This window comes from Toxorhynchites rutilus, chromosome 1 (assembly GCF_029784135.1).
Source record: "Toxorhynchites rutilus septentrionalis strain SRP chromosome 1, ASM2978413v1, whole genome shotgun sequence".
NCBI classification, from domain to species: domain Eukaryota; kingdom Metazoa; phylum Arthropoda; class Insecta; order Diptera; family Culicidae; genus Toxorhynchites; species Toxorhynchites rutilus.
In genome coordinates, this window is record NC_073744.1 from 107,302,059 (window position 1) to 107,374,147 (window position 72,089).

The following is a 72,089-nucleotide window of genomic DNA, read 5'->3' on the forward strand; positions in this document are numbered from 1 at the left end:
TTGTTCTGGATTTGCCACCAAAGCAGTTTGTATAAAGAACATACTTTTTTCTTCTGCTACCTGAAGCCGTTTTGCGATTGCGTTTGCCACTCGCCACTCGCTGCAACTGCCTGTTGTCTTGATGTCCACCGAACCGAATGTGTTCTGTTCCGAATGCGGGTTTTCTTATCGTCGCTATCAGCTTTGCCAGCTAACTCGATCACTTCGGCGGCCGAAACTATATAGCGCCGGCTAGGTGGACTGGTGCACTGGTACTAACGCGCTCGGCCTAGCTACCCTTCCTGAGCAATTGGCGGATACACCTACGGGGAACTGCACACCTGCACGTTTGGAGTGGGACTTTGCCTTTCCCTTAACTTGTCCTCCTTTGTTATGTCCACGATGCCGATGCCGTACAACCACACGGGTTTACGGTTTGAAAGAAAATAAGATATTTTTTTTGGGGTCCGCGTGTTTTATACTCTAGCGGTACACACTCATAAGATAGAGACAAATCGGTAGACTCAGCCAGAGGTGCGAGTCCAACGAGACGAACGAATGAGCGTTAAAAGGGAGCGATGGCAAAAAAATACATTCATTACGATTTGTTCGCTCGTTGGATTCACATGCAGGCTAAAAAGGGTCCTTTTCAGGATCACAAAATTATCTTCAATCTAAAGAGTTTATTGTTTTGTTATCACTCGATATCCCCATCCTGTTCGGCTAAACCTTCCTGTTTAGCGATTTGTTGCCACTCGCCACAGCTTTCACAGTTGGAAAATTTCTTCCCATCCAGCTTTGTGACATGTTGTACAGTAAATTACATTCAATGCGACGTGCCGAAGCGCCACTCAGTGTCGCATTGGAGGCGATTTTAACCTGTAATTGAACATTTGCGATGACAGTGGTACAGTGTCGACTTTCAATGTGGGGCCATAATTTGGATCTCTATGTTTACAAAAATGTCCAACTAAATAAGTCGCATTACATGTCCGTCCAATTAGCTAAATGTCGAACTAATTGTAAATTACTGTACTTTCAATCTGGAAACAATTTAAGAATTGGTGAAAATTGAATAATCTGGAAAGTCCCCAACTATCAATAAGCTCAAAACAACTGCCAAATTCACATACTCATCAGATCCTGGCAAACAAATTATGAAAAAATCAATTTGTGTTTTATTAATATTTTGGATAATGTTTTAGAAAGCATTGCACTGTATTTCCTAAACTCTTTTTTGGAAGGTTTAATGGCCCTGAAAAGCGCCTTGTTTTATGGAATGGTTCCAATTTCGAAAACTTTGTACTCGTGGTTTTGAAAAAAACCATTTCGAACGCCCTCGATGCCGCCTTGTTCTGGATTTGCCACCAAACCAGTTTGTATAAAGAACAAACTTTTCTCTTCTGCTACCTGATGCCGTTTTGCGATTGCGTTTGCCACTCGCCACTCGCTGCAACTGCCTGTTGTCTTGATGTCCGCCGAACCGAATGTGTTCTGTTCCGAATGCGGGTTTTCTTATCGCCGCGAGCAGCTTTGCCAGCTTACTCGATCACTTCGGTGGCCGAAACTATATAGCGCCGGCTAGGTGGACTGGTGCACTGGTACTAACGCGCTCGGCCTAGCTACCCTTGCGGGGAACTCCAGATCAACACCGTTCGAGCGGGATTATGCCTTTCCCTTCACTTTTCCTCCTTTACCATGTCCAGAAATGGCTGCTTGGGTTGGTTTGTTGATGTGTTGTGATGCGAACCGATGTGGTGTACGGTTTGAATGAGAATGATCGTTACGGCAGCGGAGCGGGGATTTTTAAGCTGACTGGCTGGCTCGAGAATTACGCATGTGTGAGACTGCGACCAATGTTTCGTTCTTTTTTTTCTTTTTCCTTTCCAATCGTGCTTCATTCTATTTTCTTCTTCTTCTTCTTCTTCTTTTTCTTTGTTTACGGAGGCTTTAAATCTAACGATTCATTCGTCTCCGATATTCTTTTGATTTCTACTTTTTGTTTGTTTCTCAAATTTCTTTATAAAGTTCTGTTTCTTTTAAAAATTTAATTAGATTTTTTTCTTGTGTTTTATCATTACTTAAAATGTCCCTTAAGTTCTGTCCAATATTATTCCTAATTCTAGCTTCTTTTGTGTGCTGACAATCCAGTAAAAGGTGACTTATAGAAATGGGGGCCTCGTTGCAAGAGCATTGAGGTTTTTCTTTGTTTCTTTGAAAAAGATATGTATGAGTGGCCTTTGTATGGCCGATTCTAAGACGGGTGAGAAGCCGTCTTTCCTTACTGTTATTTCTGTCATGCCATGGAAGAGTGGTGTTTTTAATTCTTTGAAGAAAAGTTGTTCTACTGTTTCTCCAGGCTATGTCCCAACTTTGGCGAATCTGCTGTTTTACCCATCGTTTCGCATCAGAGCGAGGAATGGGAATATTAGGGGGTTCTTGTGCTCTGCCTCTACCGGCCAATTTGTCGGCGGCAATATTTCCTGTAATTCCGGTATGACCGGGAACCCAACAGAAGGTAATATTTTTATTAGAAGCAGCCTCTTCTATTTGAGTAATCCACGGGTGAAGGTTTTTGCCTTTTTGAATAGCCCGGAGACAGCTCGCGGAATCAGAAAATATAACAGTAGGAAGTGAATCATGTGTGCATTCTTGACTAGCGATTAGAAGCGAAAAAGCATCTGCGCTAAAAATTGAACATTGGTGAGGAAGAGAAAAACTACCGGTATAACGGTTTTCAAAAATTCCGCAACCGACACCGTCAGTGCTTACAGAACCATCAGTGTATACTTGATGTTCAAACTGGAATTTTGTTTCTACGAGGTGATTGAAACAGGCCTTCACTTTTGATGGGAGATCTCCTGCTCGAACTTCCTCGAGTAAATCAAGGTTAACATTCAGCGGTTTTACATTCCAATTCCTTTCCATGACCGTCAAATGTACACATATATCGGGGAGATCCTGATTCGTGTGTTCTTTGAATCGGTCCTTTGCCCGAGATATTAATGGAACATCATGATCACGGTCAGGAATTGAAAGGTAACGAATAGCTCTATTTGTCACAATCTTCGTAACGAGTCGATCAAATGGTAGTTGCCCACTCTCTGCCATAACAGCGAGGGTAGGACTTGTAACAAAGGCACCGATGGCTATCTTTATTGCCTTGTTATATACCGGTTCGATAGTTTTTAGTGGTTTTTCACCACCTCGGCTGAAGATGCTTACACCATAGAGTATTTTTGGTATTAACCAAGCATTTACTATCCGTAAAAGAGATTCCCTATGTCCGGAAGCTAGGTTACCAGAAATCGCCTTCAATAGATTCAATCTATTGCGAGCATCTTTTTTGACCATCTGAGCATGTGGTATAAAACTCAGTCTCTTATCAAAAGTTACTCCAAGTATTTTGAGAGTTTTGACTGAGGGGATTTGGGTTTCGAAAATTTTAGGGTTGGAAACTTTGAAGTGAGCTTTAGGATTACATATATGCAGAAGTTTTGATTTTTCCGGGGATATTTCGAAACCAATATCTTGAGCCCAGTTTTGAACTGAATCAATTGCTTTTTGAAGTCTTTTCCTTGTTGCTGATGCAGCGACGCTAACTGAAGCTAGCACAATGTCATCTGCATAAACAAGGATTTTTACATTCTCTGGAATTTTTGCAAAAAGGGATTGCATAATAATGATAAAGAGGGTTGGTGATATAACCGAGCCTTGGGGAATGCCATTCTCTTGAACCTTTAATGAAGATTTCGTGTTGTTGACTATGGTTCTGAAAGTTCTGTTTTCAAGAAAACTTTTAATGTAAAAACCTAGTCTTCCACGGAGCCCCCAGTCGAAGAGACTCTTCAATACTGGATACCTCCATGCTCGATCAAATTCCTTACTGAGATCAAGTGATGCCACATCTGCGTGGTGATCTTTCTCAATAACGTCATGTACAGTAGCCTCCAACTCTGCTAGGTGATCTTCTGTGCATTTTCCTGCACGAAAAGCGTATTGCCTTGGATCGAGCAACTTATTAGACTCCAAAAAGGTCTTTAAACGTCGATTTACTATCCTTTCTAGAACTTTTCCAACACAACTCAAAAGAGTTATAGGTCGGAAATTGTCCAAAAGATGTTGGTTTTTGTCTGGTTTCGGAAGTGAAACTATCAAACCTTCTTTCCAGCAATTGGGAATATTCCCGCTGGACCATACCTCATTATAAAGTTTCAATAAGACTTTTTTTCCAAGGTAGGTCAGGTTTCTCAACATAGGATAGCTAATTTCATCTGGTCCTGCAGAGCCTTCTTTAACTCTACTAAGTGCCCATTCAAGATCGATGATGGAAAATTCCCTGTTGTAATCAAACTCAGAATCGGAGTTGAAGTCAACGAGTTCCTTTTCACATTCGGCTTTTCTGGTTTGGAAAAGACTTTTGTAGTTATGGTTGGACGAGGCTTTGGCAAAATTTTCCCCAAAAGCTTCTGCTATTGTTTTATGGTCAATAGTATATTGACCGTCAATAAGGAGATTGTATTGGTTTTTTCTCTTTTTGTCATTTAGCCTTCCGATTTTACTCCATAACTCTTTCGATGACGTTTGAGGGTTGATGTCTTCAACAAACTTGGCCCAGTTTTCTTGTTTGGCTTTAAATATGGCAGACCTAGCTTCACTGCGTGCCTTTTGGAATTCCTTCAACAGAATGGGCTTGAGCAGACTATTTGAGTTGGTGTTCCTCAATTTTCGTAAAGCCTTTCTTCTGCATTTAATAGCAGTTTTTACCTCGGGGGTCCACCAAGGGACGCACCTCTTTCCAGGGTTTCCACTGGTTCTTGGAATTTAAATCTTGGTTTTAAAGCAATTTCGAGGATGGTTTGAGAAAAGGTTTCTGAAGACCAATCCTGTCTGGATAGGAGGCAGTTTTCAGTATCCAATTGGTAACTAGTCCAATCTGCATGTTCAAATTTCCACCTTGGTCTAGTGGGGACTTCCGGAGAAGTCTGACCAAGGGAAATAATAATGGGGAAATGATCACTATTACAGTTGTCTTCATAGCGTTCCATAATAGCTTCGAAACAAGTTGACTAGAAGCGATAGTCAGATCAATGGCGGTTGTGAGACCATTAGAAGAGTGTAATCTGGTATGTTGACCATTATTCAAAATTTGAAGGGAGTGATCAGAGTTGAAATCTTCAATTATCTCTCCTCTTTGATCAAGGTGTGTGCTTCCCCAAGTATGAGAGTGAGCGTTGAGATCACCCGTAATTATAAATGGGGGGCGAAGCTGGCTCACAAGATGATCCAGTTGACCACCTAGTGCAGCCAAGTCAGCATGATGTGGAATGTACAGGCTCACAACTGTAACTGCAATTGGGAATTTAACTAAAATTCCTATTGCTTGCATCGAAGTGTTAAGTTTAAGCAGCTTATAGGGAGTCCCAGATTTTATTGCAATTGCTACCCCATTTGAAGAGGGGGTGGGACCTTCTTTGAAGTAAGTTACATAGTTTTTAATGTAATCAGAGTAAATATTACCAGGAGTCATTGTTTCCTGGATGCATAAAACAATGGGATTTATTTCTGAAATTAGAAGTTGCAAGTCAGAAAGTCTACTTCTGAGACCTCTTACGTTCCATTGGATGGCTAGATTAGTAAAATCATTGAAATTAATTTTTGTAATATTATTGGCCATTTTTAAAATTTAGTTTTGGGAGGGGCAGATGTACTGCTACCAGAAGCGGATGACTGTAGCCTCATTTTATTAAAAGAATTGTCAATTTCCATATTCGTTTCCATTTGTGTGTTGTTGGGTTCGATTATGTGTGGTTCTTTGTTAATTTGTTTTGTTTTTGGCGGAGTTTTTAAGTTTTCTCTTGTCGGAGTTTTTTTAGCTGGTTGTTGTCCGTTGTCAATTGTTAAATGTCGTTTGTGTTTCTTTGTCCGTTTTTTGTTAATGTATATGGTGTGTTCTGTCGGTTGTTCAGTGTTATTTTCAGTGTTAATGTTTTCGCGTTCACTGTCCGTGTCCATTTCTGTCAAAGATTCGTTTACGCAAAGCAAATCGATTTTTTTGTTCAGATTTGCGATTTGGTTTTTAAGTTCTTCGATTTCACGATTTTTAATATCGATTATTTTATTAAATTCTCCCTCAGTTTTGTTTATAGTTAGCCTCTGTTGCGCTACTCCAGCATAGGTTGTGTTACCGATTTTTGCTATTTTGCGCGCTTCTTCGAAAGAGAGGCCCTTTAGGAAGTGAAGCCGTTGGACTTCTTTTTCATCCTGATAATGCTGACACTCACTATTCACTCGCGAGACGCGACACGGAACTAGGACACAACACTTATAATCCTTACAAACATTAAAATGGTTAAAATTACCTTTTTCGTCGACCGGTTTCGGGCTCGATGTTGCCCATCTACTGGACGGTGTCCGACTGGTTACGATGGAGCACTAACACATATTCATACGGTTATCAGTACTTGTCGAAGATATAGTTTGCTGAGTTATCAGCTTCGTCAGATGGAAGAGTTGAGATGATATTGGTGCATCTTCTTCATTCATAAGTGGGGAATCGCTGGTTGAGATGTACATTGATTCCCATGCATTCAACTGTGAGGCTTTTCGTACATTTCCAATAATTTTTGCCTTCTCCCAGTCTACGCAGTGGGCTTGAGTTAAAGCATGTGCTGCCACACTTGATTCGCTGGCTCGTTCATTATCCACCGCATTCTTATGTTCACGTAGGCGGATTTTGAATTTCCGACGAGTTTGACCGATGTATACACTAGTACAGTCTTTGCAGGGAATCTGATAGATCCCTGATTTTTCATCCGGTGGAATTCTATCTTTCAGGTTGCACAAAAGGTCTTTCAGGGTGCTCTCACTTTTGTACACCACATGAAATCCGTGTTTCCGGAGTGTAGACTGGACTGTGTTGGTTATTTTGGGATAGTACGGTAGGCTGATCCTTTTGTGTTGTTCCTTCTCAGGCTCTAATGTGGTGTTGTTTTTTCTCCATTTCTTCTTCTCCTTCTCCTTTTGTGGAGAAAATCCTTCGGAAACACGAGAAGAAGAAATGGAGAAAAAACAACACCACATTAGAGCCTGAGAAGAAACAACACAAAAGGATCAGCCTACCGTACTATCCCAAAATAACCAACACAGTCCAGTCTACACTCCGGAAACACGGATTTCATGTGGTGTACAAAAGTGAGAGCACCCTGAAAGACCTTTTGTGCAACCTGAAAGATAGAATTCCACCGGATGAAAAATCAGGGATCTATCAGATTCCCTGCAAAGACTGTACTAGTGTATACATCGGTCAAACTCGTCGGAAATTCAAAATCCGCCTACGTGAACATAAGAATGCGGTGGATAATGAACGAGCCAGCGAATCAAGTGTGGCAGCACATGCTTTAACTCAAGCCCACTGCGTAGACTGGGAGAAGGCAAAAATTATTAGAAATGTACGAAAAGCCTCACAGTTGAATGCATGGGAATCAATGTACATCTCAACCAGCGATTCCCCACTTATGAATGAAGAAGATGCACCAATATCATCTCAACTCTTCCATCTGACGAAGCTGATAACTCAGCAAACTATATCTTCGACAAGTACTGATAACCGTATGAATATGTGTTAGTGCTCCATCGTAACCAGTCGGACACCGTCCAGTAGATGGGCAACATCGAGCCCGAAACCGGTCGACGAAAAAGGTAATTTTAACCATTTTAATGTTTGTAAGGATTATAAGTGTTGTGTCCTAGTTCCGTGTCGCGTCTCGCGAGTGAATAGTGATAAATATCCTTACGTTAGCACAACCAAAAATAAATGCTGACACTTTCTATTAAAAGAACCGTGAGCAGCTGTTTTGCATCTTAGACAAAACAAAGGTTTGTTACATTTGGTTTCACTGACAATTTTATGCTCTTCGCCACAAGTGCCGCAAAGCGGTTCCTTCCTTGGGCATCGAGCCTTGGTGTGACCAATATTCCAGCACTTGTAACACATCATAGGTTCTGGGACATATGGGCGGGTTGGAACTTTTAGAGGACCAAAATTTATATACCGAGGAGGAACAGTACCCAATATGGTTAAAATCAATGTTGGAAGAGGAGTAACGATACCATCTTTTCCTTTTTTCGTCATGCGATATATTTTTGTTACATTTTGATCGCTTATGCTCTTCATGAGATCGTCTTCAGACATCTCAATGGCTTCCCAGCAGGTAACGACGCATTTTGAGAAATTTTTTGTTGGATGGTAACTGATATTAATGTTGGTTCCATCAATTAATGTTTTCATTAAAGGCAGTATTTCAACTTGTTCAGGTTTTCTGACTTTTAAAACGTACCGTGTACGGTTTTCTTCGGTGTGGGCGTTTTCAATCTCACCCTTCACCGCATCTTCAATAGATTTGCCAACTATGAACGGGTTCTTAGGAAGGGTGCAGTCTTCTTCTGCTTTGAGTAGAAGGAAGTGCGCTGCCCCAAACTCACCATAAGGATCCATCCATAATGACATTGTATCAGTATAATTTCTTTTTTTTCATCTATCTGGTGGTAGAGTTCCACCGCTGTTCTTTGCCGCCACGATGACGGCTGGGCTAATTAACCCACCGTGTTATTAATATATTTGTTTATAATTCTTTTCAATGAAGAAGAATGGAAAAAATCGTCGCTTACCGTTTGCTTGCCGGTTAAATGATCAGTGATAACTGTGATCACCGATTACTCACCACAGAAACACTTTAAATTAAGCGGAAATAAACCACTTGACCTCAGGAGAGGCCCCAACTAGCACACAATTCACCTGGATTAGCCAGTAATTTATTTAAATTTTCTTTTTCACTCCTATATCTTTTCTAACTAATATGTATTCCTTGAATTATTATTTTAAATATAAATTAGCCTTAATACAGGCTTTTACAACACTCTTTTCCACACTCTCACTATACAACACCACGAAGCGCAGTTTTGGCGGGAAAATTGTAACCTGGAAATAGAAAGGTAAGAAGAAAACGTTAGTGGGTAGAACTTGAATCAAGCAATACCCGTGTCATTCTATTTCGCTGCTGCTCTGGTTGCCCGTTTTGGTAGGTACGATTTGAGGAGCACAAAATGGACCAATCAAAAATGGGCACATAGTGCATTTGGACAATGCTTGATATTTCACAATTATTCAATTGTTTATCTCAAGAAAAATGAAATGTTATTCGTTATGATAGATGCGTAGATATATTTCCTATCAATTGATGCAAACACCTTCGCGATCTATTGAGAAATGCTCGAGATATAAGCGTTTCAAATCTTGCATTTTTTCCTACTTGTTCAGTGCCTAGATTTTCATTCCACCTCCTATATCTTCCGGTTAGACGTAGTCCTACGTCAAAACGTAAACATAAACAAAACAGAAATTATACAAAAAGCGGTGATTTGATTAATTGGTGATTGGAAAATATTAAATACGTGATTTAAATTGGAATCAGTTGAATTTTAAAAGTAAAGGTGAACTATAATTTATTATGTAAATCTATTAAAACCTATACGATTTACAGGCTATTAAATAGACACTTAAGTGTCGTGGAAAAAACAGTTTGTGATAGGAAAAAACATTGTGCGGAGACCAAAATGTAAGCGAAGAAATGAGATTGGTGTAGAACCTATCCTAAATCAATATATACATTTATAGCTTTAAGCGGATCAAATCATATACACGGTTTTTTGCTGGAAGAACTCCCAGAACTCCAGCACGCTAACACGATTGGTCGAGTTTTAGTTGTATGAAAGAAAGCCAAGACCGGTCAGGCAACGCTACACACAAATTTCTGCAAAACTCAAGAACAAATCAAGAAAATCTAACCAAATTTGGTATATGGAGTTTTTAAGGGGGCAATAAATGTTTCTATGGTTGTCCGACACTCTTCTCCCCGCTTTTTAGGGAAGGGGGCTGCCATACAAATGTAAGACAAACTTCTGCATAATTCGAGAACTCATACATAACTCATCAAGCAAATGGAGCCAAATTTGGAATGTGAGAGTTTTTGGATATGAGAGATGTTTCTATGATGGTATGACACCCCTCTCTCCTCAAGAATGGAGAGGGTCCCATAAAAATATTACACATATTCCAACCAAACATGATAATTGAAAATTTTCGAAAAACTTTGAAGGAAAGTGGGAAAATTCAATTCCCATATATTCTACAATTATATAGTGACAAACGTTGTTAGTTCATTTGATGTTTGCGCTAACGAATTTGATCTTTGTTCGAAAGTGGAAAGGATTTTAATATGAGAAAACGCACTCCTATATCGTCTTCTATCTATATAAATAAAAATGGATCGCCGAATGTATTGATGAGAGCAAAACTCGAGGAATGAATTGTCCGATTTAGGGTTGTCTTTATTATATCATATTTTCTGTATGAAACATTTATTCCATGTAACGGAGAAACATGTTATTTGTAAGTAGTTGTATAGGGTTTGTTGACCTATTTGGGTTTGTATCTCCAGCAAACTGGAGAACCACGTATACTTTTAGAGTGTAAGTTCGTCTTGACTGAATTATAAATTATATATATATATATATATATATATATATATATATATATATATATATATATATATATATATATATATATATATATATATATATATATATATATATATATATATATATATATATATATATATATATATATATATATATATATATATATATATATATATATATATATATATATATATATATATATATATATATATATATAAGTTAACGCAAGCAACATCATTTTCCCCACAGCAACAGAACCGATCACTGTGGAACAGTTTATCGGTAGCATCAATTCGCAAACGCAAGCGAAACAACAATTTAGGACACCAACGTAAAACACCGATTCGGACTCTGTACCTGACGCGACAACGGACTGGATAGAATGTGCAGCGTAAGGGCTTTAGGTAAATGGCTAGGCTTCATGATGTAAAATTGACAATAATAAAATCAGTCTAACTTGTACTCCCGGCGAAACCGGTCTTTCCTTTTTAAAAACTCTTCGATATCCTCATGTAACTTAATTGGCGCAGTCGGTAGGATCGCTCGTTCAAGTGTTCACGCGTAGATCCAATTCGCGAAAGTGATTTCCCGCGCGAACGAATATCGAGTGGCTGACGATTGGAGAACTACAACGGACGCACGAGTGATACCTTTTTATCAAGTAAGTAATTAGATCTTAGTCAAATTAACAATCATTTAATCGGAGTGGTACAAAGCTTACCTGAAACAAAAAAAGCTGTATCCACATCCATAAAATATAACAAAAAACTACTAATTCAGAGAGACGAGCCCGGGTAACACCGTAAGCGACTCTTTTTATATCACAAAAGTGAACTACTAATCTAAAACAAAAACAAACGTTAAATCAGAAAAAACTAGCTAATCTAACAAGAGTGATTTAAGTTTTACCTTGGAGTGCTTTGTGAATAATCGCGAAAACAATGAACCCAAACAGTTTTAACATATCCCCTGAATTACCGAGGAGCAATACCTCAGCACAGGAGGAAAATTTAAATGAACACGAAGAAGCCGCCAGAATTGCTCAAACAGCGGTAATGTTCGACAAGGCGGAGAAAATCCTAAAGGCGATGCAAACGCCCCAGGCAATCCGCGAATTGCCGCAATTCGACGGTAACCCCGTCAAATTACACTGCTTCATTAGAGCAGTGGAAAATCTGTTGCCCTTTTTAGAAACTCTTAAAGGGACACCCTTCGAGCAAGTATGGCTTCAATCCATACGCTCGAAAGTAACCGGAGATGCGGACCGAGTTTTAGAAACATACGGGACACCGCTAATCTGGGAAGAAATTAAAGCTAACCTGATAGCTTACTATAACGACAAGCGTGATTCTGTCACGCTTACCCGCGAATTGTTCCAACTGCAACAAGCTGGAACAATAGAAGATTTTTATAGTTCGGTTCATCAATTGCTTTCGCTTTTGATAAACCATACAAATATTTCAACATTCGATCTCAACTTGAGAACGGACAGAATCTCGACACACCAGGAGAATGCTCTTCAAGTGTTTTTAGCAGGACTAAAAGAGCCCATCGGCGGGAACGTAAGAGCCCGCCAACCAAAAAAATTAAAAGAAGCTTTCGATGCTTCTATTGAAGAGAGAAACTATCAAAATAAATGCGGTCTTAATAAGATGGAAACTACAAATCGATTCCAAAAACCGATTGTTGTAGCACCACCTCCCCCACCAAGGCAAAAGAACTGGAATAATTTTAATCATTACCAAAGAGCCCAGTATCAGCCTCAAACGAATCATTTTAATCCACAGCAAAATTTTTCGAGATTACAAATGAATCCTTTTAATCAACGGCAAAATTTTCAAAGACCTCAAATGAATCAATTCCACACACCTTACCAACAACATCAGAACCAAAGCTTTCTAAATCAACCGCAAGTTCCTCCGCGAAACGTATTCGCCCCAAGACCAGTTCAGATGCCGAAGCCTACTCCCATGGATGTAGACCCTTCAATAAGATCTAATAAAATAAACTATATGAATAGACCTCGGAGAGCAATCAATTACCACGAAGGCACAAATATGTCTGATCCTTACGGCCCGTACGAAGGACCAAATTGTGAATACGAAACCTATGATGAAGAAAATTATGAGCAGGATAATTATCACAATGAATCGATGGCTAGTACATCTTTTCAACCTGTGGTAAACAATCAGGAAGAGAGTGTCGAAGAAAATACCACTTCCACTGATGAACTGAATTTTCAGATAATTACGGCCCAAGAAACTCCTCCGTAAACAATTTTATACCGTACATACAAATCAATACCACTAAAGGACCACTGAAGTATTTGATCGATACGGGAGCGAACAAAAACTACATTAGTCCGAAACATGTCAATTTGGACAAATGCAAGTTCACCAAACCTGTAAAGGTAACGAACGTTAATGGTTCGCAAAATATAGATCAATTCGTAAATTTCAACCCCTTTTCCACAATACCAGGATCAAAAAAACAAATATTTTACATATTCGACTTCCACAAATTTTTCGATGGTCTCATAGGATACGAGACCTTACGTGAACTAAAAGTCAACATATTAACAGATCAAAATGAGTTGAAATTCCCCACTGGCGTACTGAAAATGTTTCGAAAATATCCAAATTCGGCAATAATCCAGTTAAATTCCAATGAGACAAAAATTGTGAATTTACCAACTATCATCAATAATGGAGAATTTTATTTGGAAGATGACATTTTTCTCTCTAAGGACATTATCATACACTCTGGTATCTACAATTCAAAAGATAGCCATGCTTTTTTCACTGTATCAAACATATCAAAAAACCCTTCAAAAGTATTAATAAAACGTCCTCTAGATGTTGAACTTAACAATTTTTCCTTAGAGGAACCGAACCAAGATTATGTAACTCAAATTGGCAGTGACAAACCAATTGCCTTTGCTTCTCGAACGCTGAATAAGTCAGAAGAAAACTCTTCCGCAATCGAGAAAGAACTTTTGGCGATCGTGTGGGCATGTAAATACTTCCGTCCTTATCTTTACGGAAGAAAATTTACTCTATACACGGATCATAAACCTCTCACATATAGCTTAAACCTTAAAAACTCAAATAGCAGGCTCATACACTGGCGCTTATACCTGGAAGAATTCGACTATGAAATAAAATATAGACCTGGGAAGCAGAATGTGGTGGCCGACAGTCTTTCAAGAATACGAGAGGAATTGAACGCTAACGATATGGAAGAAGATTCCTCTTCCTCATCTGAAAACGAAGAATCGTCAGATGGAGCTACAGCCCATTCCGCAGATACCGATGATTCTGCGTTCATTTCTTGTACAGAATCCCCTCTTAATGTCTTCAGCAATCAAATTGTCCTCAAAATCGGCCCCAACGATGATAATACTTGCGAGGAGATTTTCCCCCGTATTTTCAGACGCACTATCACTAAAGTAAATTATGGAGTTCCTTTTATCATAAAAGTGTTTAAAGATTTTATTGACCCAAAGAGAACAAATTGCATTTTGTGTCCCGAATCTGTAATTCAGACCCTCCAAATTGTTTACAAGAACTATTTTAGCAGAGGAAAACCATTTAAAGTTTTCATTACACAAAAAATAGCAATAGACTTGAAAACCGCAGAGGAACAAAATGAAATCATAGAACAAATTCATACAACCGGGCACCGAGGCGTATGGGAAAATAATAGACAAATAGCAAACAGGTACTATTTCCCAGCAATGAAAAGAAAAATACGACAGTTTGTAAGGCTCTGTCGCATTTGTAACAAAAATAAGTACGAACGACACCCTTATAAAATCCAACTGGGCTCAACTCCAGATCCGAAAAAGCCTTTAGAAATTGTTCATCTAGACATCTTTATCAAACAACCTAATATATTTCTTTCATTTATAGATAAATTCTCTCGATTTGCAACGGTAATTCCCATCAAATCCAGGAACATCGGCGACGTAAGGAAAGGTTTAACCAAGTACTTTTCTATTTATGGTACCCCAAATTTAGTTATTAGTGATAACGAACCCGCATTGAAATCCATAGAGATTAGAACACTTTTAGACAACCTAAATATCCAGATGCATTTTACTCCACCCAATCATAGTTCGAGTAATGGTACAGTGGAAAGATTCCACTCAACTTTGAGCGAAATTTTTCGTTGTACTAAGCCTAATTATCCCGACATAAACGAAAAAGAAGTTTTTAGAATAGCTTGCACCATATACAACAACACAGTCCACTCTACCACAAAAACTAAACCCCGGGAAATATTCTACGGAATAAGGGATGGAGAGGAAAGGCCTCTTGATATGGAAAAGATTTTAGAAAACAGAAACAAATTCTACAATGAAATTATTGTACAATCAGATAAAACTAAAAATAAAAATTTGGGTTACCATAATAAGAAGAGAGAACACCCACCGGTTCTTCGAGAGGAAGAAACCGTATATAATAGAAGACAAGGAATAAGGAACAAAGGAAAAGAAATGTATTTCCCAGTCAAAGTTGTCCAAGATAAAGGTAGAACGTTTCTGGACCACTCTGGCAGAGAAATACACAAAGAAAATATTCGGCGAAAATGAAACCATACAAATTATTTTTCTAAATTATAGATGTTGCGGAGCCAACTTCTAAAACTAATTACGCTGACGTTCATCACGACCTTATCATCGAGAACGATACAAATACATGACCTGACCAGAAACCCAGGACTAGTGACGTTACAGACCGGAAACGTACTAATTAAGACTGGACGTCACAGGATATATCACACAATAGACTTGGAAGACTATAGACCATTACAAAACAACATCGCTATCACTATCGACGGACTTAAAATATTCACAGAATTCAGCGACGTTTATATCACATTACAGTCCAAATTTAAGAAAGCCCAAAACACGTATATGAAATTGTTACCAAATAGAAGAAACAAGAGAGGAGCATTCAATTTTCTAGGCTCAGCCATAAAGGCGATTACAGGCAATTTAGATGAAGAAGATCGAATCCAAATAGATAACGATATAAATGACTTAAAACGAGGCAACCAAGAACTTATAAGACAAAATAATATTCAAGTAACTATCAACAAACATCTAGGAAAACGTATAAACAAATTAATAGATTCCGTTAATGAACAACAAAGAATAATCAAGCAACAAATTATATCAGCCAGACAATCTCTAATCACCAACAAACTTGTCAATCAAAATTTCACAGCAATCCGACAGGCATTTAAAATTTCTTATCATGTCGACCTAATACAAGAACACCTAGACTCAATTTTCGAAGTTATACAACTTGCAAAAATAAATATCATTTCTAAGAATTTTCTAGAAGCAGAAGAACTAAAGTTTATCTCAGATAAGTTAGAAGAACAAAATATTACCATTCTACATCCAGACCAAGCATACGATTACCTAGACATCAGAGCCCTCTTCAAGGAATCCATCCTCTACTTCATCATCGGCGTCCCGCAGATTTTACCACATCCATTCACCAGTCTTCTCCTAGAACCACTTCCAATCAACGGTCAAATCATCAAACTCCCTTGGCATAAAGCAGCAATCTACGGAAACTCCACCTATTTCATCAAAGGCAGTTGCCAAAGTATCGGCGAAAATTCCATTTGCGAAGAAGATAAATTAGACGATACCTCAGACGACAGATGCTTCTCCAAAATCATACGAGGCTCCCCAGGAAAATGCACCTTTACGAACTATCGGAATACAACCAACATAAAACGATTGACAGACAACCATATCATCATCATAATCACAACAGTCACACTATCAAGCGACTGTCTACATAACAACAGAGTTTTAACAGGAACGATGCTGTTGTTTTTCGAGAACTGTACAATCTCACTGAACAACAAAACTTTTAGCTCCATTACGTTTCCATCGAGAATTATCCCAACAATAGTGCCTCTGGATGGCGTGAAAATTGAACAAAACGAATTCGAGCAGAACCTGGACTTTCACACATTAAAGAAATTACATTTCCAAAACCGAGAACAACTGGAGATAATTAAAACCCGATATTTCATCCAAACATCAACAAGTTTGGGCCTCTCATCTATATGCTTCATTATAGGCTTGATCGTCATAGTTTACCATTGGTACCAGAAGAAAAGGACACCCAATGAAGAAAAACCAAACATCAGTTCAGCAGACAACCATCATCCCAACACAATTGTATCGGGACGATCCAAACTTGATGAGGGAGTAGTTAACGCAAGCAACATCATTTTCCCCACAGCAACAGAACCGATCACTGTGGAACAGTTTATCGGTAGCATCAATTCGCAAACGCAAGCGAAACAACAATTTAGGACACCAACGTAAAACACCGATTCGGACTCTGTACCTGACGCGACAACGGACTGGATAGAATGTGCAGCGTAAGGGCTTTAGGTAAATGGCTAGGCTTCATGATGTAAAATTGACAATAATAAAATCAGTCTAACTTGTACTCCCGGCGAAACCGGTCTTTCCTTTTTAAAAACTCTTCGATATCCTCATGTAACTTAATTATATATATATATATATATATATATATATATATATATATATATATATATATATATATATATATATATATATATATATATATATATATATATATATATATATATATATATATATATATATATATATATATATATATATATATATATATATAAGTTAACAACGTACCACCCTAGCCCCTGTAATACATCCGATCTCACGAACCACACGAACTCCATCAGAACAGCCAACGCAGTTTCAACGCCATAAGCTTCCCATAGAGCCGATTCCATGAATTGAAAACCATTCACCATAAGTGCAATCCGTTTACGACCAGAACATAAACTACAGCCGAGCCAGCAAACGCTGCCTCGTCACGAACAAGGAACTCATTGATAAGCGCAAGGAACCACATGCGCAGGAATAAACCGAACAGCAACATAAGCAACGAAGCGATAGAACCCCCGGACACTCAACATGCGCGCCAGCATAAGGATCATCTCACTCAACACATGAGTGAAAGAAGAGAAGAACACGTGTGGGTAGTTTCGTAGCATAGGAAATGTAAAACAGAATCTAGCTTAGCTTGTAGGGACAGTTTAGAAATAAAGCCAGTCTAGTTTAAACCTCCGAAAAGTGTAGTTGTTCTCTTTTGTAAAAAGATCGTGCAGCAACTAAAAAAACAGACGGGTTTTGTATACCCAAAATTATCAATAGGCTCGAGCCTAAATAAATAGATAGGTCTGGTTAATCTTAAATAAAAAAAAACATCTTTATCGCACGATCCTTATTGAGGATCGTGTGAGTCAGATAAGGCCGGTCGATGCCGGGCCTAAATAAATACATTTCTCCTGCACGATCCTGTTTGAGGATCGTGTGATTTATAGCGTCTAGTTTTAAGATAAGAAATTTTGGTTTATGTTTTGGTGTTACGATAGCGGGGAGCTTATCGTAAGATTAGGTTTCATTAAGAGGAATGAGAAAAATAAAAGACGGGTGGGTAATGTCGGGGACATAACCGGAGTGACGTAGGACTATACAAAGGGGACAGCTTTTGCTAAATATATATTTCAAATATATTGTTTTATTTTCTTCTCCTTCGTGAATACCTACCTATCTACCTGAAAAATGGATTAGTTTACTGTTTATGAACATGTTGGGGGTTCTGAAAAGAACTCTTGGTGTTGTGTTTTTGCGTTTTTTTTTACAAACTTGATTCTTGATTTTTTTTCTGAAGGCTTTGTACTTATTAAATGTTCAAAGCCGGGCATCTTTCGGCGTATGCACATATCGTACAATCAAAATGATGGCTGTGATAGGGAATGCATAGGTGGTCATCAGCTCATTCACTATCATATATTTCACTATTGAGCATATTATCGTCCCTTAAACTGTGGTTTCGGAGACGAATGAATTGTAAGATTTGTAGTCTCCGCAAACAAAATAATTAAAAATGAAACAGAACTGAGGTTTTGGAGACGAACTTTACGATCTGTCGAGAAATAAACGAGCTATAAGCGTTCTGAAAAACCAACAGTAAATACAGGGACGGATGACCTTCGGATTAAAGTCCTTTAAAATAAGAACAGAGCAGCAGGAAATACATAGCTCATCATGTTGCTCCTTAGTTATTTTTCTATACAATGCAGATGTAACGTCCGTCAATTTTCAACATCAGTTATCAACCAAAGAAAGCAGTTCTTGCTACCGAGAAATTTCGTTAATGCCATCCTGCATACAATGTGTTGTAATTTGAAGCCACTTTTAATTCGGAAACCATGTATGGATTTGTGAAAACTGAATGATCAATTTAAAAGACCTCAGCCACCAATAAGCTCAAGAACAAGCATAAACAAAATAAATCCGTTTATATTATATGTCATATTATGTCAGTTTAGAATGCATTGTGAAATGTATTGTGAAAAACTTTTAATAACTCTTCTTTGAAAGGTTTAATGGCCCTGAAAAAGGCCATGTTTTACGGTGGCTGGTTTTGCCACCAAAGCAGTCTGTATAAACAAACTTTTTCCTTCTACCTGCTGCCGTTTTGCGATTGCGTTTGCCACTCGCTGAAACTAGTTGTTGCCACCGAACCGAATGTGCTCTGTTCTGTAGGCGGGTTTTCTTATTGTCGTGAGCAGATTTGAAAGCCAACTCGAGCACTCCGGCGGGCGAAATTCTATAACCGCTATTAGGTACACTGGTGCTCCGGCACCAATCCGTTGATGCGATGTGATGTGAACCGATGCCATACAATCGAACTGATTTATGGTTTGAAAGAGAATGATATATTTTTCTGCGGGTCCGTGCGTTTTGTACTTTGGCGGTACACGCTCACAGGATAGAGATAAATCAGCAGACTCAGCCAAAGGGGCGAGTCCAACGAGACGAACGAATGAGCGTTAAAAGGGAGCGATGGCAAAAAAATACATTCATTACTATTTGTTCGCTCGTTGGATTCACATGCAGTTGTTTCTAACAAACACGAAGGTACCGAAGACTAGTGGAATAATGGAAAAGCCGCCAAAAAGTTCGGCACGGCGCAGAAGAATATCTCGGAAACCGACAAGAAGGAGGAGAAGGAATCATATGCTATCTACATCATAAGGTGCTGCATCCGGATCATCCCGACACCGCTTTCTCATCGAAGGCGATGAGCGTCATGAGCTTCGTCAATGCATCTTTGAGCGTATCGTAGCGGAAGCCCCGCGTCTGAGACACTACAATAAGTGGACAACCATTACGGCGAGGGAAATTCAGATCGCAATCAGTCTGTTGCTGCCCGGTGAACTTGCATGCGGTTTCCGAAGGTACCAAAGCGGTGAAGAAGTATACCAGCTCCAAATAAAGAGCGTTTTCCGACTGCTGATTCGAAAGCAAACACTAAAAAGGGTCCTTTTCAGGACCACAAAACCATCTTTAATCTAAAGAGTTTATTGTTTTGTTATCACTCGATATACCCATCTTGTTCGGCTAAACCTTCCTGTTTAGCGATTGCGTTTGCCACTCGCCACAGGATTCACAGTTGGAAAATTTCTTCCCATCCAGCTTGGGACATGTTGTACTGTAAATTACATTTAATGCGATATGCCGAAGCACCACTCAGTGTCGCATTGGAGGCGATTTTAACCTGTAATTAAACATTTGCGATGACAGTGGTACAGCTTTCACAGTTGGAAAATTTTATCCCATCCAGCTTGGGACATGTTGGGTCATAACTTGGACCCCGAACTCCATGTTTACAAAAATGTCCAACTAAATATGTCGCATTACAGGTCAGTCCAATTAGCTAAATGTCGAACTAAATGTAAATTAATGTACTTTCAATCTGGAAGCAATTTAAGAATTGAATAATCGAGAAAGTCTCCAACCATCAATACGCTCAGTACAACTGCCAAATTCTCAAACTCATCATATTCTGGCAAACAAATTGTGAAAAAATCAATTTGTGTTTTATTATTATTTTGGATAACATTTTAGAATGCATTGAACTGTATTTCGTAAACTCTTTTTTGAAAGATTTAATGGCCCTGATAAGCGCCATGTTTTATGGAATGGTTCCAATTTAGAAAACTTAGTACTCGTGGTTTTGAAAAAAAAAACATTTCGAACGCCCTCGATGCCGCCTTGTTCTGGATTTACCACCAAAGCAGTTTGTATAAAGAACAACCTTTTTTCTTCTGCTACCTGATGCCGTTTTGCGATTGCGTTTGCCACTCGCCACTCGCTGCAACTGCCTGTTGTTGTCTTGATGTCCACCGAACTGAATGTGGTCTGTTCCTAATGCGGGTTTTCTTATCGTCGCAAGCAGCTTTGCCAGCCAACTCGATCACTTCGGCGGCCGAAACTATATAACGCCGGCTAGGTGGACTGGTGCACGCGCTCGGCCAAGCTACCCTTGCGGAGCAATTGGCGGATACACATACGGGGAACTGGAGACCAACACTGTTCGAGCGGGATTTTGCCTTTCCCTTCACTTTTCCTCCTTTGCCATGTCCAGACATGGCTGCTTGTGTTGGTTTGTTGATGTGATGTGATGCGAAACGATGTGGTGTACGGTTTGGATGAGAATGATTGTTACGGAAGGAAGGAAGGTCTTGTATTATAGAGACTTTAAACTTTTGCAGTTCATTCGTCTCTAGCCTTGAGAAAGGCCCTTTGAAAACTCTACTCTGTTTACTCCAGCGCTACCACCTCCACCCTCTTGCCTTGAGAAAGGCACTCGATCCCTCGCCGTCCAGCTCGTCCAGCAACGATGTTGTCCAGTCGGTGTCCACACAAAGAATGATCGTTACGGCAGCGGAGCGGGGATTTTTAAGCTGACTGGCTGGCTCGAGAATTTTCTTTTTTTTTCTTTTTCCTTTCCAATCGTGCTTCATTGTATTTCGCTGCTGCTCTGGTTGCCCGTTTTGGTCGGTACGATTTGAGGAGCACAAAATGGACCAATCAAAAATGGGCACATTTTGCATTTGAACAATGCTTGATATTTCACAATTATTCAATTATTTATCTGAAGAAAAATGAAATTTTATTCGTTATGATAGACGCGTAGATATATTTCCTATCAATTGATGCAAAAACCTTTGCGATCTATTGAGAAATGCTCGAGTTATAAGCGTTCCAAATCTTGCATTTTTTCCTACTTGTTCAGTGCCTAGATTTTCATTTCACACCCTATATCTTCCGGTTAGACGTAGTCCTACGTCAAAAGGGAGTCGATAGTGAGCCACGCTGGAGAACGGTTGTCTCCTGAAAACAAGAAGTGGTGTTTTCTTGTGTTTTAGAGTGAAAGAAAGTGCCTTGGCCGCCGGTCCGCTACATTGTGGTGACAGCGGAAAAAAGTGCTTATAAGTACAGGGCCAATTTCTGACTGGTGAGTTGCAGTGTGTGGAGTGCAAGAAAAAGAATTGGGTCTCGCTGCGCGTGCCAGAAGTGAAGCCGTAAAGAAGAAGAGAAATTGCTCCGTTCAAAAGAAGACTAGGGTTTTCTCCAGCCAGCAATCAATTAATCAATCGGCATATGGTTATAGTTTTGTGTTACTTCATTGATAAACCCTAGAGTGTAGAGAGAATAAATTCCGTCATCATCCCGTGGTGAAGAATACAGTGGCAGGTCGGCACCTACGGTTACCTAAAGTTTGATAAAGTTCCGGTGAATTGTGAATTTCGAAAAAAAAAAAGAAAAACACTTGCCAAGTTTTCCAAGTGTGTGTAGTGTTGTGCACATTTTTTTTGTACGCCTAAAGTTGCAAGAAAAAGAAGAAGATGCGGATTAAGGAAGTTTTGGTGATTACAGTTGGGTAAGTAAAAAAAAAACTTTAAAACTATTCTATTTTACGATTCGACTGAAATAATCTTTTGGATTTTTTTTTTAAATCCGTTTAAGTCAAATTCGATCGTTCTATGCACGAGCGACAACCCTCACCTTGTCACAAAACAAACGTCAAAATAATTCACCCCTATTCGTGTGAAGCAATTTACTTTCTATCGAATTGGAAAATGCGAAAGCAGTTTTTTTTAATTTAAAATTTAAATGAAAATAACTTGATGTATAGTGAACCTGTTCACGAATCAATACGGTGCTCCTAATCGCATAGTGTCTCAAGCAACAAAATCTTTGTTTGTTAAAAGTGAAAAGTGTTGATCTTTTCGGATACATATTGCTGCCATTAATTACATATTTATAGCATCTATGGCAAAAGTACTGTTTAAAAAAAATAAATAAATAAATAAATAAATAATAATAATTTCGATCAGTACGACGCCCATGCCCAAATTTAATATGACCGGAAGAGTTAAAACTGAATGAAGTTAAAACAATATGTTTCAGCGGATTACCCGGATTGTCCGACGCGAAGGCTTTCTCAACGGCACTAATGGCCTCTGGGCCTAAAAACGTGAATGCCACTTGTTTCAGCCGATTACCCGGAATGTCCGAAGCGACATAGTGCTTCACGGCACTATTGGCCTTTTGGCCCAAAAACTTGGATGCCACTTGACCCAGTCAAACACTGTCTCCTACAGCTGGTGCAATTGAACCGGATTGTTCAATTGCATTCACGCGATGCTGGAAACTACTTCCGAAACGCACTGTGATCCGTCTCGCTCTCCTTTTCACTAAGGACGGGCTGAGAAGTCTGGTCACAAGTTTCACTATATTCGGGATCAGGTTCTTTGGAACTATAAAATAACCGGCGGACTTCGACCTCAATGAACCTTTTGGATTGGAAACGAAATAAGACTTTATTTACATGTCTGTATTCTTCGGGATTCTGACTTCAACTAACTTTACGTGGAGCTTTCAAACAAGATGGTACATGTATGTGATCATTAGATCGTTTAGATCGTTTTCATTCTGGTATGAACTTGAATGTAACGTAGGTAACATATGACCCTAACTTTAGCTACTCAAGGAATTCATTTGAGGTACACATAATTTCAATTTAAATTCATTTTAATATTTATACTAAATACTAAACACTCCGGCCACCTTAAAATAGTAACGTATTTTAATTACTACACGGACACTGCTGCGTACGAATCGATGAACTGTCTGGCGTCGAAGATATTGGCTCATTCTCAACGTCGTTCACGTTTGATGGCATTGGAAGAAGTGAAAGTTTGACGACAGGACGGACAACATTGTCTGCAGATGCCGTCTTCAAGGTGACGACTCTAACGATACCATCATGAGCGGGATGAATCTTCGTTATGCGACCCAACATCCACTGGGCTGGGGGAAGGTTGTCGTCCTTAATGATGACTAGTCGGCCCACTCGGATGTCAACGGGAGGTTTGATGCCTTTTGATGAACGGGCTTGCAGCTGCTGTAAATACTCGGTGCTCCAGCGCTTCCAAATTGCCTGGAGTCGTTTTTGCATCAGCTGCCAACGGTTGAGCTTGTTGTCTGGTAATTGCTTGTAGTCGGCTTCTGGAATCGATTGCAGGTTCGAACCGACCAGGAAATGACCCGGTGTAAGAGCCTCTAGATCCGTTGGGTCATTGGACATCTCAGTTATGGGCCGTGAGTTGAGGCACATTTCGACCTGGGCGAGCAGGGTCAGCATTTCTTCGTGGGTGACGGTTGTATTACCCACTTCCTTCAGAAGATGACTCTTCGCCGATTTCACCGCCGCCTCCCACAGACCACCAAAGTGAGGTGCGCGCGGTGGAATGAATTTCCACTTGATTTCTGCATTAGCGCACCAGTCGAAAATGAGTTTTCGGCTGCTGTGTACGGCCCGCGTTGAGAAGCACACGAATAAAGCGATGTATGCTTTGACTGGTCCTGCTCTACGGTGTGGACCACGTAAGAGGATCGGGCCGCAATAGTCGACACCGGAGACTGAAAATGGCCGCGACGGTGTCACCCTGGAGTTAGGTAAATTTGCTGTTGCTTGCTGGATCAATACCGGTTTTCTACGGAAGCAGGTATGGCACTGGTGGTACACTTGACGCAATAAATCTCTGCCTCGTAGAATCCAGAACTTCTGTCTGATGGTGGTCGTCATCAGCTGCGGTCCGGCGTGCATTAGAGTTCGGTGGTAGTGATCAGCAAGCAGGTGTGCCAGTCGGTGTTTACTCGAGATGATGATTGGATGCTTCATTCCTTCGGGAGAGTTGGAGTCTTGAATACGACCACCAACCTTGATGAGGCCGTCCTTGGAGAGCATTGGATTGAAGAATTTCATAGGGGATGTTTTGTCAACTGGTCGTCCATTGCGTAGTGCTTTCAGCTCCGTCGGAAACGTTTCACGCTGGGATAGTTGACACAGAACATGTTCAGCGTCTTGAAGATCGGATGCAGTGAGATGTGTGTGTGGCTCACATGGTGTCTTCGAGGATGCCGCACAAGCCCCATCAGGATGTTTCTTGGCAGCTGTTGCGTGCAGTACACCCATGTACCGCAGGAAGTATGCCACGGCCTTCCGTAGCTTAGTATACGACGAGAAACAGTTGAACAACCAATCGCACAGTTGATCCGTGGGAGATATGAGTGCCGCCAGGCACACTTTACATTCTTCGACGACAGCCTTGGAGGATGCCACGGAATCGACGAGTTGGCTTGGCCAATGTTTCTTGGTCTGCTTGAGCCAAGCAGGCCCGGTCCACCATCGCTCTTGGTGAAGAAGTTCGGCTGGAGTGAGGCCACGGGATATATCATCGGCCGGATTGTCCTTTCCTGGCACGTGGTACCATGGATGACCAACTGTCGCAATTTGAATTTTGGACACTCGGTTGCCCACAAAAGTTTTCCATCTGTTGGGTGATGCTTTCAGCCATTGAAGCACGGTCATGGAGTCTACCCAGAAGAAAACAGGAAAGTTAGATTTAAGCGAGGCAATTACCTTCAGGAACAGGTCTGTAGAGAGAACTGCAGCACAGAGTTCCAAGCGGGCAATGGAATGGCGGGTCTTCAATGGCGTGACCCTTGATTTTGCTGCAAGCAGGTGGACGACAACGTTCTGGCGTTGATCTTCGGAACGCATGTACACGCATGTACCGTATGCCCTTTCGGAGGCGTCTGAGAAGAAGTGCAATTCGAAGCTGGTAGCACCGGCCACCGAAACGAATCGGGGGATGCGAACATCGCTCACCAAGTTCAATTGGTAATGAAATGCTTTCCATTCATCTTGGATCCTTGTCGGAAGTGGATCGTCCCAAGCGTAGGAATTCCCATCGTTGTTCTTCAATGCCCACAAGCGCTGCATAAACTGCTTGGCTGTTGAAATTACCGGACCGGCAAGGCCCAATGAATCGTAGATCTTGGCAATGTACGACAGTACATTCCGTCGGGTGAGTTCGACTGCAGGAGGTGTAAGTTGGATCCGAAACCGCAAAGTATCGGAATGCGGTTCCCATATAAGTCCGAGTGTAGACACCGACTGCTCGTTGGCGAATTCGTAAACCGGCTGAATTGCCAATTCCTCCGATGGTATTTCGGCTAGGACTGCCGAACTGTTGGAGGCCCATTTCCTCAACGGAAACCCGGCGGATTGCAACATAGCACTGAGCTGTCGACGGAGTTCTACGGCTTCTTCGGGTGTAGATGCACCGCTGATGAGGTCGTCCACGTAAAAGTCTTCGAGGACGGCCTTTTTGGCCATCGGAAAGTTCTCGCCTTCATCTGTAGCGAGCTGTACGAGAGTACGTGTGGAGAGAAACGGCGCAGAAGAGGTACCGTAGGTAACGGTCTGAAGCTCGTACGTGGAGATTGGATCCGTTGGCTTCTGTCGAAAAAGTATTCTGAGGAGTGGTTGATCGTTGCGACAAACTGCAATCTGACGGAACATTTTTTCAATGTCCGCCACAAGACCGATTGGGTTTGTCCGGAAACGCAATTTAATTGACTGAAGATCCTCTTGAACGATTGGCCCGACAAGCAGAAGATCATTGAGGGAACTACCAGACGACGTACGGCAGGACGCATCAAATACGACCCGTACTTTCGTGGTTGTACTGCTGGCTTTGAATACGGGGTGGTGTGGCAAATAGTAGTGGTAAATGGAGTTGTCCACCGGATCCTCGAGCCGTCGCATATGGCCTAGCCGTGAATATTCTTCCAAGAACTCGTGGTAGGCTTCCTTTACGGATGCATCATGTTCAAGTTTTCGCTCCAAGCATAGTAGACGTCTTTCGGCGATTGCACGGGATTCACCGAGTTGAATGTAAGGGTCCTGTGATTTGGGAAGAGACACTACATATCTCCCGTCGGATTTTCTAGTCGTAGTACCCTGATATAGCTCCTCGCAGGCGATCTCCTTAGCAGAATAGATTCGGTCGGACTGCAAGGATTCGAGCTCCCAGAACCGTTCCAAAAGAGATTCCAGATTTCGAGTGGTGGCGATGTGGCAGACCGGAGTAGTTGGTGGAGTTGTGCCGTAGCATCGACCGATTACAGCCCACCCGAAGACAGTCTCGAATAGTACTGGACATCCTTTCCCGAGGATTATTCTACCACTCATAATGTATTCGTGGAATTGTTCGATTCCGAGTAACAGGTCGATAGGACTCGACACGTTGAATGCAGGGTCAGCTAATGGGAAGTTTGACGGGATTTTCCACATGGATATGTCGACATTTGACGTGGGAAGTTCAGAGGTTGGATTCGGTAAAACCAGGAACTCTAACTTGCTGGAAAACTCGTTGTTCTTGGAGTGGATAGTGGAGATGACAGACTGGGTAACCGTCACTGTTGTTTCACCGATGCCAGCGATGGGAACACGTACTCGATCTGACTGTAGACACAAACGACGAGCCAGCTTCTTTGAGATGAAGTTCGACTGCGAACCAGAGTCGATTAATGCTCGAGCAGAATGTTGTCTTCCAAATCGATCCTCGATCCACAGCGAAACAGTGGACAGGAAAACAGTTGATGGGGAACTGCTATGAGCAGGAACGCTTACTTCGGGAACCAAAATACCCGATCCGTGGGAATTCGCTTGTTGTGTCGGGTACTGGGGTGTTGACTGTGCTGCAGGGTCGCTCGAGGATTTGTGCAACAGCGTATGGTGGCGTTCGTGACAATGACGACAGGTGTACTTGGAGTCGCATCTCCGTGCGATATGCGACGATTTGAAGCAGTTCCAACAAAGTCGCTTCTGGGAAATTAGTTCACGGCGCTGCTCAACGGTCATTCTTTGAAAGGCTGAACACTGAAACAATAGATGCTTCTCCGGGCATGCAATGCAGGATGGTGGACTTGGACGCGAACTTGCGGTAGCGGAGTTGGCAACCGCCTTCGTAGTGGGGAGCTTTTTGCTGAAGGAATGGGGACCGGCCACCTTGGCTGGTGCTGCTTGAGAACGATGTTGGATCTCTGTTGACACTGTTTGCAGAATCCGAATTCGCTGGTAGAGAAACTCGATACATGCTTCGTACCCAACATTATCCGACTTTGCTGCATACTCCTCCCAGGCTCTGAAGGTAGCAGGGTCCATTTCATAGGACAACATACAAATCAGTGGAGTGTCCCACGTTTCCACCAACTCACCAAGCTTCGCCAGTGCCTTCACATGGCGTTGAAAATCGTCTACAAGATGATGAAGATCCTGTGCAGATTCTTTCCGGATTGGAGCGAGATCGTGTAGTGTACGATACAACTGTTTTGTTAAAAACCGCTTGTTATCATAGCGCTTTAGGAGGGCTTCCCAGGTGATGACATAATTGGCTGCCACTATATCCACCGTCTCGTAAGGCGTACGTGCCTCACCCTCTAAAGACTGGAGCAGGAACTGCAGCTTCGCTACCAGTGGAATGTCCTTGACGTCATGTACCATCGATTTGAAGGTGTCACGAAATCCTAGCCACCGTGAATAGTCGCCGTCAAACTTCGGCAGATCTATTTTTGGCAACCGTAGGTGGAAGCTAGTAGGTTGAGCTGGAGCTGCATCGTGTACATTGATGGTTGAGTTCAGGTCCAGCAATCGCCTGTTCATCAACCATCCCTTGGTTGCACAGTATCTACTCTGGAACTGGTGGCGTTCCTGGAGATGCTTCACTAACGGGGCGTCTCCATTGTCCATCCTTTCAATTTCGGATTGAACCTTCAAGCAGTCCTGGAAAGCCTGGTCGAGTATCTCCAGCCACACTGGTACTTGTGGGAAATCTCGTTCTTCCTCGTAATTATCCATGAAGGCTTTCACTGTCTCGAGTGTTGAAAGTAATGACCGTCGAAGAGTTAATTTGTCTTTCAACTTTTTATCCTTCACTTTCATGGTGGCCATCTCCCGACGTTGGCGTTATTCGAACGACCACAACAACGAAAATAGATTCACAAACGCGACGGAACGTGGGTGGGACGGTACGTAAAACTTCTTCCCGTATAGTCTTTTTCTTCGACTCTTTCCCGACGAGGATGTTTCGGTCACCAAGGAATTTCGAAAAAACACTGCACAGTTACCGAATTGCTAAACACGGTGCACTACCCTCCCGAGCAAAGGATATAAAGCGTCCTTTCAATTGCGATCGATCGATCGAACAACGTATCGATCCAACAATGCTAGCGTAGCTTGGCTTGAGTTAAATCGCGAGAAACAATAGATATTGTTCACCTTCACAAAGGGTCAAAGTCACTACTTAGTCTTCGACACTGAACAATTGCAATCTTCTTTGCTAATTGTCTCGAACAACGGATGCACTAACAATGCCTATTGGTTTCACACATCGCGTGCAAAATGGCAGATTCCACACCGAACCTTTGTTCTTGACAAACGTGGCCACAATCACTTTTTGGTCCCCGGAATGTCCTTCGCATCCGGTTCGAAGGACCAATGTTTCAGCGGATTACCCGGATTGTCCGACGCGAAGGCTTTCTCAACGGCACTAATGGCCTCTGGGCCTAAAAACGTGAATGCCACTTGTTTCAGCCGATTACCCGGAATGTCCGAAGCGACATAGTGCTTCACGGCACTATTGGCCTTTTGGCCCAAAAACTTGGATGCCACTTGACCCAGTCAAACACTGTCTCCTACAGCTGGTGCAATTGAACCGGATTGTTCAATTGCATTCACGCGATGCTGGAAACTACTTCCGAAACGCACTGTGATCCGTCTCGCTCTCCTTTTCACTAAGGACGGGCTGAGAAGTCTGGTCACAAGTTTCACTATATTCGGGATCAGGTTCTTTGGAACTATAAAATAACCGGCGGACTTCGACCTCAATGAACCTTTTGGATTGGAAACGAAATAAGACTTTATTTACATGTCTGTATTCTTCGGGATTCTGACTTCAACTAACTTTACGTGGAGCTTTCAAACAAGATGGTACATGTATGTGATCATTAGATCGTTTAGATCGTTTTCATTCTGGTATGAACTTGAATGTAACGTAGGTAACATATGACCCTAACTTTAGCTACTCAAGGAATTCATTTGAGGTACACATAATTTCAATTTAAATTCATTTTAATATTTATACTAAATACTAAACACAATATATATATATATATATATATATATATATATATATATATTCTGGAGTTTATATCAATTATATCTTTTTTTCCCAATAACGTCTAAAAATACACAATAGCAATATAACAGATATATTTAAAAAAAATAGTCCTCACATACTCCTAACGTTTTCTTTTAAATTTCCTTGCATCTCTTTATCCATAATATAATCGTCTTCTATTTGAGAAGAAGATTGTTTGGATCTGTCAAATTAACTAATTATATTTATTTATTGAAATTGATATTATGATATGAAAAATAAATGAAGAAAGGTATTGTTGTATTAGGGATAGTGAATGCAGCAATTGTTTCAAAAGATAGAGTCGGGAAAATTCAATGTGCGAGACCTGAAAATATACGAATTACTGTGATGTTCATATATAAATAAAAAAGACATTAAATATTATAATGATACAAAACTATGAACTATGAACTTTGAGAATATTAACTATACCTTTGTTATCGTGTTTCCATGTATCAAAAGAAAATGTATTTTTCATCAAATTATCTCAATTTTACCCGTTGAATTAAAATTAAAATTATGAAGATTTTTTGTAAACTGATGCTATTAATAAAAACCAAAATCAAGTGTATTCATAATTATCAAAAAAATAGATCTCTATTTTAAACATGGTTTAATTAGTCATGCGTTTTGATAATTTAATATCTACTGTTTCATAATGCGTTGGTTCAAACTTGCATTGATGTCTGAATATATATTTGAAAGCGAAGAAATATGATATTGCTGTATTGTGCAGTTGTGATTGAGAATTTACGTACATGAAGATAAGAATTGTTATAAAAGGGATTTCTGGAATTTTTTTTTCTCCTTCCGAAAATGAAATTCAAAATACAATAGAAAAAAAAATGTATGTTTTATTTACGATATGCATTTAACAATTTTCCATTTGAGAAGAAGTTGCTGAAGAAGAAGCATAAAAAGTTTGGCTCTATTGAATTAACATGGTTAAAAATCGTCCATAATATATCCATGAAGGCTTATCATTGGTACTCATAGTAATTTTGAATCGTTGGGTTTTGTTTCAATATAAAAAATGGATTTCAAAGTTTCATACGAGCGATTCATTCAAAATGTGAAGTACCAGTTAATAAGAATCGAGAAGAACATTGAGAAGGAAGTTTCCGAGTGGGAAATTAAACTTGCCCCATCAGATCGAGTTAGCGTCAAAGCGAACGTGCTCGATAGCAAGGGTACAACGTTTAAGGATCACGAATGTAAACTGGAATCTAAAATCGTCGAATTTGAACAAAGAGTTGTAAAGCTTGAAAAGGAGAAGGATCGCATGAAATTAGACATACTGAATCTCAAGCAAGAAAAAAGCGTATTATCGAATAAGCTGAATCATTTTCAAGAGCTAAAACTATTCGAACATAGATTAAATAAAATTCTAGAACGAAAAATTCGTAATAAGACTGATTTAAAGGCACAAGTTTCTAATAATTTACAAGAGATTGGTCGATTGGAGAAACAGCTCAAAAATGAGAAAAATTTCCACTCAGCTATCGAGAAGGAGAAAAAATCGCTGGAGAGAAAAATCGAAGAGCTACAGAGACAAACCACCGAGTCGAATAAAGCAAATCCCCAAAACTTAAAGCCTCTTAAAGCCAAAAAGATGATGAAGAAGAAGAAAGCAAACCAGGAAAATATTTATAAGTGTAAATCCAGGCTGAAAGAGAGTAAAACGAAACTAAAATATGCAGACCGTGAAAATTCCCAATTGGCTGAAAAAAACTTTTTGTTGGTAGAAAGCAACCGGAAAACATCTGAAGAGATAAAAAAAACTGCGAACATCGTTTCAGGTAGTCGAGGATGCCCTCAAGCAAGAGAAAAAGAAAACCCAGGAAGTAATCACGCTACTGGAAAAATGGAAGGAAAAATTTCACGAACTGGAAGAAAAAATTCAAACGACAGTGCAAAACCAGGCTGCATATGAATTTCCAATGGTAACGGCGATACAATGTATCCCGGAATTCCATGGCAAATCAGAAGAGTTGCAGCCTTTTTTGATGCAGATTGATTATTTTTCAAATGCCTTTCCTGAAAATGCTGACCAAAAACCACTACTAAATGTAGTATATACAAAACTAAAAGGCGAGGCTCACATGCGTCTTCATGATATACAAGGCGACACATGGGCCAATGTGAAACTGAATTTGAAAAATAGTTTCCAATTAGTATTGGAACAATAATTAAAGAGATCGAAACACTAAAACAAAGCAGTCACGAATCTTATAACGAATACAAAATTCGCGCTAAAGAATTATATAGGTTCGTAAGCGCTCTGCCGGAACACGAAAATGAGTCGTATGCGAACACTGCTTTGAGGAAGCATTTTTTAGCGGGTCTCAAAAGTAACGCTTTAACCTTGACAGGAAAGTCGCAACGGGATAAAACATTCCCAGAATTACTTGACTGGTTTCAGAAAGAAATCGATGAGGAGGAAGAACTACGCGAGATCCACAACAGACTGCAGTCAACAAGGATGAGAACATCGCAACAACAACAAAATAATTACAATAGAAGCACACAAGCCAACAACTACAACTACAATCGTAATAACAAAAACAACAGAAGAGGAAATAATAACGATTATAGAGAACAACGCAACAATTATCGAGGAAATAACAATAACTACAGAGGGAATAAGAGCAATTATCGAAGAAATAATATCAATTTTGGAAAAAATTACAACAATTATCAAGGAACTCGAAACTTCGATAACAATAACGGCTATAATAATAACAACAATTCCAATCCCAACGAAAACTATAGGGAAAATAATAGAAACGGGGGTTATTACAAAAATAACAACAATAATTACAGGCGACATAAGGATAACCAGAATAGCTAAGCTATCTCTGTTAGGGTAGCCATGGTTAACAGATACAAAAGAAAAAAAGATTATTTAGGGGGAAAATAAATCGGTGAAATAATTAAAGAGGATAATGGAATTACAGAAGAGATAGAATAATAGGAAGAAAAAGGGAATAATAGGAAGAAGAAGGGTTTTTTTAAAGAAGAAAAAAATTACAGAGAAAATTCAATGAAAAAAAAAATTAAATGGAGAAAGGATAAATGTATGAAACGAATGAAAATTATGATTTATATATAAAGCGTAAAGACAATCAAGGAGGAATAATCGAGAAAAACAAAGGTGTAAGGCGAATTCATTAAAACAGTTGAAAGAGTCAAAGCACAAGTGAAGTAAAATATTTTTTTTTTTGAACAGTTGAAACAGCTAACAGCTAACTACAAAAACAAATTAACTATTATATTTTGGTGTAATTTTTTATTTTATTTTTTTTGTTTTTTTGTTTATATATCCATAATAAATAAAGTTCCAAGTATTTTCACAGATCGCACCTAGGACCTACAAAAAGAGGGGGGAGAGACCGCATCCACAGTTTGTTTTGAGGACCGGAACAGAGTGACGCCACACATCAGCAGAGAGGAGAAAGACGCGATCTATCAACAGAAGAATGGTAAGAAGGTTTAAAAAAAACGGTCAAAAAAAACATGAATAAATTTTCAATAGAGTTCTGGATAAAATACACAAAAAAAAAGAAAAGAGAGAAATTATGAGAAAAAAAAATGTGTTAATGAATGAGAAGAGAATAATCGAACACGTTTTAAAAAAGTTAAATCAATTTTATTGGTAATTTGCTCAAAAGCTAGACATATGAAAAAAGATCGGCAATGTAAAAAAAAAACAAATCAAAACAATGTATGAAATAAAAACAAAGAACGAAACAATGTAAAAAAAAAAAGTTGTAATTACGTACACTGTAAAATGGTCAAACTGGTAAGACGAAAATTAATTTTCAACGAGGAGCGAGACGTGGTCAGGCAGGCAAAGACAGATCTCAGCATACCGCTGATGGGAAGAGGAACGATTCGGCATCCCAGCCGGATGCTCGCAAGAAGAGGACGACGAGTCATGCGGAAGGTCGATGGTCATTGGTGTTGGGTGCTGTGGGACGACGGAGCGAAAACAGGAAGCAATTCGGGAATCGTGATCACCATCTGATCCTAAGGACACTGAAGTGAAAGTAGTAGAATTCATGATGGAACTGGATTTCATAATTGGAGTAATGACTTTGTACACTTTACGTTGAAGTAAAAGATTACAACAGTCTAAAAAAATAATGATTATTTATCGCCGGAAACTGATGATAAAGAGAATAACTCGGATCCAGATAAGGATGAACAGGATCTAAAATAAGGATCAAAGATGAACTGGAAGAGATGACATTTAATGATTGGAGAGCCTAAACTGCTATAATAGCAAACACTACAATCGGAGCAGCAAATGAAGCTCTAAAACTAGCAAACAAAAACAAGTTCTTGAAGTTGAATTTCATTCCAACGAAGATGTGATGGACTAAAGTACCGTTCTAAAAGGTTGTTCAGGAATGGAACCCAGAGACACGCAACAGTGGATCAAGACGGATGAGACGGCGCAACGCGGAAGGAGGCAAGCGGCAACTCACACCTAGTACCAGAGACCAACCAATTGACGAGTCACCAGTCGACGGATATACGGAGCGGAAGAGGAGTAGCCGGTGAACAATGAGAATCTTATATAAAATAAAAATTATAGAGTTTATGCAAATGTTTGAAAAAAAAACAAAACATTATATTTACAAATATATATTATATTTACATTATATTATATTTACAATTAGGAAAAATTCAAAAAAAAAAAATACACATTCATATATAAAAAAAAAATCTATTGCACAATATATATATATATAAAAAAAAAGAAGAAGGTTGATAACAATATTAGCAGGTAGATAGGAAATCTAACCTTTCGAACCAATGTTAGGGAAAACTCATCTAGTTTCCCCTAAAACTCATTGAGTAGGGGGATATGCAGCAACCAAAAAACCAGACGGGTTTTGTATACCCAAAATTATCAATAGGCTCGAGCCTAAATAAATAGATAGGTCTGGTTAATCTTAAATAAAGAAAAAAAAACATCTTTATCGCACGATCCTTATTGAGGGTCGTGTGAGTCAGATAAGGCCGGTCGATGCCGGGCCTAAATAAATACATTTCTCCTGCACGATCCTGTTTGAGGATCGTGTGATTTATAGCGTCTAGTTTTAAGATAAGAAATTTTGGTTTATGTTTTGGTGTTACGATAGCGGGGAGCTTATCGTAAGATTAGGTTTCATTAAGAGGAATGAGAAAAATAAAAGGGAGTCGATAGTGAGCCACGCTGGAGAACGGTTATCTCCTAAAAACAAGAAGTGGTGTTTTCTTGTGTTTTAGAGTGAAAGAAAGTGCCTTGGCCGCCGGTCCGCTACAATCGTTCCCGTCTCTAAACATATAATTGGCGCAGTCGAACAGGCGTCGTGTTTTGGTGAATCTATCAATTCATTGAGTGAAAATCAGTTGAATTTGAAAAGTGTTCAGGCTACGTGTTTAACTCTCTAAGACTAAGCGAATACTAGTGTTTGCGAGGTGAATACAGAAGCAGCCAAAATTACGACGACCGGACCAAAGGAATTCCAGCGGATATGGAACACATCCTTTTCTTAATGTAAGTAACAAATAACTAAAAAACTAGTAGTAACAAAATATTAAACCACAAGTGTTTGAATAACTTTACCAAACGAAAATTGTTTTTGTTTCAAAAATTTTACCAAGCGAAAGTTTCATTCAGTGTCTCAATAATTTTATAAAGGGAAAGTGTTGATTATTCTCAGAACAGCAATGGAAAACCGATTTCCAAATATTGCGAACGTAGAAAATCAGAGCAACGAAGATGAAGAGAGAAGGGCCGTAGAAACAGCGCAAATGTTTCAGCAGGCCGAAACAATTTTAAAATCTATGCAAACTCCGCAAGCTATTCGAGAGCTTCCGAATTTCGACGGAAATCCTGTAAAGCTCCATAGCTTTATTCGTTCAGTCGAAAATCTGATTCCATTTTTAACGGCATTGGAAAATACACCCTTTCATAGTGTGTGGCTCCAATCAATTCGAGCAAAAGTTATTGGCGACGCAGACCAAGTCCTGGAAATCTATGGAACTCCACTAAATTGGGATAGTATTAAAGAAAACCTGATCGCTTATTATAACGATAAAAGGGATAGCGTAACATTGACGCGCGAATTATTTCAATTACAGCAAGTAAACACTGTTGAGGAATTTTTCGGACGTGTACAAAATATTTTGTCGCTCTTAATAAACCATACAAACATTTCGACAGATAACGAAAAAGTGCGAATTGACAGGATAAATTCGCACAAAGAAAATGCTCTACAAGTATTTCTTTCTGGATTGAAGGAACCGATAGGCGGGAATGTGAGGGCAAGAAGACCATCCACGATCAAAGCGGCATTTGACGCTTGCATCGAAGAGAGAAATTTTCAATCAAAAACAGGACTGAAATCCCCAATATTCGTTCCTCCGCCTAAGTACGGGAACTTAAATCCTAGATTTCAACCATCAACCTCTAGAATGATGCCCGCACATCAACCAAGAAAAAACGGAACAGTTGACCATAGAACCACCATCGCAAAACACTCCGGCAGAAAATTCCGCTTTAGTAGATAATCTAAATTTTCATATGGGCACCAAAGAAGACCCGATAACATGAACTTCATACCGTACTTGAGATTGAAAACCCTAGAAGGATTCGACCTAAAATTACTCGTCGACACAGGAGCCAATAAAAATTATTTGAGCCCCAGACTTGTAAAACAATCTTCAAAATTACCGTCTCCAACATTGGTCACAAATATTTCTGGAAAACATTTGATTGATAGCTATGTTGAATTTAACCCATTCCCTGATATCATCAAATCCAAATTTGTTTTTCACGTTTTCGAGTTTCATAAATTCTTTGATTGCTTAATCGGATATGAAACTCTACAGGAGATAGGAGCAATCATTGACACTAGAAACAATACACTGAACGTTGCAAACAAAACATACAAAATGTACAGAAAATATCCAGAAATTATTTCACAAGAAATTCCCAGACAAACGGTCTTGAATATCGAAATCCTAGTTTCTACGAAGAATGGAGATTTCTTAATTGAAAGCGATTTCGAAATTTCACCTAATTTAATCATATGTGCTGGACTCTATCACGCACATGAAAGTAAAGCTTTTGTAGCGATAGAAAACAGAGCAAAAGTATCACAGCTGCTCAGTTTAAACTCCCCATTCGAAATAGAATCAAATAATTTCGAACAATTGAAATCTAGTACAGACTTAAACCACATAAATGATAACGTACCCATCAGTAATAGATACAGGAAACTAATTGATTAAGATTAGGTCATTTGAATTCAGAAGAGAAAGCTCAACTAATAAAGGTCATAAACGAACACCAATCAGTATTTTACATCGACGGCGAATCACTTTCAAACACTTCAGAAGTTACACATTCAATACACACAAAAGACGAATTACCAGTATACCAGAAAAGCTATCGTTATCCTCACTGCCATAGGGAGGAAGTTAGCAATCAGATTCGAAAGATGTTGAAAGAAGGCATAATTAGACCTTCTATTCCCCCATGGAACTCTCCAATATGGGTTGTACCAAAGAAGAAAAATGCCTCAAGCTTACAAAAATGGAGAATTGTAGTGGATTACAGGAAATTAAATGCCAAAACTGTGGACGATAAATTTCCAATACCAAATATCACAGACATCCTAGATAAATTAGGACGAAGCACATATTTTTCAACACTGGATCTTGCATCCGGTTTTCATCAAATCGGTATGAATAAGAAAGACATCCAAAAAACAGCCTTCTCCACAGACGAAGGGCATTACGAATATTTGCGGATGCCGTTTGGACTAAAAAACGCTCCAGCGACATTTCAGAGGCTCATGAACTCCGTTCTCAAACGTCTTGTCGGATCCGTTTGCCTTGTGTATATGGACGATATTATCGTTTACAGCACGAGCCTACAAGAACATTACGTTAATCTGAACAAAGTGTTCAATGCTTTAGAAAATGCTAACCTAAAAGTGCAACTAGACAAAAGTTTTTTCTTGCAAAAAGAAGTCAGCTTTTTAGGACATATCGTCAACGAAGATGGTGTTAAGCCGAATCCAGACAAGATAGACGCAATAAAGAATTGGCCCGCTCCAAGAACTGAAAAAGTCAAGTCTGAATCAAATTCTTCATGGGAACGCTAGGCTACTACAGAAGGTTTATTAAAGATTTCAGTCGAATAACTAAACCTCTTACTCAATGTCTGAGAAAAGACGAAAAAATCGAACACACACAACAGTTCTTAGACTGTTTTGAGAAATGTAAACAAATATTAACTAGTACTTCCGTGCTACAATATCCAGACTTCGAAAAACCATTTCACTTAACCACAGACGCATCACAACATTCAATCGGTGCTGTTTTATCACAGGGACCGATAGGAAAAGACAGGCCAATTACCTTTGCCTTAAGAACACTGAATAGAAAAATATTCGACTGTAAAGAAAAATATTCGACGATAGAGATAGAGCTTCTTGCCATTTATTGGGCAACTAAATACTTTCGCCCTTACCTCTTTGGAAAGAAATTTACATTATTTACAGATCATAAACCTTTAACCGGAGCTATGAATCACAAAGATCCTTCTACGAAAATAGCAAAATGGATGATAGCCTTGCTAGATTATTCATATGACATCCAATACAAGGCTGGTAAGCAAAACGTTGTTGCAGATGGTCTATCTAGAATACCACAAGAAATTAATGCAAATGAAGAGGAAGACACATCTTCCGATATGGCTACACAACATTCAGCAGATACAGACGACTCAGAATTTATACCATGCACCGAGAAACCAGTAAACTCCTTTTGTAATCAAATAATTTTAAATATTAGCACTAACGAAGACGAAAAATTTGAACAAATTTTTCCTAAAGTGTTTCGACATACAATAACGCAACATATTTACGGCGTTCCACAAATTGCATCTACTGCCCAGAAAAATTAATCAATACCATACAGATTGTATACAAAACCTACTTCAGCAGAGTAAAAACGTTCAAAATTTTTATTTCCCAAAAACTTCTAGTCGACTTGAAAACTTCTGAGGAGCAGAACGAAACAATAGCTATTCTATTCACTTTAGAGCTCATAGAGGAATTGAAGAAAATTTAGCCGAAATTAAAAGAAATTACTACTTCCCAAACACGAAGAAGATCATTCGACAGTTCATTTCAGTATGCGAAACGTGTCAAAAAGCAAAATACGAACGTCACCCATACAAAATCCTTTTTTCACAAACCCCCATACCCAAAAAACCGTTGGATATTGTCCATGTAGATATTTATATTTCCCAACCGAATATCTTTCTTACGGCAGTCGATAAACTCTCTAGATATGGGATGATGATACCAATTAAATCAAAATCAATACCCGATATTAGAAACGTCATAACAAAACTAATTACAATGTACGGATGCTCTAAATTAATAGTTTGTGATAACGAACCATCACTCAAATCCGCAGAAATCCGAGGTATGCTTCTTGATCTTGGAACAGACATGTATTTCACTGCATCGAATAAAAGTGAAATGAATGGTATCGTCGAGAGATTCCATTCAACAATAAGCGAAATCTACAGATGTATTCAAGACAAATACATAGACGTTACAAAAAAGGAACTATTTAGAATTTCCCTTGCACATTATAATAAAACCATTCATTCCAGCACAAATCTCAAACCAGCTGAAATCTTCTTTGGAATCAAAGAGGGCGAAGAACGACCTTTAAATATGGACGAAATCATAACAAATAGAGACAAAATTTATGACGAAGCGATTGTGCGCTTGAAAGCAAAACAAAAAACGGATCTTGACTACCATAACAAAACCCGCGAAACAGAACCGGTACTCGAACCCAACGAAGAAATCTACGTTGCAAGACAGGGTATAAAAAGCAAGACGAAAGACCCATTTAAAAAAACTAAAGTATTGACAAACAGAAGGAAGACGTTCATCGACTCAAAGAATAGAAAACTTCACAAGACAAAAATTGAACGACGTTGAAAAACATAAAAAAAAGACGGGTGGGTAATGTCGGGGACAGTAAATACAGGGACGGATGACCTTCGGATTAAAGTCCTTTAAAATAAGAACAGAGCAGCAGGAAATACATAGCTCATCATGTTGCTTCTTAGTTATTTTATATACAATGCAGATGTAACGTCAGTCAATTTTCAACTTCAGTTATCAACCAAAGAAAGCAGTTCTTGCTACCGAGAAAATTCGTTAATGCCATCCTGCATACAATGTGTTGTAATTTGAAGCCACTTTTAATTCGGAAACTATGCATGGGTTTGTGAAAACTGAATTATCATTTTAAAAGACCCCAACCACCAATAAGTTCAAGAACAAGCATAAACAAAATATTTTTTTTTATATTATATGTCATATTATGTCACTTTAGAATGCATTGGAATTGTGAAAAACTTTTAATAACTCTTCTTAGAAAGTTTGAATGGCCCTGAAAAGCGCCGTGTTTCACGGTGGCTGGTTTTGCCACCAAAACAGTCTGTATAAACAAACTTTTTCCTTCTTCTACCTGCTGCCGTTTTTCGATTGCGTTTGCCACTCGCTGAAACTAGTTGTTGCCACTGAACCGAATGTGCTCTGTTCTGTAGGCGGGTTTTCTTATTGTCGTGAGCAGCTTTGCAAGCCAACTCGAGCACTCCGGCGGCCGAAATTCTATAATCGCTATTAGGTATACTGGTGCTCCGGCACCAATCCGTTGATGCGATGTGATGTGAAACGATGCCATACAACCACACTGATTTTTGAAAGAGAATGATAAATTTTTCAGCGGATCCGCGCGTTTTGTACTTTAGCGCTACACGCTCACAGGATAGAGACAAATCGGCAGACTCAGCCAAAGGGGCGAGTCCAACGAGACGAACGAATGAGCTTTAAAAGGCAGCGATGGCAAAAAAATACATCACGGCGCTTTTGGATCTCGGACTGGAACGTCACCCTCTGGCGCCTTGGAAGGAGTTTGCAGATTTTACCTGTTTTTTCACACCTAAAAAACTAACTTTTGCTTCTAGCAGCCTTTCTGAAGGCTAAGTTAGTCCTCAATATAGTTTTAGTTTACAGATTTGCTGCAGCAGACGACATCCGTTTACTTCGACCGCAGTGAGCGGTGCTTACCGGCGTGCCGGAAAAGCGCGCGCTTTTCGGCGTCACCAACGCCACGCCCCCTTTTTTCTTTTGGGCAGTGTTGGCAGTTTATTTGTAGCGATTAGTGATTTTAAATATAAAATATAATTTAAAAAGAAGACGTGCGCTTACGGACAGTGAAGTGACTGGTGATTTTTCAATTTCAAAAGCTTATACGCGATATTGGTGGTTTTACAAGTGCTCTGGTTAAAAAAGTGTGAATTTCTGGGCACATTTCCCTAAGTGTAAAGCCCCCATAAATATTATATAGTGTTTTAACCCGAAGAAAACCCCAGTCATCGGCTATACCTAGGGTGTAGCCAGACAACAGCATGGCTTCAAGTAGCTCCGGGCCTCCGGGAGGCCAAGCTACAAACATGTACGAGGGTAAACCTACCCAACGTACCGCTCCAAGGTGGGCCGACCCACTAAACGGAAATCTTCAAATCCTGCTACTTCGTGCAACAGGAGAGAACATAATCCCGACTAATCCGTTCATAGTAAGCAAGACGATCGCTAACGCTGTAGGAAAAAAATATTACACAGCGCGACCGAGACGACAAGAAGAGGACTCAATATATCCTTACGGCCAAGGATGAGGATATCATTGGTAAGCTCCTTTTAATTAATCAACTGATTGACGGAACCCCTATTGAAGTGATTTACCACCCAACCCTTAACCAACGTAAATGTGTTGTTACTTGCCGTGATGTCATGGACATCAAGGAATCCGAACTGGTTACAGAGCTTTCCGATCAAGGTGTGATCGATGTCAAGCGCATAACCAGGAAGGAGAATAATATTGTTGTGCCAACTGCCACTCTCATTTTAACTATTCGTGGAACTGTTGTTCCAGATTTTATTAATTTCGGATTTATTCGGGCTGGGACTAGAAATTTCTATCCCAACCCAATGCAATGCTTTAAATGCTACAAATTTGGGCATACAAGCAAACGATGCAAACGCGATAACCCGCTTTGCAGAAATTGCGGTCAAGAACATCCAGAACAAAAGGATGGAACTAAAACCTGCAACGCTTCAGCATTTTGCGTGAATTGCCAAGGGGACCATTCCTCTTCGAACAGGAAATGCCCTGTATGGCAATGCGAAAATAATATTACCAAAATCCGAGTCGACTATGGTATCTCCTATAAAGAGGCAAAGGACAAATACAATGGACAAATTAATGGACCAACATATGCAAGTGTCTTGCAAGACAAACTCTCCAACTTGCAAAAATCAGTAACCAGCTGCAACTGTAAATGCAACTGCGCTGCAACTGCCTCGGCCGTTTCGGCCTCTTCCAGCCGCGAAAGCACCCCTTCAATTGATACTACACTCGACACTACCATGACAGATTCGACAACTGATAGTTCAACAGCTGAATCTGAGAGCGAATCAGTCATCTCCATGGATACTTCCGATGTTCCAAACAAAAATAAAAATAAAAGAAAAATTGCGAAAGGCTCATCTTCAGATTCAGATCAAAAATCCGAAGATGAAACCCTAACTAATAAAGACAAGAAAAGAACAAGAAATGAACAAAAACAGACACCAACAACAAATAACAATACAACCCCAAAAGAAAACAACAACAACAACAACACTCATCAAACAAAAAACAACAATAACAACAACAGCAACGCACATTCAACAAAAAACAACACAAACACAACAAACACTCCAAAGACTTCTACACCAAACAAAAACAACACCAATACCTCAAAGAAAGCTTCTCTTTCCAAGGGTAAAGGACCATCGAACTAATTCTCTTTGAATAGTTCAAACATACACACAATCAAGACTTAAGAATTAGAGTTAAAAACACCAACACATTCACTCCAATACAGAAATTCGGGATACAATGGAACATCAGAAGTATCCGACAAAATATTTTAGAACTAAAAATTCTTATTTCGAGCTCTAATCCCACAGTCATAGACCTTCAAGAAACTATGACACCAAACAATTTCAACAAACACTTCATCCCAAAGTACATCACATACTTCAAAGAGGGTCCCAACCCCTCAAAGCACGGAGTTGCAATCGCAATCAAGGATGGCACTCCACATGATCTTCTTGCAATTACCACCGACCTTCAGGCAGTGGTAGTACGCATTAAACACCCCTTTCCAATCACTGTCGTCAGCATCTACATCACTAATAATTCTAATCCGACCACTCTACGAGGCCAACTAGACCATCTGTTCTCCCAACTTCCCGCCCCAATCATACTTATGGGTGATTTCAACGCCCACTCATACGCCTGGGGAGGCGCATACCTCGATCAAAAAGGATCTATAATCGAAGATTTTATCTCCGACCATTCCGTACTCCTTCTAAACAACGGCCAACACACCAGAATTCATCATACTGGTACTACTTCGGCCATTGATCTCACTATGGTATCACACAAACTCTCTTCAAAACTTTCATGGAACATTCACGATGATACCTGCGGCAGCGATCATTTTCCAATTCTCATCTCCTTCGGCCAATCTTCTCCAGAGTTTCCAACAAGGCCAAGATGGAAATTTGAATATGCTGACTGGGCTGGCCATCAATTTGATATTGAAAACCGCCTTTCCGCTAAACAAGACTGGACAGCCGAGGAATTCTCCAAAGTTGTCCTTGAGGTTGCAATGTTGCACATCCCTAGAACCAGTGGCATCCCTGGCAGGAAATGCGTCCCATGGTGGTCGCCTGAGCTGAAGGCAGCGATCAAAGGTCGACGTAAGGCCTTACGCAAACTCAGAAAGGCCCATCCGGATAACCCCCATAAGCCCACTCTGCTCACAGAGTTCCAAAGGGCTCGCAACGAAGCTCGAACTGCCATTAATTCAGCCAAACACAATAGTTGGGCTAAATTCGTCAGCGAAATTAACCCTAACACGTCGACAAAGGAGTTATGGAGTAAGATTGGTAGGCTTCATGGCAAGAAAAGAAGCAAAGAGTATAATCTTCTTATTAACGGTCAATACACCAATGACCGGAAAATCATCGCCGAGGCGTTCGGAGATTTCTTTGCATCTGCCTCCTCCAATCAAAATTACGACCAAACCTTTCAAACCCACAAAACGGAATGCGAAAAAATTCGAATCGATTTTCATACCGATGTGGAATTTGACTTCAACAAAAACCTCTCCCTCAAAGAGCTCGATTGGGTACTGAACAAAGTCAAACAAGGATCCACCGGACCCGATGACATCAGCTACCCGATGCTAAAGAAACTACCTCATCTCGGGAAAAAAGCACTTCTGAAGCTCCTCAACAAAGTCTGGGACAGTGGAACCCTCCCCAGTTGCTGGAAAGAGGGTTTAATGATCTGTATCCCGAAACCAGACATGAACAATCATCTTCTCGACAATTTCCGCCCCATCACTCTTCTAAGTTGTGTTGGGAAAGTCATGGAAAAAATAATAAATCGACGCTTAACGACCTTTCTCGAGTCAAATAAGCTGATTGATTCCAGACAATTCGCATTCCGCCCGGGAAAAGGTACAGAAGATTGCCTCGTAGCAATCGAAAAAATCCTAGACGACGCAACTGAAAAATTACAGAACATAGATATCGTTTCACTTGACCTATCCAAGGCCTTCGATCGGGCATGGAGATACCCAGTGCTGAAAAGCCTCTTCAACTGGGGGATTCGTGATAGGTTAGGCCTCTTCATAAAAAGTTTCCTTGAAAACCGGTCTTTCAAAACCATCATCAACAACCATAGGTCTTCTTTAAAAATCCCTGAAAACGGTTTCCCCCAAGGCTCAGCACTTTCACCTACCCTTTTCAACATTGCTATGCAATCCATCTTCGAACTAATTCCCGATCACATAAAGATCATAGTCTATGCAGATGACATAACTCTTATCTCTACGAGCTGCTTCGGCTTAAATTTAAAAAAAAATTTAAAAAAAAACTTGAATAAATCAGAGAAAGAGGCTTCAAAAAACCTTAGACTCCATCCAAAACTGGGCTCTAACAACAGGTTTGAAAATTTCCCCGGAGAAATCCAAGCACATGTACATTGGAAAACATCTCAGTAGGAGAACCTATCTTCAACTTAACAAAATCCCGATCCCCACAACGAGGACATTGAAAATACTAGGAGTTACTTTTGATAAGAAACTCAACTTCTTACCACATTCCCAAAAGACCAAAATAGCAACCAGAATGAAGCTGAACATCATCAAGGCTATTGCAGGCAACCTAGCCTCTGGTCACAGAAAAACACTGCTGAATATTGTAAACGTTTGGTTGGTCCCAAAAATCCTATACGGAATAGGCACCTTCAGCCGCGGAGGGGACGGTGTGTTAAACACCATTCAACCAGTTTACAATAAAGCAGTCAGGATTGCAATCGGAGCTTTTCCCACTAGCCCCACTCTTGCCGTAATGGCTGAAAGTGGTCAACTTCCCTTCAAACACCTGGCGACAAAAGCCATCACAAATAAAGCCATCCGTCACCTGTCACTTCCCGACAGTGACCACAATGTCCCACTAATACGCAGGGCCCAAACATCATTCAACAACCTCACAAACAAAGACCTCCCCAATATTTGTGAACGGCCATCTGCTACGGGAAGAAATTGGAACGTCAAACCGCCGAACATTAACCTTGATCTTCTTAAAGCTGTCCGAGCGGGAGACCCTTCTCCAAAAATCAAAGCTTGCATCCAATTTTCAAATTAATCACCAGGTATATACAGATGGTTCAGTCAATGCCGATGGAGTTGGATGTGGAATTTTTGAGAGTAGATACATAGGTAGCTTTTCTCTTCCACCGCAATGCTCCATCTTCAGTGCGGAAGCTTTCGCTCTTTTAATAGCTACCCAAGAATGCACCCATGATTTCCTGCCTACCACAATATTTTCCGACTCAGCTAGCTGTCTCCATGATCTTCTAAGTGGAAACAGCAAACACCCATGGATAATACAAACAGAAGAGGCTGCTTCAGATAAAAACATCTCCTTCTGCTGGGTTCCTGGTCACTCAGGAATCCGCGGAAACACAGCCGCCGACATATTGGCCGGCAAGGGCAGCAAAATGGAACCCCCAGACATGCCCTGTCCTCCATCTGACATTGTCCGCTGGGTAAAACAGCAAGTCCGTGAAAGTTGGGACATAGACTGGATAAACAGCCGTCCCACTCATCTTCATCAAATCAAAAATTCCACTCTCCCTTGGGAGGACCGTCTCAATAGTAGGGAAAGGCAAGTCCTTACCCGTCTTCGAATTGGGCACACTAACTTCAGCCACTCACACTTGTTCTACAGAGCCGAAAAACCCCAATGTGCTTGCAACGTAGCACCCGTTTCCGTTAGCCATCTTCTATTAGAATGCCAACATACCAAAGATGTTCGAGCCCGACACAATATAGGTCAGAGTCTCCGAGATATCCTCAGTAGAGACGAGACCCAAGAAACCAATCTTATTGCGTTTCTGAAAGAAACCGACTTCTTTGGTAAAATCTAAATCGAAATACTAAGTACTTTTGAAATTGTTTATTTATTACAGTTCGCCACTTCATGGTCATGTATGCATGTTCATGTGTGTATATACATGTATGTAACTACATACATATATATATACACGCATCTATTAATACATATTCTCACATATATATTCCATTTATTACATTACTTAACTGATTTCCTAACTTTACAACCACACTCACCAAGGAGGATAAATTCATTAAATAAACCTCTCCATTTTTCAGCTATACTATATACCATTAAATTCAAAACCACTATATTTTATTATCCATTCAAACTGTATTTCATTTCATTTCACCCCACCCCACACCCACTCCTCCCCTCTTTCCTTCCCATACCACTCCCACCCCCTCCCACTCCACTAATCCCACCCAAATCCTTTCCACTCCTTTCCTTCCTATCCTCCTGAGAAGGGCCTTTTTGTTTTTTGGCTTTGGAACACGCCTTTCGCTGGGTCACTTGTGCTTCGTTACTGCTTTGGTCCTCGGATCAGTAAATTTTTACTTTTCTTTACAGCATATATTAAATATCTTATGAAGCATAGGATCCCTTCCTACCTTCTTCTTTAACCGAGAGTCGAGCGGACAGGTCTGATGAGTGATTTTGTTGGTTTCCCTTTCGCCAGTCCCCTCTGGGCTGGTTTTATTGTGGCTCTTCACTGGGCTAGAGGCGAATGAACTGCAAAGTTTAAAGCCTCTTAAAAACAAAGAAAGAAAGAAAGAAAAATACATTCATTACGATTTGTTCGCTCGATGGATTCACATGCAGGCTAAAAAGGGTCCTTTTCAGGATCACAAAATTATCTTTAATCTAAAGAGTTTATTGTTTTGTTATAACTCGATATCTCCATCTTGTTCGGCTAAACCTTTCTGTTTAGCGATTGCGTTTGCCACTCGCCACAGCTTTCACAGTTGGAAAATTTCTTCCCATCCAGCTTGTGACATGTTGTGGAGTAAATTATATTTAATGCGACGTGCCGAAGCACCACTCAGTGTCGCATTGGAGGTGATTTTAACCTGTAATTGAACATTTGCGATGACAGTGGTACAGTGTCGACTTTTAATGTGGGGTCATAATTTGGACCCCGAACTCTATGTCCAAACAAATATGTCGCATTACAGGTCCGTTCAATTAGCTAAATGTCGACTGTACTTTCAATCTAGAAGCAATTTAAGAATTGGTGAAAATTGAATAATCGGGAAAGTCCCCAACCATCAATAAGCTCAGAACAACTGCCAAATTCACATACTCATCATCTCCTGGCAAACAAATTATGAAAAAAATCCATTTGTGTTTTATTATAATCAATTTATTGGATATTGTTTCAGGAAGCATTGAACTGTATTTCGTAAACTCTTTTTTGGAAGGTTTAATGGCCCTGAACAGCGCCGTGTTTCATGGAATGGTTCCAATTTAGAAAACTTAGTACTCGTGGTTTTGAAAAAAACCATTTCGAACGCCCTCGATGCCGCCTTGTTCTGGATTTGCCACCAAAGCAGTTTGTATAAAGAACAAACTGTTTTCTTCTGCTACCTGCTGCCGTTTTGCGATTGCGTTTGTCAATCGCTACTCGCTGCAACTGCTTGTTGTTGTCTTGATGTCCACCGAACCGAATGTGTTCTGTTCTGAATGCGGGGTTTCGTATCGTCGCGAGCAGCTTTGCCAGCAAACTTGGTCACTTCGGCGGCCGAAACTATGTAACGCCGACTAGGTGGACTGGTGCACTGGTACTAACGCTCTCGGCCTAGCAACCCTTGTGGAGCAATTGGCGAATACACCTACGGGAAATTGCAGACCAATACGGTTCGAGCGGGATCTTGCCTTTCCCTTCACTTTTCCTCCTTTGCCATGTCCAGACATGGCTGTATGTGTTGGTTTGTTGATGTGATGTGATGCGAAACGATGTGGTGTACGGTTTGTATGAGAATGATCGTTACGACAGCGGAGCGGGGATTTTTAAGCTGACTGACTGGCTCGAGAATTACGCATGTGTGAGACTGCGACCAATGTTTCGATCATTTTTTTCTTTTTCCTTTCCAATCGCTGCTGCTCTGGTTGCCCGTTTTGGTCGGTACGATTTGAGGAGCACAAAATGGACCAATCAAAAAGTGGCACATAATGCATTTGGACAATGCCAATCTCGACGAGTGCATGGTTCAAGGGATTGAATGTAGGTCGTGATTTCATTCGCGTGATATCTCGGCTTATGTGCAATCACTACAACCTAAACGCGCATCTCTATCGCATTGGGCTCGCAGCAAACAATCTTTGTGATTGTGGCGATGGCTACCACGACATCGAGCATGTTGTCTGGTCGTGTATCCGGTTCCATGCTGCTCGCTCTCAGCTCTCTAGAGCACTGAGAGCACAAGGCAGACAATCGGATATCCCCGTCCGGGATATCTTAGGTAGCCGGGATCCTGATCTTCTGCTTCATCTATACCTGTTCCTCAGAAACGCCGATGTCAACGTTTAATGATGTTTCCTTCGTTGTGTCCCCGTTTCATATCCCTCCTATCCGATCGATAAACTTTTACTTAGTCGCGGCAATACATACACACACTCTTTACAGATGCACGGGCCGAAGGTTGTGCAGTCCACTGATTATTCAACAAGAGCCAAAGGTTGTACCGCTCATGACAACTCTACACGAGCTGATGATTGCGCCGCCATTCTATCCTGGATTCCTTGAGTCGAGAAAGACGCACCACGCTAGATATGGGGTACAGACTAGGGGGGCGTTGCTGATTAATGGTCAGCTGCATCCCAATAGGAAGTATCCCGTGTCGGGCACACGTACAGAGCATCGAAGACTGCGACATACCAATTATGAGAACACTTGTAATACTAACCTCGAGTCAACCGCGAAAAATCGGTTACATATTACTAACATAGTCTAAGCAAACATTGTCAAAATATTGAACTCCCGGCCCCGTTAGGCTGACGCCATATGAGCCTTAATAAAATATATATTTTGGATAAAAAAAAAAAAAAAAAATGCTTGATATTTCACAATTATTCAATTATTTATCTCAAGAAAAATGAAATGTTATTCGTTACGATAGATGCGTAGATATATTTCCTATCAATTGATGCAAAAACCTTTGCGATCTATTGAGAAATGCTCGAGTTATAAGCGTTCCAAGTCTTGCATTTTTTCCTACTTGTACAGTGCCTAGATTTTCATTTCACCCCCTATATCTTCCGGTTAGACGTAGTCCTACGTCAAAAAAATGGGGATCAACATAGGGTAGGAGCCTGCCTGTTGGTCTCAAATGTTTCTATCTCACGCCTCCACGAAGATCATATGACGACATTTTTAGATCGGGCGTGAACTGGAAACACACACCTGGTCTTGGCTCCGAGAACGGGTGCCGAAAGTGGCTAAGTGAGGGGGTGCGAGCGAGTCAGAGCGCTATATCTCTCCCGGGGAAGGCCTCCCGGGTCATGGAGGCCTTGCCAACCCGCTGTCTCCCGGGCAAAGGAAATACACCCAATAAAATGGAGCTACGATCACGGAGAGCAATTAGAATGCGATCACCCGACATTTTTAGATCGGGCGTGAACTGGGAACACACACCTGGTCTTGGCTCCGAGAACGGGTGTCGAAAGTGGCTAAGTGAGGGGGTGCGAGCGAGTCAGAGCGCTGTATCTCTCCCGGGGAAGGCCTCCCGGGTCATGGAGGCCTTGCCAACCCGCTGTCTCCCGGGCAAAGGAGATACACCCAGACAATGGAGCTAAGGTCAAGACGAATACTACGAATGCGATCACCCGAGGATGGTCCCCGAACTGGAGCTGGTCCTGGAACGGGCGTAAGAGCGAGCGGCCAGCGGCTGGAGGGCGATGTGCAAGAGCGGGCCACCAGCCGGGTTCAACCCGAAGAGCTACCGCCACACGGAAACAGCAGCCATCGACATCACCAACGAAACGCTGCGCCTACGAGGCGTGTTGCGACTGTCAGACGACAGTCGTCCACACTTGTGGGTACTACTAGGCGACGGATCATGTGGACACACGAAATGAACGAATTCGTGATCCGCGCCTATTACATCTGCACTGCTTTGGAGACGGACATGAGCGGTCGCCCTCGAATACTCGCAATGTTCGAGGAAGCGTATCCAGAGTTCGTCGGGAGGCTTGACCAAAACGCGATGAACGCGAGGCGTAGAGTGATTGTACGCAACAATATGCTCTCCCAAACGCAAGTCGACGAGATCAAGCAGCAGGTGCAGAGAGAACTAAGCTCCAGAACAAGCAGAGCAACCGATGTGTCGAGACGGAGTTCAGTACGGCTGAGCAATTCATTCACGAGTGGGGCACGCGAATCACCACCAGTGGAGGCCACAGTACAACAACCCCCTGAGCCGGAAGATCCACAGCCAGATCAACAACTACTACGCGATCTGGTCTTCCATTACGACGAGGCGATCTCACAGTTCCGCGACACGGACCCTTTGTCGCGCCCCAGGATCCCGAAGTTGCAGCATTCCCGCAGGCTGACAAGTGCAGTAAAGCTCATGAACGAGCACGTTCTTCCGCTGCACTTGGTTGATGCTGAGAACATGGAGGAGCTGCAACTGAAAGTTTACTGTGCTGCTGTGGCGACCGCCAAAAGTTTAGGATACCGTATTAGGCCAAGAGGCGGACTGCTCCAACATCTCCGTGAAAGGCGTGAGCCTCCATGGCGAAGGAGATTGGAGCAACGGATCCTAAACAAGCGCGCCGCATTTGGAAGACTGATGGCGTACAAAAGAGGCAGCAGATCGGCGAAATTATGTCGCCAAGTTGCTGTGATCGTGCGGCCTACTGAACTTCGCCAGCTGGGAGCTCACCAGCTGACGGAAAAACTCGACACACTGGTACAGCAATTGAGCGTCCTAACTAAACGGCTGAAACGTTACTCTGACTCTGCAAAGCGCCAGGAACAAAATCGGATGTTCAGAGATAACGAGAAAGCGTTCTACGACCACATTAGCGACGAGAAGCCCGACTACCGCGAAGGTTTGCCAGATATTAGCGATGTGACGAACTTCTGGGCTGGTATTTGGGAGACCCCAGTAGAACATCGCGGGCAAATGTGGTTAAGACGGGAGGAGGAGAGTTGTGGTGAAATTGGAGAGATGCCAGCTATCATCGTCGGAGAGAATGATGTCCGCGAAGCATCGCGGTACCTGAGGAACTGGGCAGCACCGGGCCCCGATGGTGTCCAGAACTTTTGGCACAATAGGCTGACCGTCGCACATCCAAAGATAGCTGAGTGCTTCAACAAGGTGTTACGTGACCCACACAACCTTTCTGAATTCGCCACCCGTGGCGTCACCTTCCTCCTCCCGAAAGACAGCAACACATTGAACCCATCAAAGTACAGACCGATAACGTGCCTATCGAGTCTGTACAAAATACTGAGCAGCATAATTACCGCCAAAGTTTCTGCTCACTGCGAACAGCATCACATCATCGCAGAAGAGCAGAAAGGATGCAGGAAAAATACGCATGGCTGAAAAGACCAGGCCATCATCGACGCAGCCATAGTCGGCCAGGCGGTATATAACCAGCGGAACCTAAGTATGGCCTACATCGATTACAGGAAGGCTTATGACTCCATACCTCACTCGTTTCTCGTCCGGGTATTGGAGCTCTACAAAATTGATCCCGTCGTCGTTAGGTTCCTGCAGCATGCGATGAGGCAGTGGAGTACGTCTCTGCACCTCAGTGATGGGGAAAATGTGTTGCAGTCTAGAACGCTGCAGATAAAGAGGGGGATATTCCAAGGCGACTCTTTCAGCCCGCTTTGGTTTTGTCTGGCACTGAACCCCCTCAGTAGGACGCTCAATGGAAATGGCTATAAAATAAGGTATGGCGACGGCGCCCACGAAGAAGTGACCCATACCTTCTACATGGATGATCTCAAGGTCTACGCTGATTCACGTCAGCGTCTAGGTGTAGCTATCCGGGTTGTCGAAGACATAAGCAGGGACATCTGCATGGAGTTCGGCCTCGACAAGTGCCGCTGTGTCCATCTGCTGAAAGGGCAGCTTACCGAATCCGGAGGTTACGAGGTCTATGACGGCGAGTTTATAAGAGACATGGTTCGTGGAGAATCCTATAAATATCTTGGATTCCGACAGCTCACCGGGATTCGCCACTCCGGTGTGTTGCGGGTAGGCAGTAGAGCTGCAGATGCAACGGTGTTAGCCTACGATACGAAGTTTCCGATCATCTTGCCCAGGAATCATCGAATTACGGACCTGCTGTTAGATTTCTATCATCGAAAGTACGGCCATGCCAACGATGAGACCATCGTCAACGAGGTGCGTCAGAAATTTCACGTCTCACAACTACGAGTGAAAGTACGCCTGACCAGAAAACTCTGCATGTGGTGCCGCGTGTACAAAACAATGGCCGCCGCTCCTAAAATGGGACCGCTTCCTGCGATATGGTTGAAGACGTGTGTGCGTCCATTCACCTACGTGGGCGTGGACATCTTTGGTCCGTATTTAGTAAAGGTTGGACGGAGCGTAGCTAAGCGATGGGTATGCCTATTCACTTGTCTCACTATACGAGCTATTCACCTCGAGATGGCTGCCAGCTTATCTACTGACGCGTGTAAGAAGGCGATCAGGAGGTTTATAGCACGACGGGGCTCCCCTCAGGAAATTTACTCTGACAACGGTACAAATTTTGTGGGAGCGAGCCGGGAGTTGCACGAAGAAATTGGCAGGATGCACACTGAATTGGGCAGCACCTTAACGAATGCACAAACCCAGTGGAGGTTTAACCCTCCTGCTGCTCCTCATATGGGAGGCTGTTGGGAGAGGATGGTTCGGCCCGTAAAATCGGCTCTTGGAAGCGTGCCGGTAGTGAGGAAGTTAGATGACGAATCGCTCGCTACGGCACTGGCAGAAGCTGAGAGCATGGTGAACTCTCGACCGTTGACGTTCGTTCCGTTGGAATCGGCTGATCATGAGTCGTTAACGCCCAATCACTTCTTGCTCCTCAATTCCAATGGAGTACGAGAACTAGGAAAACTTCCAACGGATGAGGGAATGGCGTTGAGAAACAGTTGGAACATGGTTCAGCATACCATAGATAACTTTTGGCGCCGCTGGGTGGTGGAATATCTACCGACCATTATAAGACGCACAAAGTGGTTCCGAGATGTAAGACCGATCAAGACAGGGGATTTGGTGCTCGTGGTGGATGAGAATATCAGGAACCGGTGGCTACGTGGAAAAGTGATCCACACAATTCCTGGAAAAGATGGAATTACTCGTTGCGCAGAGGTGATGACGTCAGCAGGGATTTTGAAGAGACCTGTTACGAAATTGGCTTTGCTGGATGTAGAAAAATCTGGTGACGCTGAACTAGAAGTTAAGGCGACACGGGGGGGGGGGAGACTGTTCGCCGCACCAGCCCCTCGAACAGGTCTGTGACGGTGTGTAACGCAACTCTAACGGATGATCTGGGAAGTATGGGAGAAAGCGACAGTAGGAAAAAACGTAAACATAAACAAAACAGAAATTATACAAAGCGGTGGCGAAGAAATGAGATTGTTGTAGAACCTATCCTAAATCAATATATACATTTATAGCTTTAAGCGGATCAAATCATATACACGGTTGATTGATTTTTTGCTGGAAGAACTCCCATCGATTGTATCACAACAATAGCGCTTTTGGTCCCGAGACTATGAAAACAATAAAAAACGAATATAATCAATAATAACGAGAACAAATTTTCTGCAGGTTTAGTATTGGCTTTGATTTGATATGTCGATCATCTGAATCGGTCTAGTAGTTCAAAAGTTTTGAATTTTTGAAAAAAGTCATTTTTGGAAAAATGAGATAAAAAATGATTTTTCGGACAAACCTGAAATGGAAATGGCCACCCTACTTATAAAAAATACGGGTCTAATGTTTTGCGATAATGAAGCACAAATTTCTGCAAAACTCAAGAACAAATCAAGAAAATCTAACCAAATTTGGTATATGGAGTTTTTAAGGGGACAATAAATGTTTCTATGGTTGTTCGACACTCTTCTCCCCGCTCTTTAGGGAAGGGGGCTGCCATACAAATGTAATACAAACTTCTGCATAACTCGAGAACTCATACATAACTCATCAAGCAAAAGGTGCCAAATTTGGAATGTGAGAGTTTTTGGATATGAGAGATGTTTCTATGATGGTATGACACCCCTCTCTCCTCAAGAATGGAGAGGGTCCCATAAAAATATTACACATATTCCAACCAAACATGATAATTGAAAATTTTCGAAAAACTTTGAAGGAAAGTGGGAAAATTCAATTCCCATATATTCTACAATTATATAGTGACAAACGTTGTTAGTTCATTTGATGTTTGCGCTAACGAATTTGATCTTTGTTCGAAAGTGGAAAGGATTTTAATATGAGAAAACGCACTCCTATATCGTCTTCTATCTATATAAATAAAAATGGATCGCCGAATGTATTGATGAGAGCAAAACTCGAGGAATGAATTGTCCGATTTAGGGTTGTCTTTATTATATCATATTTTCTGTATGAAACATTTATTCCATGTAATGGAGAAACATGTTATTTGTAAGTAGTTGTATAGGGTTTGTTGACCTATTTGGGTTTGTAGCACCAGCAAACTGGAGAACCACGTATACTTTTAGAGAACGCGTCTTTACTGAATTATATATATGAATTATATATTATATATATATATATATATATATATATATATATATATATATATATATATATATATATATATATATATATATATATATATATATATATATATATATATATATATATATATATATATATATATATATATATGTATATATATATATATATATATATAAGTTAACAACGTACCACCCTAGCCCCTGTAATACATCCGATCTCACAACAGACCACACGAACTCCATCAGAACAGCCTACGCAGTATCAACGCCATAAGCTTCCCATAGAGCCGATTCCATGAATTCAAAACCATTCACCATAAGTGCAATCCGTTTACGACCAGAACATAAACTATAGCCGAGCCAGCAAACGCTGCCTCGTCACGAACAAGGAACTCATTGATAAGCGCAAGGAACCACATGCGCAGGAATAAGCGATAGAACCCCCGGACACTCAACATGCGCGCCAGCATAAGGATCATCTCACTCAACACATGAGTGAAAGAAGAGAAGAACACGTGTGGGTAGTTTCGTAGCATAGGAAATGTAAAACAGAATCTAGCTTAGCTTGTAGGGACAGTTTAGAAATAAAGCCAGTCTAGTTTAACCTCCGAAAAGTGTAGTTGTTCTCTTTTTTAAAAAGATCGTTCCCGTCTCTAAACATATAATTGGCGCAGTCGAACAGGCGTCGTGTTTTGGTGAATCTATCAATTCATTGAGTGAAAATCAGTTGAATTTGAAAAGTGTTCAGGCTACGTGTTTAACTCTCTAAGACTAAGCGGATACTAGTGTTTGCGAGGTGAATACAGAAGCAGCCAAAATTATGACGACCGGACCAAAGGAATTCCAGCGGATATGGAACACATCCTTTTCTTAATGTAAGTAACAAATAACTAAAAAACTAGTAGTAACAAAATATTAAACCACAAGTGTTTGAATAACTTTACCAAACGAAAATTGTTTTTGTTTCAAAAATTTTACCAAGCGAAAGTTTCATTCAGTGTCTCAATAATTTTATAAAGGGAAAGTGTTGATTATTCTCAGAACAGCAATGGAAAACCGATTTACATTGCGAACGTAGAAAATCAGAGCAACGAAGATGAAGAGAGAAGGGCCGTAGAAACAGCGCAAATGTTTCAGCAGGCCGAAACAATCTTAAAATCTATGCAAACTCCGCAAGCTATTCGAGAGCTTCCGAATTTCGACGGAAATCCTGTAAAGCTCCATAGCTTTATTCGTTCAGTCGAAAATCTGATTCCATTTTTAACGGCATTGGAAAATACACCCTTTCATAGTGTGTGGCTCCAATCAATTCGAGCAAAAGTTATTGGTGACGCAGACTGTTACGGACCCAATTTAGATAGCAAGGCCGGCCAATAAACAAAATAATGTTATTGAAGCGCAAACGAGCGCATAGAAAATTTATAGCCCAATGAATCACCAGATACGGCCATGTGATTCATCCCTTTTTTATTTTTCTTTTCCTTTTGTATAGCTTCAGACAAGCGGTGCATGACGCACCAGAAAGTAGGGACAAATAAATAAACAAATTTGTGACCCGCACGATCCTCTGAATAGATCGTATTACTCATAGTGTAGCGCAGGCATACAAGATAGGAAATCACGTGTTCATTTGGGACCGTGAGCAGGCAGCATAGACAGATAAGGCGCCTGGAATACACAAAGACAACAAGGCACCAGGCGAAAGATGATTATTGCTGGTAATAAGCCTGGCCTCGCCCATTATCGAATATACGAAGGGCTATAAACAAAAATAACATTTTAGGCCGACGATGAGTAATAAACTTTCTAAATTGTACCCCTCTAGCGAGAGCGACAGAGGTCCGCAGAGATAAGCGGGTAGAAATTACATGTAGGGAAATAGCAGGCAGACAATCGATATGGGCTCGGTTGTCTGAGAAGGAAAGAGAGATCTTTTCTCTCCTTTATAGTTTTAACGCCTAGGAATGAATTCTTGGGTATATATACTCGGGATTCTGGCCTAGGAATTCAGTCAAGATTCAATTTAAGTTCAGTTCAAAGTTCAAGCATCAGTTCAAATAAAAACGGAAAGTTCAATCAAGTAAAATAGTTCAAGTTAAAAATATCCGAATCCGAAAACCCACTAAGCGTTGACAACCAGGCGTCACGCATCAGAATCCGGATACCCCCAAATTGGCAACCAGGCGCCACGCACCAGGCCAGAGCTCCTAACAAGGAAGGAGCTCGAGTAAAGGTATAACACACACACACACACACCCAAAATTTCCCCCACCGAAAAGTAGTTGCGAGTTTCACTCGGACGGACCAATCTGGAGCCGTCTGATACTGAAACGTATTCGCGATTACGGGAAGCCCGTAAGAGACCAAAACAAGTCCAGGAAAATAGGCTCCCTGGCTTCGTTGCCTTTAATTAAATCCGTGATTCTTAGGCTTCAATTGCCGACATCTAGGGAAATAAGTTCCCTAGATTAATCACGAAGCGCTCGAGAGAGGACGAGCGAAAAGTCTTGCCTTCATAGCAAGCATCTAGGGAATTTCGATTCCTTAGATTATATATTGGTGGCTCCAGAGAGGAAGCCTTAAAACTCACGAACTTCGCGCACTTCGAGGCGGAAAGAATAATTGAACTAACGCACTTCGCGACAAAAGGATTTACTCACGCATCCTCGCGATTGAAAAAAATTGTTGAATTGAACTCCTGTTTTAATTAAATTGCGCCCGTCGGAGTACGGAGAGGTTCAGTCTTTAAAACGAACAAGGTGAGGCTGTCATAAGGACACCACCTAAAAGCCAAGAGGCTAATAGCGCATTTTTAAAAAACAAAAAACAGTAAATAGCCAGTCAGGCAATAATTAGAATTGAATTCCGGCTTTTACAAGCGGATAAATCAGCTTAGAAAGTAAATCTACTAATAAAAATGTTTGGCAGAGAAACCAGAGGTACACGCCCGTGCTGCGAAGCATGTGGCAGAAAGATTGATTTGGATGATCTACTCCAATGCAAGAAATGCAAGAGAAATTATCATCATACGTGCGTAGGTCATACACCAACGACAGAGGATAGCTATTTAGTGTGCACATTATGCACTCCCATGAAGTCAGCTGATATGGATCAGGAAAAGGGATCAGCACCTCCTCAGACAACAACAACACCTGCTCCCACGACTGTCTCTAGGGAACAGAAGCAGATTGAAGAGCTGACAAATTTAATAACTCGACTAGCCGAAATGCATGCAAGCGATCGGGTCAGCATAACGAACATTAAAGGCGAAATGGCCGAAATGAAGGCCTCAATCAACACTTTAGTCGCAAGGGCGACATCACCACAGCGAACAGAGCTACCAAGTACTCCACCACATGTGCCGGCAAGAGAATCTAACATACAGGCAACCCCTCAAGCTCCGCTACCATCAACCAGTTGGAACCAAAGAGCGATTGTACCAGCTCAACAACCCGGAGATTTTTCTATTTTTATGAAAAGACAAGCTCTAACTCCCTTGCCGAGATTCAGCGGGTCACCGAAGGATTGGCCGAAGTTTAAGAGAATATATGAGGTCAGCACCAGAGAATGTGCGTTTTCAAACCACGAGAACCTGACCAGATTAGAAGCCGCCCTGGAAGGACGAGCGGCGAGAAGCGTGCAACAGCTTCTAATAAATTCGGAAAACGTTCCAGGAATAATGGAAAGGTTGGAAGAAAATTTCGGAAACCCGAAATTTATATATGAAGAGTTATTGAATGATCTTCAAAGACTCAAGAAGGAAAGTCGAACAATAGTTGTCGAGATGTCAGATGCCCTAGAGAATATGGTGGCAAACATGACAATAATCCATCAAGAAGGATATCTGTCAGATGCCAGATTGATAGAAGATCTAGTAAGGAGACTCCCGGTCAATTTGCAGATTGAGTGGACACGCTACAGAATGACGACTGGTGGTACCCCATCGTTAAGCCAAATGAGTGACTGGCTAAAACCTCATGCTCGAATAATGAGGAACATGACTTCTTCCATACCGACTATAGCTAGAAGCCAAACGCACGTTCACCAGGAGGCACCACGTTTTAAATGTCCAATTTGCTCCAAAGATCACAGAATTTTCGAATGTACAACATTTAAAAAGTCGAACGCCCAGGAAAGGTCTCGTTTAGCGGCTCAAAACAAAGTATGTTTCGGGTGCCTAAGCACTGGCCACATGATAATCAATTGTAGACGATCTAGAAGGTGTGGCCTGAATGGATGCAACAGGCGTCATAATAGGATGCTACATTCAAATCAAAATAATGAACCAACGCCACGTAATACGCCGGAGTCGACACCGCTGGAAGAAAACTGTAACGTCCACAAATCCCCAGCAAATGATAAGTACTACCAAGTAATACCGGTAACACTTCAGAATGGAAGGCATTCAGTTGACACATATGCCTTTCTGGATACAGGGTCCTCTCTGACATTATTGGACGAAGAAATAGCGAGCGCCCTGGACTTAAACGGAAAGGACGAACCATTGCAGTTGAAATGGACACAGGACGTGTCACGAGATGAACCAAATAGTAAACGAGTTCAAGTTCGTATTCAGGGGTCTTCCAGAAAATCTTATCGACTCGACGGAGTAAGAACCATAAGAAATTTAAAGCTTCCAACTCAAACATTGGACTACGAGGCGATGGCATCAAGATATCCATATCTGAAGGACCTTCCGATCAAGAGCTACGAATTAGCAAAACCGACGATTTTGATAGGGCTGAGTCACAGCCATTTACTCACCGCCATGGAAACCAGAAGAAGAGGCGACAATGAACCAATAGCAGTAAGGAGTAAATTAGGCTGGTTTATATTTGGAAATGTTAAATCCAACGTCACATTTGAAGTTTCTACGTCATCCTACAGCGAAAAAACACAACGAGACAACGAACTTACAAACCAAATAGATGCACATTTCTCAATTCACGAATTTAATGCCGGACGTCCAACCAAAATTAACAACAAAATTCAAGATCGTTCTCAAGAAACAGTCGAAGAACCTATGAGAAGTCACAACGTAATGCTGATAACCGAAGAAGAAATAAAGATCGACAAAAGCCCAAGGCGCAGAAGAAGACGCAGCAACAGAACAATAAAGGATGTCTCTTCACATTGGTTCAACCCATCCAAACTTATAAAAATTATAATGATGCTCCTTATGTCGTTCACCCTAATCAACTCTATAACGGTGAAACCGATCGACAGTGACGGATTAATGTTTGACCACGAAGGAACGTGTCTGTTACATAGAGGCACATGGCAAACCAATATCCAAACAAATACGATTCCCAGCGAAGACATCAGAACAATCAGATTTGTGCGAAGCAACTTAACAACCGCAACCAAAGATATGAAAATCGTCATCGAAGACTCTCTCTTGGAACAGACTGCAATATCAATTGAGCGTCTGTGCGATGACGCAATCAATGAGATCCAACAGTCCTCAAGAACTAAGCGAAGCAAAGGACTTTTCGGTTTCTTGTCAGATCTAATATTTGGAACGACGATGTGGAAAACGAACTACAAGCAATCCGGATCCACGAAGATGAAAAAATCCATCAAATATCAGAGTCGATGGTAAAGATGAATAGCAAAGCGTCTAAAATGGGAGAGCAGCTAAACGATAGGTACTACAGATTGTATAAAGATTTGAACCAACTGAAGCAAATATATTCTACGGATAAGGCTCAAGTGCTACGAACAACAATGATAGAAACCACAGTGTTAGCTCGAGAAGTAATAGACGGAATATTAAATAAATACAGAAAAATTCGCACGTTTCCGTTATCACTCGAAGAAATGGCTCAAACAAGAAACAATATTGCGCAAGCATTACCATCAGGATACACTGTCCTAGATCACCCGTCAGGTGTTAAATACAACACACACGTTGTCAACGGCTCCGTGATAATTACTATGACCAGCATTATTGTCAATAAAGTTGAATTAGAAGTATTCAAAATAATAGCGATTCCACACATCCAGAACGGGTCAATTATTGTCACGGAACACGAACGCATAGCAGTAGGCCATAACAATGAGTTCTTCTATCCATCGAACGAAATGACTAAGCTAAATGATACGCACTTTATAACAATACAGCCAGAACTAAGTAAGGAAATGGATTGCGTAGCAGCTGTTATAATGCATATTGCGAGTACCCGTAAATGTACCACGAAAATATTAACCGCACCTTACACCGTATTGGAGACACTGTCCACGCCTAACACGGTCTTATATTATACCTCTGAAGCAAAAGGAGTAGTTATACACTGCGACAGCGTGGTAATGTCACCACCATATGATGCGGCTGTGGTAACCTTGCAACCGGATTGTCGCATACAATCCAAAGGCAAAACAATATATGCAAAACTAAATGGCATCAACGTGAAAAAAGTAACATACTTCAAATCAACATATCAGATGATGGAGCACTTATCGGATGGATTCAATAACACAACAGTGAATGGCACGTTAGAACCCAAACCCGATAATCCATACAAGGACAATGGAATAATAAATGTATACAACAGCATCGATCCGTTTCATCCCGAGTCCAAGCATCATTGGAGGAATGCAGTCCTGTTGATAGGGATAATTATAATTGTGAGCGGTATTATCTACTTCCGCTGCTGCAGACAAGGAACTCGCTCTAGACCCAGAGATACAACGGAACCGGTCGTTCGCATAAGAATGAACAATATACCGAACAGACAACAAATAGAGGACACTGCACTTTAAGGACCAAGCATTGAGGAGGACAAGCTGCGAACCTAGCACCATATCCGAAAGTAGCAGTCGATAGATGTAACCTCGTGCCAGAGGCGAGGTAGCCAAGATAGATCCAGCCAACCAATCTGGAAATACCAATAGATGCTCGCTGCCAGAGCATCATATCCGAAAGTAGCAGAGCAGAATGTCCAAGCTCGCTGCCAGAGCATCAAATCCAAAAGAAGCAGCCAATAGATGTTAGCTCGCTCCAGAGCCCAGGTATCCATGTTTCGAAGGACCAATCATTGAAGTCGACCAACCATTGAAAGGAACACCGGATGAAAACGGGTATTATGCCGAAGAAATTTAAGTGTTTTTAAACTCTGTTAGAATATAAGGATGAATGTAAAATAAATGATGCTCCGAAAACATGTAAACAAATAGAGATATAAGTAACACAGTTAGCATAGGGTCCGTTCAGGAATTTTATAAATCGAACAAGTAGATTTATCAGGGCCGGAATGTTACGGACCCAATTTAGATAGCAAGGCCGGCCAATAAACAAAATAATGTTATTGAAGCGCAAACGAGCGCATAGAAAATTTATAGCCCAATGAATCACCAGATACGGCCATGTGATTCATCCCTTTTTTATTTTTATTTTCCTTTTGTATAGCTTCAGACAAGCGGTGCATGACGCACCAGAAAGTAGGGACAAATAAATAAACAAATTTGTGACCCGCACGATCCTCTGAATAGATCGTATTACTCATAGTGTAGCGCAGGCATACAAGATAGGAAATCACGTGTTCATTTGGGACCGTGAGCAGGCAGCATAGACAGATAAGGCGCCTGGAATACACAAAGACAACAAGGCACCAGGCGAAAGATGATTATTGCTGGTAATAAGCCTGGCCTCGCCCATTATCGAATATACGAAGGGCTATAAACAAAAATAACATTTTAGGCCGACGATGAGTAATAAACTTTCTAAATTGTACCCCTCTAGCGAGAGCGACAGAGGTCCGCAGAGATAAGCGGGTAGAAATTACATGTAGGGAAATAGCAGGCAGACAATCGATATGGGCTCGGTTGTCTGAGAAGGAAAGAGAGATCTTTTCTCTCCTTTATAGTTTTAACGCCTAGGAATGAATTCTTGGGTATATATACTCGGGATTCTGGCCTAGGAATTCAGTCAAGATTCAATTTAAGTTCAGTTCAAAGTTCAAGCATCAGTTCAAATAAAAACGGAAAGTTCAATCAAGTAAAATAGTTCAAGTTAAAAATATCCGAATCCGAAAACCCACTAAGCGTTGACAACCAGGCGTCACGCATCAGAATCCGGATACCCCCAAATTGGCAACCAGGCGCCATGCACCAGGCCAGAGCTCCTAACAAGGAAGGAGCTCGAGTAAAGGTATAACACACACACACACACACACCCAAAATTTCCCCCACCGAAAAGTAGTTGCGAGTTTCACTCGGACGGACCAATCTGGAGCCGTCTGATACTGAAACGTATTCGCGATTACGGGAATTTTGGAAGGGGCATAGCCCGTAAGAGACCAAAACAAGTCCAGGAAAATAGGCTCCCTGGCTTCGTTGCCTTTAATTAAATCCGTGATTCTTAGGCTTCAATTGCCGACATCTAGGGAAATAAGTTCCCTAGATTAATCACGAAGCGCTCGAGAGAGGACGAGCGAAAAGTCTTGCCTTCATAGCAAGCATCTAGGGAATTTCGATTCCTTAGATTATACAGACCAAGTCCTGGAAATCTATGGAACTCCACTAGATTGGGATGGTATTAAAGAAAACCTGATCGCTTATTATAACGATAAAAGGGATAGCGTAACATTGACGCGCGAATTATTTCAATTACAGCAAGTAAACACTGTTGAGGAATTTTTCGGACGTGTACAAAATATTTTGTCGCTCTTAATAAACCATACAAACATTTCGACAGATAACGAAAAAGTGTGAATTGACAGGATAAATACGCACAAAGAAAATGCTCTACAAGTATTTCTTTCTGGATTGAAGGAACCGATAGGCGGGAATGTGAGGACAAGAAGACCATCCACGATCAAAGCGGCATTTGACGCTTGCATCGAAGAGAGAAATTTTCAATCAAAAACAGGACTGAAATCCCCAATATTCGTTCCTCCGCCTAAGTACGGGAACCGAAAATCCTAGATTTCAACCATCAACCTCTAGAATGATGCCCGCACATCAACCAAGAAACTATAACTTTAATATACCAAGAATACCAATACCAAATAGAAACGTTTGGGCTCCAAAATCATACCCGGTACCACAACCAAAACAAGTACCTATGGAAGTAGATCGATCAATCCGATCTAGACAAGTAGACTACATGAATCGACCTAATTCAAGAAACCAGAGAATAAATTATCCTCCTATACACCCGCAACAGAATAACCGTAACTTTTTTCAACAAACTGGACCACCAAGATTTCACGTAGAAGAATTACATAACGCAGTGGATGAATCATTCGATCCATACTACTATTACTATCCACAGTCATATCAATATTACGATCATAATATAAATTACGATAAAACTATCGAAAAAACGGAACAGTTGACCATAGAACCACCATCGCAAAACACTCCGGCAGAAAATTCCGCTTTAGTAGATAATCTAAATTTTCATATGGGCACCAAAGAAGACCCGATAACATGAACTTCATACCGTACTTGAGATTGAAAACCCTAGAAGGATTCGACCTAAAATTACTCGTCGACACAGGAGCCAATAAAAATTATTTGAGCCCCAGACTTGTAAAACAATCTTCAAAATTACCGTCTCCAACATTGGTCACAAATATTTCTGGAAAACATTTGATTGATAGCTATGTTGAATTTAACCCATTCCCTGATATCATCAAATCCAAATTTGTTTTTCACGTTTTCGAGTTTCATAAATTCTTTGATTGCTTAATCGGATATGAAACTCTACAGGAGATAGGAGCAATCATTGACACTAGAAACAATACACTGAACGTTGCAAACAAAACATACAAAATGTACAGAAAATATCCAGAAATTATTTCACAAGAAATTCCCAGACAAACGATCTTGAATATCGAAATCCTAGTTTCTACGAAGAATGGAGATTTCTTAATTGAAAGCGATTTTGAAATTTCACCTAATTTAATCATATGTGCTGGACTCTATCACGCACATGAAAGTAAAGCTTTTGTAGCGATAGAAAACAGAGCAAAAGTATCACAGCTGCTCAGTTTAAACTCCCCATTCGAAATAGAATCAAATAATTTCGAACAATTGAAATCTAGTACAGACTTAAACCACATAAATGATAACGTACCCATCAGTAATAGATACAGGAAACTAATTGACCAATTAAGATTAGGTCATTTGAATTCAGAAGAGAAAGCTCAACTAATAAAGGTCATAAACGAACACCAATCAGTATTTTACATCGACGGCGAATCACTTTCAAACACTTCAGAAGTTACACATTCAATACACACAAAAGACGAATTACCAGTATACCAGAAAAGCTATCGTTATCCTCACTGCCATAGGGAGGAAGTTAGCAATCAGATTCGAAAGATGTTGAAAGAAGGCATAATTAGACCTTCTATTTCCCCATGGAACTCTCCAATATGGGTTGTACCAAAGAAGAAAAATGCCTCAGGCTTACAAAAATGGAGAATTGTAGTGGATTACAGGAAATTAAATGCCAAAACTGTGGACGATAAATTTCCAATACCAAATATCACAGACATCCTAGATAAATTAGGACGAAGCACATATTTTTCAACACTGGATCTCGCATCCGGGTTTCATCAAATCGGTATGAATAAGAAAGACATCCAAAAAACAGCCTTCTCCACAGACGAAGGGCATTACGAATATTTGCGGATGCCGTTTGGACTAAAAAACGCTCCAGCGACATTTCAGAGGCTCATGAACTCCGTTCTCAAAGGTCTTGTCGGATCCGTTTGCCTTGTGTATATGGACGATATTATCGTTTACAGCACGAGCCTGCAAGAACATTACGTTAATCTGAACAAAGTATTCAATGCTTTAGAAAATGCTAACCTAAAAGTGCAACTAGACAAAAGTTTTTTCTTGCAAAAAGAAGTCAGCTTTTTAGGACATATCATCAACGAAGATGGTGTTAAGCCGAATCCAGACAAGATAGACGCAATAAAGAATTGGCCCGCTCCAAGAACTGAAAAAGATATCAAATCCTTCTTGGGAACGCTAGGCTACTACAGAAGGTTTATTAAAGATTTCAGTCGAATAACTAAACCTCTTACTCAATGTCTGAGAAAAGACGAAAAAATCGAACACACACAACAGTTCTTAGACTGTTTTGAGAAATGTAAACAAATATTAACTAGTACTTCCGTGCTAAAATACCCAGACTTCGAAAAACCATTTCACTTAACCACAGACGCATCACAACATTCAATCGGTGCTGTTTTATCACAGGGACCGATAGGAAAAGACAGGCCAATTGCCTTTGCCTCAAGAACACTGAATAGAAGTGAAGAAAAATATTCGACGATAGAGAAAGAGCTACTTGCCATTTATTGGGCAAGTAAATACTTTCGCCCTTACCTCTTTGGAAAGAAATTTACATTATTTACAGATCATAAACCTTTAACCGGAGCTATGAATCTCAAATATCCTTCTACGAAAATAGCAAAATGGATGATAGCCTTGCTAGATTATTCATATGACATCCAATACAAGGCTGGTAAGCAAAACGTTGTTGCAGATGGTCTATCTAGAATACCACAAGAAATTAATGCAAATGAAGAGGAAGACACATCTTCCGATATGGCTACACAACATTCAGCAGATACAGACGACTCAGAATTTATACCATGCACCGAGAAACCAGTAAACTCCTTTTGTAATCAAATAATTTTAAATATTAGCACTAACGAAGACGAAAAATTTGAACAAATTTTTCCTAAAGTGTTTCGACATACAATAACGCAACATATTTACGGCGTTCCACAAATTGCATCTACTGCCCAGAAAAATTAATCAATACCATACAGATTGTATACAAAACCTACTTCAGCAGAGTAAAAACGTTCAAAATTTTTATTTCCCAAAAACTTCTAGTCGACTTGAAAACTTCTGAGGAGCAGAACGAAACAATAGCTATTCTATTCACTTTAGAGCTCATAGAGGAATTGAAGAAAATTTAGCCGAAATTAAAAGAAATTACTACTCCCCAAACACGAAGAAGATCATTCGACAGTTCATTTCAGTATGCGAAACGTGTCAAAAAGCAAAATACGAACGTCACCCATACAAAATCCTTTTTTCACAAACCCCCATACCCAAAAAACCGTTGGATATTGTCCATGTAGATATTTATATTTCCCAACCGAATATTTTTCTTACGGCAGTCGATAAACTCTCTAGATATGGGATGATGATACCAATTAAATCAAAATCAATACCCGATATTAGAAACGGCATAACAAAACTAATTACAATGTACGGATGCTCTAAATTAATAGTTTGTGATAACGAACCATCACTCAAATCCGCAGAAATCCGAGGTATGCTTCTTGATCTTGGAACAGACATGTATTTCACTGCATCGAATAAAAGTGAAATGAATGGTATCGTCGAGAGATTCCATTCAACAAAAAGCGAAATCTACAGATGTATTCAAGACAAATACATAGACGTTACAAAAAAGGAACTATTTAGAATTTCCCTTGCACATTATAATAAAACCATTCATTCCAGCACAAATCTCAAGCCAGCTGAAATCTTCTTTGGAATCAAAGAGGGCGAAGAACGACCTTCAAATATGGACGAAATCATAACAAATAGAGACAAAATTTATGACGAAGCGATTGTGCGCTTGAAAGCAAAACAAAAAACGGATCTTGACTACCATAACAAAACCCGCGAAACAGAACCGGTACTCGAACCCAACGAAGAAATCTACGTTGCAAGACAGGGTATAAAAAGCAAGACGAAAGACCCATTTAAAAAAACTAAAGTATTGACGATTAGAAGGAAGACGTTCATCAACTTAAAAAATAGAAAACTTCACAAGACAAAACTTAAACGACGTCGAAAAACATAAAAAAAAGGGGATCAACATAGGGTAGGAGCCTACCTGTTGGTCTCAAATGTTCCTATCTCACGCCTCCACGAAGATCATATGACGACATTTTTAGATCGGGCGTGAACTGGAAACACACACCTGGTCTTGGCTCCGAGAACGGGTGTCGAAAGTGGCTAAGTGAAGGGGTGCGAGCGAGTCAGAAAGCTATATCTCTCCCGGGGAAGGCCTCCCGGGTCATGGAGGCCTTGCCAACCCGCTGTCTCCCGGGCAAAGGAGATACACCCAGACAATGGAGCTAAAGTCAAGAAGAATACTACGAATGCGATCACCCGAGGAGGGTCCCCGAACTGGAGCTGGTCCTGGAACGGGCGTAAGAGCGAGCGACCAGCGGCTGGAGGGCGATGTGCAAGAGCGGGCCACCAGCCGGGTTCAACCCGAAGAGCTACCACACGGAAACAGCAGCCATCGACATCACCAACGAAACGCTGCGCCTACGAGGCGTGTTGCGACTGTCAGACGACAGTCGTCCACACTTGTGGGTACTACTAGGCGACGGATCATGTGGACACACGAAATGAACGAATTCGTGATCCGCGCCTATTACATCTGCACTGCTTTGGAGACGGACATGAGCGGTCGCCCTTGAATACTCGCAATGTTCGAGGAAGCGTATCCAGAGTTCGTCGGGAGGCTTGACCAAAACGCGATGAACGCGAGGCGTAGAGCGATTGTACGCAACAATATGCTCTCCCAAACGCAAGTCGACGAGATCAAGCAGCAGGTGCAGAGAGAACTAAGCTCCATAACAAGCAGAGCAAGCGATGTGTCGAGACGAAGTTCAGTACGGCTGAGCAATTCATTCACGAGTGGGGCACGCGAATCAGCACCAGTGGAGGCCACAGTACAACAACCCCCTGAGCCGGAAGATCCACAGCCAGATCAACAACTACTACGCGATCTGGTCTTCCATTACGACGAGGCGATCTCACAGTTCCGCGACACGGACCCTTTGTCGCGCCCCAGGATCCCGAAGTTGCAGCATTCCCGCAGGCTGACAAGTGCAGTAAAGCTCATGAACGAGCACGTTCTTCCGCTGCACTTGGTTGATGCTGAGAACACGGAGGAGCTGCAACTGAAAGTTTACTGTGCTGCTGTGGCGACCGCCAAAAGTTTAGGATACCGTATTAGGCCAAGAGGCGGACTGCTCCAACATCTCCGTGAAAGGCGTGAGCCTCCATGGCGAAGGAGATTGGAGCAACGGATCCTAAACAAGCGCGCCGCAATTGGAAGACTGATGGCGTACAAAAGAGGCAGCAGATCGGCGAAATTATGTCGCCAAGTTGCTGTGATCGTGCGGCCTACTGAACATCGCCAGCTGGGAGCTCACCAGCTGACGGAAAAACTCGACACACTGGTACAGCAATTGAGCGTCCTCACAAAACGGCTGAAACGTTACTCTGACTCTGCAAAGCGCCAGGAACAAAATCGGATGTTCAGAGATAACGAAAAAGCGTTCTACGACCACATTAGCGACGAGAAGCCCGACTACCGCGAAGGTTTGCCAGATATTAGCGATGTGACGAACTTCTGGGCTGGTATTTGGGAGACCCCAGTAGAACATCGCGACGGGCAAATGTGGTTAAGACGGGAGGAGGAGAGTTGTGGTGAAATTGGAGAGATGCCAGCTATCATCGTCGGAGAGAACGATGTCCGCGAAGCCTCGCGGTACCTGAGGAACTGGGAAGCACCGGGCCCCGATGGTGTCCAGAACTTTTGGCACAAGAAGCTGACCGTCTGTAACACATTGAAATGAAACTCTGGGTTTGACTGTCCAAGTAAAGATTCCTTTATTTAGATAAAGCGCAGGACCCCGGTCCAACACGAACCGTGGTCTGCCTTCAACCTCAAACTATCACTGCTTCTGATGAGACCCTGTCTCTTACAAAATATGTTCTTATATACTAGTTTACAAAATAAACTTAAACTCTACACAAACATTTTCAGCTGGGCGGAGCATCGCATTTGGTGAATTACGTATAAGAGAAAAAGTGAGGATGAGGAAAAGTAGGTCTTCAGGTTTCCGCTTTGCCTAGCGCAAACGTAGCCTCAATGGAATGTAAATAATACAACCGGCACTTGCGTAACATGTTGATACAAGTGCGGTGTTTATTTACAGCATGGGAATGTTGCATCGCAGTCATAAATCGTATAGCGGATGACTAATACTTTATGGCCTGCGCTTAAAGAGGGTTTGGGAGATTGGGTTCATTTAGTGTGAAATGAGAAGGACTATTTATGGATAGGGATAATGGGATGAAGATGTGAGAAAGAATATGGAAAAGGGAAATACTGCCACACCATCCCCCTTTGGGAGAATGATGTAATAAAATGAAATCATTCTAGATGGAAGGTTTAGGATTTGTTGATGCTCCGTTACAATTTGGATATTAAGTATCAACGTACATTCAGTTATATATATAGTTCATTTGATAATTTATATTACGAGTGTGCGTGTTCTATTCTAAAATAATGAAGATGATATTGTCATTATTTTTAGTTAACTTTATTCTGATCTGCAATTTTCCGTAACATTCGTCAATGCTTTAGTAATCGAGATAGATTAAGTTTTTATATATTTACGTAAACTTTTGTATACTATACTCTTGATTATCTGGGATTCGAAGTAATGAATTTGGTTATCCATCCCCTTTCCCCTACGGGAGGGTGGATTCATATATAAACTTATGAAGGTGGAGATTTGGATTAGAATTTGGAGACAATCATTCTTTTAAAGATATTAAACGCGCTTTTAAATTTCATCGTTACTCGTCTCTGGAGAACGGAATAAAAATTGAACTTTTAGGTACAATGCGCTAGAGCTATTGCCTTTCGTTCTTTCATATGCCCATTTTATTATATACGCTAGTCAGTTTCCGTGCTGCTGCTTGATTATTTGGCCTTTTCATTATTTATAATCTTATATCTTTTCACAGCGAGTCCTTTACAATTCTAATAGGGATTGCCACGCTGTTCAATTGGAAAAGTAGATTTGATAACGCTAGAGTTATCATATTAATTTCATAATTCATTGCATTCCTTATAGGACGTTTCGATTAATTGGGGCTTTAGGATTCTTCGGTTTTCATTTACCGGTAATGATATAATTTATTTGTGCGCTGTTTCGTGGTATTTTCCGGATAAAATCCGGATGTATCGATTACCGTTCCAACTAGACTGACTTTATTCTTCTCTCAAATTATCATGTAACTTAAACTCTACACAAGATTACACATACTTATTTAAATGGGAGGTGCCTGGAGTTACTTCGGTAATTTCTAATAACCAATCGCTATCGGTGTGGCTATGTAAAAAGGTTAATGTATGTTTGTTGCTGAACAATCATAACATAGAATGTGGGTCAAAAGAATATTGAACTGCGCGCAACGCAGCGGGTTGAAATCCGAGCTATTGTATTTCACACTTGCTCTTCGAGCGGTGTGGAAACATGTGTAAGCAATAAAATGTAAATTAAGCAATGCAATGAATTTTTATGGGGTGGATGTACTTGAGTGGCTTGACAAAAGTCACAAGTGTCCGGTTGCGATGATAAATTGTTTCCGGAATGGGATAATTTTATTCCTTTTGCTTATACTGAATGAAGTGGGTTTTATCTTTCCCAGATGTTGAGATTGAGTATGTTACACCTTCCCCCTTTCAAAAGAATGATGTAACGCAGTGAAGTCATTCGTGTGTTCTCCAGGTACCTCTACAATGATTGGTTTGGTTTAATTTTACAAAAATATATTTTTTGTTCCAATTTAGTATTTTTTTTTTTTTTTTTTTTTAGCAATTATTTGAAAACATTTACCTATTACATTTAGAACATCTATATCGTTTCTCCTTTTTTATA

At 40.9% G+C, this 72,089-nt stretch overlaps 3 protein-coding genes across 3 annotated transcripts; 2 read left to right on the forward strand and 1 right to left on the reverse strand.

The window, feature by feature from the left end:
- Positions 1-23,546: 23,546 nt before the first annotated feature.
- On the reverse strand, positions 23,547-28,763 carry LOC129761282 (uncharacterized). The gene has a single exon (XM_055758995.1). It carries the CDS (start codon positions 28,761-28,763, stop codon positions 23,547-23,549), a length of 5,217 nt encoding a protein of 1,738 aa, XP_055614970.1.
- A 2,282-nt stretch (positions 28,764-31,045) lies between these two features.
- Positions 31,046-32,863, forward strand: LOC129761283 (putative uncharacterized protein DDB_G0282133). Its single transcript, XM_055758996.1, has 3 exons — positions 31,046-31,753; positions 31,812-31,955; positions 32,435-32,863. Exons 1-3 carry the CDS (start codon positions 31,046-31,048, stop codon positions 32,861-32,863), a joined length of 1,281 nt encoding a protein of 426 aa, XP_055614971.1.
- Positions 32,864-33,802: 939 nt separating this feature from the next.
- LOC129761285 (uncharacterized) lies at positions 33,803-54,109 on the forward strand. Its single transcript, XM_055759001.1, has 2 exons — positions 33,803-33,814; positions 52,805-54,109. Exons 1-2 carry the CDS (start codon positions 33,803-33,805, stop codon positions 54,107-54,109), a joined length of 1,317 nt encoding a protein of 438 aa, XP_055614976.1.
- The last annotated feature ends 17,980 nt before the right edge of the window (positions 54,110-72,089 follow it).

Excerpts from the sequence above, each read along its gene's own strand:
- LOC129761282 (XM_055758995.1), bottom strand. The coding sequence starts at position 28,763 with ATGGCCACCATGAAAGTGAAGGATAAAAAGTTGAAAGACAAATTAACT.
- LOC129761283 (XM_055758996.1), top strand. The coding sequence starts at position 31,046 with ATGGATTTCAAAGTTTCATACGAGCGATTCATTCAAAATGTGAAGTAC. Across the intron at positions 31,754-31,811 it reads CTGAAAAAAACTTTTTGTTG|GTAGTCGAGGATGCCCTCAA; the intron begins GTAGAAAGCAAC and ends ACATCGTTTCAG. Across the intron at positions 31,956-32,434 it reads CTGCATATGAATTTCCAATG|AAAGAAATCGATGAGGAGGA; the intron begins GTAACGGCGATA and ends GACTGGTTTCAG.